We start from the raw sequence: 72,089 nt of genomic DNA on the forward strand, positions 1-72,089 counted from the left end.
AAGTCGATATTTTTTTTATAATGAATACACATTTTTTTTATTATTGTTGTAAAATTAATAATGAATTCATGACTAATTAAGATAATTATGTCAATATAGTTAACTATAAGTCAGTATAATTCAAATATTATGTATTTTTTAACTTGTACATTAGATGAAATTAGGCCAAGTATACCTAATTATAAATGAGAAAAAATTAAAATATTTAATTGTCATAATTAAAACTTAAAATGTTAAAATCATACGATTACAATATTTGAAAGAGAGAGTGAGATAGAAAAGTTACAAGTAAGTCAAATATTAACATTTCATTTCGTTACATAACATTAGTGTATGTTTGAGAACTCATCCGACAAGCATGTATATATTAAAAACTATATGAAATTAAATGTTTCACCAAAAAAATTATAACTTCTTACTTATATTAGATGTGGAGAACAAATGCATATACAATTGCAAATTAATTACTTTCCAAACACTGCGTGCTCAATCAATTAATGGGGGCTGCTAGTGAGATCAATATTTAGTGATTTGGTTGAACTTGTGTGACAGAGTAAACTAGCCCCTTACCCATGTCAACTTTAAATTTTAAACTAATATAAATGAGTAATTCTTATGTATCTTAGGATTCATTCATTGCACTCAGAGTTTATAATTTGAATGTTCTCTAAGTTAGACTTTTTTTTTTTTTTACAAAAATCCAATTTGATCTTGAGAAAAAAATTATATAAGGTTTCTATTTAGAATAAAGTCTCATAAGCACTCAAGTTCTCATAAAACTTAGAGAAAGGATTCTAGAGAAAAAGACTATGGTTCTTGAGGTCCTAATACTCTAAATCTTCTCCTCTTCCTTCTATAATTCTCATTGTAGTTGTATTGTTGTTGAATGCAAGTCAATAAAAGTCTTGAAAATCTTGTTGTTAGCTTGAGTTAAGGGAGACACAAAACTTAGAGGTCTTCTTCCTCCCCAGTTAGCTTCAAATTTGAGATAAAGGAAGCTAAATTTGTGGCTTCTATGTTGTATTTTGGAATTGTTGGATAATCCTAGTGTTGGATATTGTTTGGATTTTGTGATGCTATGGTTGAGTTGATTTGAATTAGAAAAGGTTTATGTGAAGGTTGGGGTTTAAGGTTCATGGCAAGAATGTGATGGTTTTGAATGTTTTGTGGCTGCATGTTGATTATAAGTGCATAAATGTGTTGGTTGTAATGTGGATAAATGGTTTTGATGTTGCATGTGTAGGATCTTTGTTGGATTTCAGGTTTTGGGTTAAAATCGGGTTTTACACATGCATAACTCTGATATCGCGTCGGATGTGCCCTTTAGGCATCGGACATCATTACAACATGAGACTCTCTATCTCGATCATACTAAACGCAGGATTGATGACACTAGACATGAGGAGAGAGACTTGTCTTGAGTTGAATTGGTGTCGGGTACTATTTGAATGGCGTCAGGCATGAGAGCATTGGGGAGTCTCTAACTTAGTGATGTCAGGCTCAAGGTTGAGAGGTGTCCAACATGACCAAGACAAAGCTCTCTATCTAGATAACGTCGGACACTAATATAGTGACGTTAGGCATGAGTTAGACAAAGACGCTCAACCTGAAATGAGGTCAGGCATGGCACTTTGTCGCACGTGGTCCTAAGGGCTTTTTGCCTTGTCCACGTCGGGCACGGGATGTGTAGTGTCGAGCATGGGTGAGGTAGAGAGTTCCCTACCTGGATGGCGCCATACAGTAGTTGTTGAAGGAAAACATGTTGATTTATTTGACAAATTGTTAAATACTTGTTGGTTAAGTTGTTTGATGTTGTATGTGATGATTGTGTAGTGAGTTAATAGTTGAAAGTTGAGATGAGTTGTAGGTCGTGTGGTTGTGTTGAAATTGTTATATGCATGATGTTGTTGTGTTGTTGAGATGATGAATGCTAAAAATGCTTTTAGGCATGATGTTGTTGAGTTGTGATGACCAACCTAGGACTAGAGGTGAGGTTTTAAAAGTTACATATTTCATTGTGTGGATATTGTGTTGTGGTGCTTTGAGAGCCAAAATTTGTTGAATATCCTTTTTCGGAAGTTGATCCTTAAAGTGGATAGTTGTGTTGAATCTCCTCTAGAACAAAAAAATGGAATGCAATATAGATAACAAAATTTTCTCCTGTTTATAAAGACTAGGAGGAGTTAAATTAATAAAGGGGAAGTATCATTAGATTTTACACAATCAATGGATATATTTTTCTTGTTTTGATTCTTGAGCTAATCATTCAAAGAAAAAATATTACTTGATTAGACCCAAAAACTACCAGAAGTATGCACTATGCAGTTAGAGTCATATAAAAATGTAGGAATTATAGCATATAAAGGGATAAGGGAACAAATCATACTTCTTCCAAGCAATTAAATAAGAGTGAGACATATATCACTCGAAACATCCAATCAAATCCCAACTAGAAGCCGAAATATTGAAATTAAATTAACAAGTAGAGAGTAGAATTTTCCAAAATGTCAAAAAATAGTCTAAAATTGATTGGGCCAAATTCAATTAAGATTGAGAGATTTTTGAATGTCGCCGCACTTATGTATTTAAGGCTTGGTGGTTGTGTATCTCTTCGACATTGATTAAATGTTCTCAATAACTAATTTTGACTAGGCTTAACCATTAAGAATTCACCAAATCCAATTAGACCAAATTCAAATAGGCTTGATCGATTAAAAAGTCAATTACTTGGTTAAACATGAGCCAATTATGCTGTGGTGAGGCCTAAATAATTGACAGAGTGAATATTATTTACCTAAGTAACGATTAATGTAATCATGTTAGGATTCATCATAAAAAATTCATAATATTGATGTAACTAAATAAATATATAGCTTGCCTTTAGAGTTATGAAACACTAAATTACTCTCTTGAATATTTTAGACTATGACTATTGCTAGACTTTTTTTTAAGAAAAGATCCTTGTTTCAAAACACTTACAAACAACATTTTTGATAAAAAAAAACATTAAGAATCTAAACTCTCACCACCACCATACAATTTACATTTCATGTTGGATATATGTTTAATCAAATATTCAAGAAAAAATGTAGCAAGACCAGTACAAAATAAATAGAAATGCACACTTTCCAAATCAATGTATTTATTGTTGTGATTGTGAACAAAATGAAATTTCAATTTGTTTGTAGAAAAGTGACAAAAAATGTTTGAAAGAAGAGAAATTTTTTTTTATCTATTAAAGAGATATTACTATCTTTTATTAAATCAACTTATACACAAATAAAGTGATACTTTTTATCTATAACTACGTGTCTAAATTGAGGATTAAGTCTTAATTTTTAGTTAAAAAATATAAATATTAAAATATTTAAACTAATAGAAATCTAATTATCTATTTATTTGTACTAAATGACAATTTGGGCGATATAAAGTAAAGAAAATGATAGAAAGCAAGGTGGGCAACAAGTAAAGATTGGGACTTGAGAGGGAGTCAATGGTCAATGGCATTAAAACGAAGGTGTGAATAACTTAAAAACGTTTGAAAAGTGGTTTGTTTCACCAATGGGAATGGGTTACCACCTTTGAGTCTTGAAAACGCCGTCGCTGCTGGTTTGTGTCTCCCTCACACCAAGACACGCACAGCCAATCAAAACATGCCACGAATGGAAACGCTACGTCACCAATTCATCTTTCCGATTCATTGTTCTTCGCATCTTCACATCATGCAAATATCTTATCAGCGTCTTTGAATTGAAGTCACCACAATCACGTTTAATCAGACGTAAAAAAATAATAGTTTTTATGTAAACAACGTGAAAAGAGAATTTTTTTTTTTTTTTTTTTTTTTTTTTTTTTTTTTTTTTTTTTTTAGAGTATCCAAGACCGCACACTAATCATCTTGCTAGATCGGAGACACTTTAAAGGGTACATACACAAGGCAAGATTCGAACCCGATAGATTGGAAGCACTTTAAAAGGTGCATACACAAGGCAGGATTCGAACCCGAATCTCTGAAGGCAGGGTGGGATAGCTGACCCCAAGATTTAATGCGGCTACATACAGAAAGCAGGATTCAAACCTCTGACCTTGCTTAAGCATGGATCAACCCCTACCGCTGAAATTCAATTATCTTCTTGTTATTCTAACTCACTCCTCCTTCCTTCTCATCTCATATTATTTTTGTGGAAATATGAAGTACTTTTTAATATTCTAATATATATAAAAGCAATTTTTTTACATATATATTTTTCTTAAATAATTTTAATCATTTATAAAACTGTATAAATCACATAATAATAATTAATAAATAATAGAAAAACTTTTTGTATAGAAATTTTATTCTTGAAAATATTATCAATAATTATACATTACTTCTACCAATATTGTGTATTCAAAGGAAAACACCACAGAATATAGTGTTTTCTTTTTCACTAGTTTTTATAAAATAAATAAGTTTTGATTTTAATTTTTATTTTAAAAATGATTTTCCTTATAAAAATTTAGATCACTGTTTCTTGTTATTGTAAATTTTATTTTTGTCAATGTAAAACATTCTTTATAATTTTAAACCTCAATTTTAAAAATCACTGTTTAAAATAATGTGTCTACACATGTGAAATGATTTTTTTTTTTTGTTCGTCCCTGGAGTATCCACCGCCACGTTGGAGGCACCTCAAAAGGTGGGATAACTGGCCCCAAGATTTAACGCGGCTGCATACACAAGGCAGGATTTGAACCCCTGACCTTGCTTAAGCGTGGATCAACCCCTACTGCTGAACCACACGCTTGGGTTACATCACACATGTGAAATGATTGTGATAGTCAATTTATTTAATAAAGAATAAAAATATATTTAAATCTTAATATAAACACTTATTATTTATTTGAGAAAAATAAAGTTGATTAAAAAGATAACATGATTTTTTTTTTTCCGAGTTGATTCACTACCCAACCAAAATATTTTCATTTTCTTTTTGTGTGTGTTTGTCGACGGGTCATCAACACATGTTATTTATCAGAGGAAAATAAGATTAAAAAATAAAGTGTTTATTTATTAAAAAAGACCTTAGAAATAGGAGCTGTTGGAGGTCTTCTTGATGATGTGAGAGAGATGTTCTGTTTACCTCTTCGCACTTGTTTTAGTGTTTTAGCTATAATTGTGCAATCTTTAACTTAGTTTTCTGGTTAATATAAATTTTCAGATATGCAAATTCCGGCCAATATAATTAGTAAAACTATGATTATTATAAATTAATAGTAAATGGTGTAGAGCCAAAAGTTCCTTAGTCTATCAATAATTTGTAAAGATATGATTGATGTTGTTTAAAATAATAATTTATCTTCTTTAAAGTTCATAAGCCATCCCAAAGATCATGGCTCGAGAAGCGATGATTGATACCAAACTAGCAATAACAAACATGGGCCAATAAAAAGATCTGCAATATATGAAACTATCATTAGTTAGTTGTATATAATGCAATTTCTGTTTTGTCGTCTTTTTCAGAATAATGGGATTGGTTTGGTTTTAAATTAATGTAACTATGTAAGTGGTTGCACATCCCCAGCGTTTGAGTTTGGAATCAAAGATTCTGCATGACTAAACAATGACTAATAAATTAATTAGACAAAACGAAAGGAATTCATATATATTGCAAAGATTAAAAAAAAAAAATTGCATATTGTACTTCAGTTAGTGACATGTATTTGATCAATTTTCCACGCTTGTAAAAGTAATATCTCAGTACAATAATGAGATGCTCTGGTATATATATATATATAGTTAAATCACCTATACATGTCGTTAATAATTTTTTTTAATTTTAATTTAATTAAATAAGTAGATGAAAAGACATTATTAACGGTTCTGATTGACTGTTAGTGTAAAAAATTTTTACACTGACAGTAGATAAGTGATTAACTCATATATATATATATATATATATATATATGAACAACTTTTTTTTTTTCACAAGTGTAGGAAGAGAAAATAAAAGGGGTAACACGTCCATCGTCCCATATGTTTTCTGAAATAAAAAAGAAATGGCGAAATAAAGAAATAAACTGTGGGCTGACCCACAGGTTTTTTGAAATGATGGGTCAGGGTAAAAAAACTAAACCACTAATTTTGGGCTTCAAAACTAGTGGGTAAAATAAAGGGCTGAGTAGAATGGTCCAATGGGCCTAAATACAAAGAAAGTTTCTTCAACAAGGTACAGAACAGGCTTTCAGAGAGATATTAAAACTTGTAAGATACGGTGAATTAGGTGGCAACGCATGTTACTTTTAATGCAAGTGTCAAAGTTTTATTGAAGGAACAGTTATTTCATTTATTTATTTTTTTTATAACGGTAAGTGGTTTTTTTAGTTGAGAAAAAAAAATAAATGTATTGGCTCCCATAAGCTTATAAGAATTATAGTAGGACATGTGTAAATAAACTTTTCTAAAAATGCTTTTAAGAAAAAAAAAAAATCAAAAAGTTAACATTTTCTTATATATAACTTAATTTGTAAAAGTTTTCAAATATTAACTTTGTATTTTTAACTTATATATAAACTAATTTTAATTTATAAAAAAAGTTAATTTATTTTTTTTCCTTAAAATGTTTATGAAAAATCAAATCCAAACAAACTCTTACGTCTCACGGTTAAAAGAATAGTTAAAATTACCTATCAATATAACTGTATGTCTTCACATGGGATTAAAACTCACCTTTTGATGTGATGAGTTGGCCAAACCATTACTGTCTTATAAGTTATAAGTTATTATTATTATTATTTTTTTTGCTTAAATGTTATTATCCTTTTTATATTATAATTATATTTTGATTTCTAAAATTCTAATTAAGCAATTTTGCTCATTGTGATTGTGTAGTTTTGATTTCTCAAATTTTAATTAAATGATTTCAATTATTTAAGTATCACAATTCTATAATTGTAGTCTCTTAAATATCATAATTATATAATTTTTGACCAATTAAATTAAATATTATAATTTTCATTCATATATTAAATATATATATATATATATATATTATTAAAATTATTAATATATGTAATCTAAATAAATAAAAAAATTATATAATTATGATATTTGAGACATAAATTATATAAAATTATATTATTTGGATACTTTAATAACTAAAATTGCTCAATTAAAAATTGAAAGAGCAAAATTGTACAACTATAATATTTGATGATTTAAAATTATTCAATTAAAATTTAAGAGACTGAAATCACACAATTATTAGACAAAAAAAAAGTAATTGTGCCTAATTTTTATTTTTATTTTTTAAATCAGAAGCTTGTATTCCAAAGTTTTTGTGGGATGCAAACGACTCTCTTATAGAATATGGTTTTTTTTCAAGACACTGGGAAACTGAAGGACTACAACCTGTTGGGCAGAGTTTGGAAAGAAAGATAAAAAAAATATATATATATATATAAAAAAAAGGAAGAAGAAAAAGAAGAATGAGAACAAAGTTAATCGTAATTTCTCTTGCTTAAATTCAGCAATAAATAGGGAAGAAGAAAAAGTTATTTCGTTCGGGGTCTCCATTCAAAATCTTTCTCCAAATTGGGAAAAATCGACGAGAGAAAGAAGAGAAAACTAACTCCATCATAGCTTTTTCTTGCTTGAATTCAGTAGCATACAGGGAAGAAAATTGTTTTTGGTGGATCTGCATTCAAAATCTTTTCTTCAAATTCACAAGAATCCACGACAGAAACAAGAGCTTCTAGTATATATAATGACAATTTTCCTATATTATAAAGGTCTAAATGTTGTTTAACGTAATTATATTCCCTTACATTTTATTTTTCTATTTAACTAAATAAGTGAAAGTATTTTTTCCTTTTCATTTTTCATTTTTCATATCTAAATAACCTAAATAAAAATCCTTTTTCATTTTTTTTATTTCCTTTTCAAATAAGGAGAGAGTAAGTTACAATCCTTTGGATTAACATAACACACTAATTCCCGATGATTTTTTTTTCCTTGGGCATCTACCTTGCATATAGTTGCAAGAACTTAACTATCAACACAGTATATGATATTGGACAATAGTATTTTTTTAAGACTATGCACATGTTTATTGATACATGAGACAATAGTTAAAAACATCATAAGTAGCTACAAATTTCTATTAGGTTTAATTATTTTTTTTATAGTTTTACAAATTTTATCTTTTAATTTTTGTAGTTAAAAATATTTCATTTTACTTTTTATACATATCATTTTTGTTTTTCTTTGGCCATGCCATTTATTTTATTGAGATTAAAAGAAAAATTTTATACAACTATAATAATTAAAAGAAAAGCATTATACGACGGCATGAATTGAACTGAAAGGAGAAAAAAATATATGTATAAAGAATAAAATAAAAAATAAATTTATAAAATTATAATAACCAAAAAATTAATTAAACCTTTCCATTATCATTAGATATTTCACTATTTCTATTGTATCTCTGAACTGCTTTCTCATGTATTAATCAATAGATACCCAATAGAATTCTCATCAATATTGAAAATGACATTTTAATAAATTTTATAGTTAATTAAAATAAAAATTCCAATCAATCAAATAACTAATTAAATCAATTCAAATGATTTAATTAATTGGTTACAAATATTTATTTGATTGTTACAAAATATATCTAGCTTACTAAACATATAAATTGAAAATACAATCAAATATGTTAATTTTTATCCTAAAACTATTACAAAACTAATTAATATTACGTCAACTGAACTCTATTTTAACCCGTAATGTATTATTTAAAATATAGATAAATAAATGATAGTTAAGAAATTACTGATATTTATAATCTTTACTATGATATAAAGAAACTGGTGCAGGGCAAAACCTGCATTACTCTCCCTTAACTCTCACGGTAAAAAAAAATAGCTGCACAATCATGCTATTTTGTTCCCGGGCATCTCATCTCCATCGTTTTTTTTTTTTGCAATATTTTTTATTCCATCATTTTTTAAATAAAATACATTGATGCTCGAAATGTCTTTTTTTTATTAGTATCTAATTATGCATTTTTATTAAGATAAAAAATTATTCTCCTAGTCTTGGCTCTCTAAGTTCGAATTTTTCACTAAAATAATTTTTTTTTAAAAAAAAATTACCAAAAAAGTACTTGTACCACTTTATTTACCCAAATAGCACCTTTCACTGTTCACGTTCAGAATTCGGTTCTCGGGGAACCGAATTCCAAGTTGTTAATTTTTTTTTTTTGCATTTTTGAATCTGAGTATGGTATAAAACTGGATCCGGAACGGCCCATTCTAAAAGGAGAACGGTCGTTCTTCTTGCAGAACGGGTCGTTCCGAATAAAAAATACACACATGACGAATGGATCAAAACGGGCCGTTCTGCTTGGATGTTCCAATTTCAAAATTAACAGACTACGCGTGCAAGCAGAACAGCCCGTTCTGCTTGGAGAACGAGTCGTTCCAGTTGCAACATTAATACACAACTCGAACTATAAACAAAAAAAATATAAATTAAACACTACTCAGAATTCGGTTCTCAAGGAACCAAATTTTGAAAAAAAAAAACAAAAAGAATTGAAGTTCAGAATTCAATTTTCCGGAAATCGAATAGTGAGTGTGAACAATAAAAGGTGCTACTTCTATAAATAAATTAAAATAGGTGCTGTTTTGGTAAAAAAAAAGTTTAAAAAATTTTATTTCAGTAAAAAATTCCTCTAAGTTCACATTTACTCTTGCTCAACCTCTACAAAACAATCTTGCTTCTTTGTTATTACACCCATTCACCCTTGCTTGTTTGGTCTCACCACACCACAACACAACAGTGATGCAGTGAGTGGTCACACTCACACATCAATTTTGTCTGGAAGTTATTGTCATCCTTACGAACCACAGTCCTATTCATCCCTCAAACCCTACAAATATTTCAATAGCCGTTACACTTTTTGTCTTTTTGTCACATTTTCAAACCCATGCAAACTCCAACACTCTCTTCCCCTCACTGCCCCACCCCAACATTCTAAACTCAACCATGGGCTGCTGCTTCAGCACACCCACCACCCAATCCCAAACCCCAAACAAAAACCACCACCACTATCAACCACCGCCCCCACCCTTAGAAGAGGAATCCGTCAAAGAGGTCCTCTCCGAGACCCCAATTTTCAAACCTCAACAAGTTCCAATTTTGACGCCGGAGACAAACACCCATTTGCCCCTCCCCCAAAACCCACCACCCAATTTCCCAAAAACTGACCCCGTCGAAGAAGTCTCCGAGGTTGTGTCTCACCTCTCGGAAACATGCAGCATGAGCGAGAGCTTCTCCACCGCCACCGCCACCACCGCCACAACCACCACCGTCACGGTTACGGACAAGAGAGAAGAAGACGAAGCAACCAGCAAGGCTCACAAGTGGGACCGTTCTCCGTCCAGGAAGAGGCCCCACGCCGCCGACGCCACCCTCGCCGCCGGGAGAGACCGGAGGCTCAAGTCGCCGGCGAGGCGGCCGGAGCCGTCGCCAGAAAAGAAAATCAAGCCCGGTCCGAGGCCACTCCGGGGGAGGGATTCCGGCCCGGCGTCGAATCGGCGGCGCAATGCCGGAGCCGCCGCGCTCCGGCGTGACCCCGGCGAGGGTTCCGGGCGGCGGTCGAGGTCGCCGGCTTGTGGTAGAGCGGGAAAGGTGGGGGTCGTGGGAGGTCGGAAAGAGGCTGCGCCGGCGAATGCTATGGAGAAGGAGAAAGAGAAAGAGAAGATGAATGAAAGTGAAGAAGTTGCGGAGAAAAACGACGTCGTTTCTCAGGAGGAGTGCTTGGAAAACCCGCATGTTTCGATGGAGTGCTTTATTTTTCTGTAGAAGCACGTTTTTCGAGGTTTTTGGAATTCTAGAAGCGATTTCACATGGCGTCGCTTTCGTTTTCGTTAGCACTTTTACTTTTTGACTTTTTAAGAAGGGCTTTGTTATAAAGTTAAAACGGTGGAGCTTTTGTGCTTCGTTTTTTGTTCTTCCGGGAGTCACTCCTTAATCACAAATTAAATTACTCCTGTAAATAAAATATTCAAATGAGTCCTACTCTTTCATACCATATTTTTTCAGAAAAAAGTTTCTTGTCATTTCGTATTAATCACATCAAGGAATACATGCATGGACATATTTATTAAAAGAAAAAGAAAAAAGAGGTTATCTCTGTTATATTTTCGTTGTCTCCGAGTTCTTGCTTATGAAGCAAAATAGTTCTCGAAATTGGAGAGTTTTGGCGTTTTCTTTAATCCTTACCTTTATGGGGATGGGGGAATAAGGGTCTTTTCTTTTGGGTTATTGAGATTGGCGTGGATTGTCTTGTATTTGTGGAAGGAAAGTGTGCAAGTAATGTTGCTTGTGGCACAGTCACTGAGAAAGTGTATGTAACCCCAATGACAAGCAAGAAAGATAGAGAGAAACTTCATGTCACACTAAGATTACGAGAATGCTAAATAGTGAATAAACCATTACACTGTGTTTGGTTGAATAGTAACGACTACAAAATAGGAGAGAGCAAAAAAATTTATTCGGAGAAATAAGTTATTGGGTTTATTATATAAGAAATCTATCAAAGGAAAAATTTCCAGACATATCATTTTAAAAAGTAGGTGAAATAAAGAAGCATTTGTTATAAAGTTTTGTTTTTACACCTTTATCCTTGTGTCATAACTTTCTCACCAACTCACATTTCCTTCTCTCATTTGAATAGTATAGCTATAAAGAGATAAAAAGTACTTTCTCATTTGAATACTAACTCTCATTCGAATATCAACTCTCACATTCTTAGCACACCATAAAAATAAAAATAGAAAAATAATTATTAATATTATAAAGCTTGTCGTTATAATTGGGACAAATAAAGAAATGGAATAAAACAAAATAACAGAGAGCAAGGTGTTCAAAATCCAATGGGAGTATTTTATTTATTTCAATGGGTGTCTTGAAGAGTTGGTATTCGAATAAATTGTTTGTTATTCGAACCACAACGCATGTATTCGAATAAAAGATTTCATATTCGAATGAAACTGTGATTTATTTGAATGGGGAGATTTTATTCGAATAAATTGTTTTCAGTACATGTAAATGGTTTCATATTGGAATGAAACTTTGATTTATTCGAATGAGTGTTGTTTTATTTGAATGGGAGAGCATAATTTTTTTATATAGCATTTTTTACTTGAATATATTGTGATTTATTTGAATGATTTTTGTTTGATTCAAATGGAAAGATATTTCGTTTGAATAGTAGGATATCTTATCATACTAATATATAAAAGGGATATTACCCTGGTCTTTACTTTTTTTTGTCCACTATATCCTTTTATTTTAAAAAATTAGAAAATATTTTTTAATCAAATTTAAAAACTTGAAATTAATGGATTAATCATAATATCAATTAGATTAATATATTTTTATTATTTTATTTTATTTTAATTATATTTTTAATAGAGGTACGAAGTACCTTGATCTCACTAATTTGAATAAAGTGTGTGTGTATTTAAATAAGTGATTACTTTATTTGAATAAAATGTTTTTGTAAATATTGATTTTAGTTGAATAGTTAGCTATATTTGAACGTATTTGATTCTTTTTTTAATGAGTTCATTTATACTATTTTATTTGAATATATGAGAATGTGGTTGTTTTATTCGAATAAACATGTTTATTCGAACCCACTTCTAGAAAAGTGATTTTGTTTGAATAAACAATTTTATTGGAAGAGTAATATTATAATTTTATTATTAATTATGATATTTTTTTTTTATTCATTCAAATCAAATAATTTTATAATATTATTTTTTTTCTATTTTTTAAATCTATTTATTTCAAATCAAACAATCTTATTTCTATAATATTTTTTTTTTATCTATTTGTATTTTCTTATTCTCCTCTCTCCTATTTTTTTTATTCTATTTTTCACTTGTTTCTTCATTCACAACCAAACACGATGTTAGTGTGTTTATCCTTATTATACACATTTTTACATGTTTTAATTTAAATAAAAATATTTTTTCATACCAAGAAAGTGTTAAATTTAAATAAAATTTTGTATTATATAATATAAATCGAAACAAAAACTGAATACATATATTTATTTTGTTTAAAAAAAGTTTACTTGTATTAAATAATATTTATAATGTGTTACTTCTCTTCATTTTTTACATTTTTAAAATATAAAAAAAATCGATTTTAAGATAATAAACTTATTTGTATAATATAATAATTAGAGGAAAAAATATTAGTGACCTCAATATTAAAATATTGAAACAAGTCCAAAAGTTACACATAATAAACAAGGGTATGGTTTTTCAGTTAATATTTTTTCATTTATGACTTCTGTCAAAAAAAAATAAATCATTTGAGTCATAATTAATTAATTATTATTCTTATAAATGTCACGTCTTAACATTTTATAATGAATGGAATGGATTGTAAAAAATACATCTAATGAAGAATGGAATAGTTTGTAGTTAATTCACTTTTATTATAAATCAAAAAATTAAAAAATAGCAATTTAGTAAAAATTAATACATGTATATTTGTTTTTGGTTTAATCAAAAATTCTAAAAATATATCTTTAATTACAATTAAAATTCACTTCAAACTTATATATAGAGCAGGTAAAAAAAAATAATGTCCGACAAAAAAAATTATTGTTAATTTTTATTAAAAAATTATCTCTTTAGATCTCACTTATTTTGGAGCAATCTTTAACATATCAACTCCTTTATACTAAATATGAAAGACTATCTTTTATATACTAAAAAAATTTTAGGGATTGTTCTTGAATGTTTATAAGATTTTTTTTTAACTTTTTTTTATAATTTATTTATTTATCTAATTCTTTTAATGCAAAAGTTATCTTGTCCAATAATATTTAAGAGTTGGACAAAACATTTTTATAAACTCTTTTAACATCTTACCTATTTTTTTTTTTAATTTCTAATATTTTTTTTATAAATTAAACTTTAATATTCTATAAAAATTATTAATAATTAAAAATAATAGTTTCATAGTTTAAATTACTTATAATAAATAAAAAATATCAATTTATTTTTACTTTAATTTTTTTCAATTTTTTATATAAAATTAACGAAAGTATTTCTTTTATTAGTTTCCTTGTTTTGTGTTTAATTATTTTACAATAAAAAATCAAGTAAAAATCATGTAAATATCACATTTTATTGATCACTTTTTATTGAATTTCCAAACCCATAGGAGATTTTAACATGAGTAAACTCAATATTGAGGCAGATTATTATCATTGTTTCTTGATTCCCACAACAACCAATAACAAAAGTATCATGCAACCTATAGGTCTTTTCATTTTATCCATTACTATGTTTTGTTAATAATGGTGCCTCCGAAGAGGACGTGTAATGAATGATCTTCGACTCACTTTGACAGATGAAAACAACAAATTACTCACTTCAGCACCAGGGATGGCAACGAGCCGGGGCGAGTACGGGTTTCATGATACCCGTCTCCGTCCTCGCGAGCCAAACTCATCTCCGTTCCCATACCCGTCGGGTATGTGATTTTCATTCCCATCTCCATCTCCGTCGAGTATTGGGTATACCCGTACCCGTACCCGTCAAAATTTTTATTTTTTATTTTTTAAAAATATAATATTTTTATATTATTTTTTTAATTATATTATAATTATAATTAAGTTATTTCTTTATCTCATATTATAATAAATAATTACACATAAAAAATATTAAAATTCTTTAATATAATTAAATTGAAAGTAGATATTAAATTAAAAATGGGAATGAGGATGGATACGGGTACGGGACGAGTAAGTACATACCCGTACCCGATTTAATATATCAAATTTTATCCGTACCCGTACCTGTACCCGTACCCGGTCAAACTGGGTATTCCCCGTCAAAGTCGGAACGGGTTCGGATATTACTAGCGGATATGGGTATTTTTGCCATCCCTATTGAGCACCACACAATTCTGCATCATAACCCACAAAAGGCATCTAACTTCGACCATAACTTCCTTGAAAAATGGAACTTGAGAAATTTCACGCTTCCACTGAAAATTACAATGCAATTGTGCTTCATAATATGTACAAAACTTTTACATGACTTTAAGTAGCAGATCCACACAAGTAATTGGGGGTAAAAGGGGTTTCAATTGTGTGGGAAAGAGATGCATTCTGCTATTTTTATGATCCAAGTGATGCCCATGAATGATAATCTCATACCAGAGGCTTTAATTTTGCACACTGCTAAATGATATGACCTTAATTGTTGCCACATATCAAAAGGGATGAACCATCATATTTCTAGTTACTGGTTAGATTATAGTCTCTCATTGATGCTAAAGGTTCAGGGGAGCCTGAACTACGTTGAATTGGCCATGAAATGGGTTCGCGACCACATGGTGTAGGAGCTGGAAGTGCAATGAATGTAGGAATCTTCTCTCCTGGCATCAGCACTAATACACCTCTTCTATAAATGGTCATCTAATTAACATGAACACAAGTAAATGTCAGTTTCTTACGTTATAATTTAATAATAATATGAAAAAAAATATAGGGTATGTAGTGATCCCATTTGTGATAAAAATGTTCTCAAATGAAAGATGTGAATCAGATTCCAAGTTGAAGAAAAAATGAAATATTCATTGATCAAGTCATTCACTCCATCGTAATTTGAAAAATTGACCAATGAGATGAAATAAAGATAGAATCCTATTGTCAGTATAAAGGAGTGTCACACCCACATTTAATCACAAGTCACCATATATACCAATTATATTGACTACTAAAAATGATATCCAATTGATTAAACATTTTATATTTGAATTAAACTCATTAGACTACTCTTTAGTTTGTAAAAGTTTAACTGGTAGATATCATTATGTTCTACACGTGCTTAAGCATTGCCTTCAAAGTGTAGCAAAGTGTTGGCACATGCAGAAGTGGCCATCACCAAAGGAATGTCAATAGGAATGTAATGCTGCAATCATCACACCACCAAACTGACCACTTCTTTAAGAAATAGAATTCAATCTTCAAACATAAAGTATATATGGTATTTTTGTCAAGCATTGTAATGCAATCATCTGGTGGATTGGTAATGGTTTATTGTGCACTCAAGACTGGTTGCTAGAAAAGAAATCGTAGTCCTCTGTAGTCTGAATAAGACGCATAAAACAATAATCAAGTGTGACAGAATTTAGTCCCCTTTACTAGAAAAACCAAGACAATGAGCAATAGCTCAAATGTCCACCCCACATAGTATAAGTTGGAACGCTAATTTGCCCAATTTGAGAGATGAATTTATCTTTTGTGCTTTAAATAGTATGGAATAGTTAATGAGTAAGCACTGCTCAATGATTTTTTTATATTACAATTAGTAGCACTTGAGAATAAATTAGGTTCCAGATGTTTGACACAATTGCTTTTCTACTCTGCCATTACCCATTAGAAAGGAAAACACATGCTTACTGTAACTGTTTAACATATAGCAATTTTCATAAGACAAACAAACAAGTATGAACAGACAAAAACACACCATAAATTGTATCTCCTTCATGACTTTTCTGTTCATACAAAATCATGGTTAGAAAGTTGGTTGTGGATTAATTAACTACAAATGTGGATGATACCTTGCCATCAGATTTTTTTTTTAAAGGCAAAGGTATAATTTTATTAATTCATGCTTCAACAACGTTTGCAATCACCAAAAGTCATTACAGAAATAAAAAATGAAACAAAAATTACTATTGCATAATAGTAGCGACATAGTCCAACAGAAAAAAAAAAAAAAAAGAAAAAGCTAAGCTATTAAACCATCAGATTATAGAAAACATATATCAAGAAATTCCTCTTAAAGGAAATTTCTCTTGTCATCAGATGTTTGAAACCTAAATACCACTAAAATTCGAACTCTTTGAAACAAGATTTTCAGGGCAAAAATGTTTTCACTTTGCCAATCACAATTGCCACATTGCATAACTGAAATCTTTTTCAGCTCGACAATGGAACACGGCAAGAAAAATCTAGTACATGATGGTTTACAATTACATATATAGTGAATTCAATAAGTTAGCGGTTTAACATCATTACTTGTTTGGTATGCAAGTTGGTGACTTTATTTCCCACGCACATCCAAAGTCAAGGAAAAAAATATGGTCATAACTGCATCATTGTGGAAGCATGAAAGGAACGTAAAAAGAGGAGAGAAAAAAGTCACATTTTCACCATCATAGTGAATCAATTGCACTAGAAGTAAATGAAATCAACAAAAGGGAGGTTAAAGTGCACCTTAGGTGATAGATTTTCCAACTTTCCTCCAAAGTCGATTTGGTGTTCAAGATCTATTGGAGTTGCAACATTGGCTTCACTTGATCTTTGCCTAAGAAACCTCTCAAAGATAGCCAAAAGAAGAAACATAGAAATGAGGATGGCAGTGGCAACAAACCCAAAAGACACTGCATTTACTGAGTCATCAAAATGCTCCCAATGCTCAGGTCTCTGAGTATTAAAGGGTGACACCATTGGAGTTGTGGCTTCCACACCCATCATCAAAGCAAAAAAGTTTTAGCACCCCTTGTTTGTTGCTCTAACTTTCTCATTAACAATTCAAGACAGAGAGAAACCAAGTTATTTTACTTTGGTTTTTTTGTTACCCTTAAGAGAGTACATACATGCATGATATGATGGAATTTGCAGTTTGAGTATAAGAAATTGTTTGTCACAAGTCAGAGATGGTGATGGCCTCAGGTTGGGGTACATATTAGCAATGTCTATGACAGGAGAGAGCTGAAGGGGACAATGAAATGATGAGACAGAGGGACATGACAAAGAAAGAACAGCACCTCAGACTAACTCTGCCATAGAGGGACAGCAAAAACCAAGGGTTTTACCAGGTTCATTAATTGATATTTGTTCTTCTTCAAACTTGATGCAGTTTTAGGTACTGAAATTACTGTATGTTGTGGGCCATAGTTTCAACACATTTTTATCTATTATGCAGTGAAATTTTTTAATTTGAAAAAAAAATTGTTATAGTTAGATTTAATGGTTTGCAATTGAATTGATCGAAGCGATTCGATCCACTTTTCATGCGATGGTATAATGTGAAAATTGACCGAAGTTAAAAACACAAAATGATATGAAATAATCAAACTGTCCAATAATTTCTTGCAGTACTGCCTTTAGATAAGTTTTAAAATGTCACCACACACTCTCACACGTCGTAACACATGTTATATGTCTTTTTTTATTTTTTATTTTTATTTATGAATTAACTTTTGATTTTAGTGTTAATATTATTTATTTTGGCCCACCTTAAAAATGAGTTTAAGTCAAAATAAATAAAAATTTTATAGTAAATAAATATATTTTAAGCTCCTTTCAAAAAAAAAAAATATTTTAAGCTAGTTCATTTTCATCCGATCTACTCAGGTTGAATCTGTGATAGGCTGGACAACCTACCCATCCACTTTTTTTTAAAACTAAAATTTAATTATGGTTTATAGTTAATAATGTATAAAGAGACACTGAAATTTTTTATCTTGAACTTTTATCATAGTTTGTATTTAATTTTGTATGATGAGTTATGATTTATAACTATTAATGATGCTAATTTTATGACTACTATATTAATTTATAATTAATTTAAAAATTTGAATTTTTTTAGATATTTTTTTTTAGTTTTTTGATGGATTAGTAGGCTGACCCGTATAATTTACCAACCCGTGGAGTGTGGTGGGCCAGAAAAATTTTGAAAAAATTAAAAGTGAACCAAATTGGGTTGATTCATTTTTAAAGTAAGTCAAGATGGGTCGATTCATATAGGTCAGATTGACCCATTTTATCAGCTATACATAATGTGTTGCATATCTTGTAACAACTATTTTTTAACAAATAACTATTTCTATAAAAGTTTTTTTAGTGTGGAAAATATAAGAATTTTTATCAGCATTTTTTTTATTACCACCCTAATTAAGACTTTTGACTTACGCCGAGGTATCCACAGAAATCAACTCTTGAGAGTAATTGTTGGTCATGATTTAGTGACACATAAAGCTCAAGACTCTTCTCCAAAAGTATATTTTAGAGAGATTGAACAAAAAAATTTGTTCCACATACCTAAAGTGTGTTAGCAACTAAGATATATCTATATATATGGATTTGTTTTTAGTATTTAAAAAGAATAGTGGTAGAAAGAAATGCAGCGTTTGGGTAAAAAGTGAAAGGGGTGAGAGAGTGAGTTGATTCACGTGGGATGGGACCGGCGCACGCACAATGTGGCAGAGCACTGCGTTTTTGGATCCACGAGGAATGACGTGGTAACATTGGAGACGCAGTTCATCACATGATCTTCATGTTCATGTCTTAGCCCCACATTTCACGGCAAATACTTTCTAACTGATTTTATCATCCATCCAGTTTTTAAACTTAGGTGTTTCCATATTTGAAGAACTTAACCATGTATTTAACTATTAATTATGTTTATTGATCGGTGAGAGATATTGGGAAGTCTCCTACCTACACTTGCTTCTAAGTCTAAATATTACTACTATTAATTTCTTTTGCTTTTCGCCAAGAATTGAGATGATAAGTTGATTGATGGACAATAGTTTTTTTTTATTTATAAAATTAATTATATGAATAGGATTGTTTTAAAATTATTTATATTTTTAGGATAATTTATTAGGGTATTACTATGAGACGTAATAATATTAGTGTCACGTGCAATATTTTTTTAGAAATCATGAAAATCATGCGATAAAAGTCATCATAGTTAATAGCATTTTAACTAAAGTTGTTATAGTTAGTAACGATACACAACATTTTAATGTTATATCTATGCAATCAGTGCAAGTTATAGCGCCTAAACTTTTTTTAAAATAATTAAATGAAGTCGCTACAAACTGTAGGAACACTAATTAATTATTTATAAAAATAAATTTAAAAATAATCAAACAATTTTATTTGTACAAAGTTCATACAGTTTATAGTGTCTAAATTTTTTTTATAAAAAAATAACTAATGAAGTCGTTACACGCTGTAATGACATCAATCGTGAGATCCCTACTTTTCCTTTCCCATTTCGCCCTCACCCACATTTGCTCTCACTCACTTGGCTGAACTTACTTTCCTCCAACTCTCTCAATTCTTTTCTTCACTCTCCTCACTCTTGGTCTTTCTTTTGGAAACCATAGGTGGTGTTGCTTAGGTGATTCAGATTCTTCCTCTTCCCTGTAGCAACTCAATCTCGTTCTTCGCCGTTTGTTCAAACTTTCTTCTCCTCCTTCATTGTCTTCTTCCCGAAACTCGGAGACGTTGAACCGAGGTAAGGGAAGTTAGTTTTCTTGCTGCGTTTTGGCTGAAATGGGTCTAGGAACTCATTTGGTTGCTAACGATTGATGGTTCTTGGTTGATTTGCTAAAAATGGAGTTTTGGGGGGTCTTTGGGGTTTTGAGAAAATTTTTGATTTTTCTTTGATTTGTGGATGCATGTGTAAAAAGGTGGTACTGTTGATATATTTGACGAAAATGTGGTACTTTGGGTGGATTGCATGTGCTGGAAAAGTGGATTTTTGCAGGTTTTGGGTAAATTTTCGAACTTGGTGAGGTTGTTGTTGAGCTTCGCGCTGAGGGCTGTTCTTCGCGCCGGGCGCGTGACCACCAGGGGACTCCATTTGGCCAAGCCCGCCGAGCGCAATGATGAGTGCGCCGGGTGCGTTTGAGAATGTGGGCCTCTGGCTGGCCCGCGCTGGGCGTGACTTGGACCGCGCTGAGCGCGATACCAGTTGTAGCATGTTTTGGGGTTTTTGTTTTTGCGCTGAGCGCGACCCTTGTCGCGTTGGGCGTGAGACTCCTCGGGAGTCTCTGCCTTGTGGGCGCTGGGCGCAATTTGATTTGCGTTGGGCGCGAGACCTTGGGAGGTCTCTACCTTCCCCGCGCTGGGCGCGGGTTTGGGCACACCGAGCGCGTGAGATTCCTTAGAGTCTCTGCCTGGCAAGCGCTGGGCGTAATTGGTATTGCGCCAGGCGCGTGTGAGCCTTGGGCTCTCTGGCTGCGTCACGTCGGGCGCGGGAATGCCTGCGTTGGGCGTGCTGGCCCCCCTGGTGCTCTTTGGTTGTGCTGCGCCGGGCGTGACCCGAAGAGCGCCGGGCGCGGACGTGATGCTTGACTAAATTCTGATAAATGTTATCTTAAGTTGAATTTGCTGAATATGTCGAGCTGATAGATGTTATTGCTGAGTAAGAATGTGTAAGTTGAGCTGTGCTGTATGTTGATTTATGCTGTATCTGATGATATTGTTGTGCTGTGCTGAATTATATGTTGTTATAGCCGCTATGTCGGTGCTGTTATTAGCCACTATTGTGGTGCTGTTATAGTCGCCATGTCGGTGCTGTCATTAGCCACTATTGTGGTGCTGTTATAGCCGCTATGTCGGTGCTGTCATTAGCCACTATTGTGGTGCTGTTATAGCCGCTACGTCGGTGTTGTTATTAGCCACTATTATGGTGCTGTTATAGCCGCTACGTCGGTGCTGTTATTAGCCACTGTTGTAGTGTTGTTATAACCGCTATGTCGGTGCTATTGTTGTTGAATGCCATGATATGATGAGCTGGTTGATGTGCTGATAGCTGTAGTTGTTTATCATTCATATTTTATATATGTATGTTGAATTTCTTTCACTAGCTTACCCTTTGTTGTTTTCATGTGTTTGGACTGCGATGATCATACTGCTGTGTGGGAGCAGAGCAGGGTTAGGTTGGTGTTTGTTGAGAAGAGTTTGCAGCTAGCAAAATGAGTTTTAGTCTTTTGATGTATTTAGCTACTTTGTTAGCACTGTGCTGGATGTATTTTGTTTTTGTACACTCTAACTCTAGTTGGATTGGGACCATGTATATACATATATTCTAGATCCTATATTTATATACTTGTTCTTTCTGCCTAGTGTTTCCGGTGTGCTATGCTGCGTGTAGTGACTAGCCGGGTCGTTACATCAATTAATTATTAGTTTATGAAAAATTAATTTATTTAAATTTTAACATATAACATTTTTAGAAAAATTAAATTTATTTAATAATTTTTAAGACTAACATAAATTGCTAAAAAAATAAATTTATTTTTGAATTAAATTATTTAATATAAGAAGTCTAATTATAATATATATATATATATATATATAATATTGAAAATAAAAATATTAATTAAATATAATAAAGTCACTATCCTACACATTTGTTTATAATTTATTTTTTTCTTTTGCGTTTTTTTTTTACTTTTTTCCTTCACTTATTTTTTTCTTTTTCATTTTTTTACACATTATATATTTTTTGATTTTTTTTCACTTTGTTTTTCTTCTGACTCACCTTTTTTTTTCTTCATTTTTTAATGGTTTTTTTTTTCTAGAGTTTTTTTTCCACTTTTTTTTAAACGCTTTTCTTTATAAAAATGGATATTTTTGAATGTTAATTATTTTTATTTAAATTTATTTTATAAAATACTATGAATAATATTGATCCATAATGACCTACTTTTTTTTTCTTCATATTATTCATTTTCATTTTTTTTACATTTTTTTTCTTCAATTTTTTAAAAGCTTTTCTTTATAAAAATGGAGTTTTTTTTGAATGTTAATTATTTTTATTTAAATTTATTTTAAAAAATACTACTAATTTTTATTTTTGGTTGACTAAACTATTCTGATTTATTTTTAAAAAATCTTAATTTTTTTTATAAATTATTAAAATATTTTAAATAATCAACTCTTAAAATTAATATATTTAAAATATTTTTTTATTTTTACAAAAAAAACACTAAGCCATATGAGAAATTGAAACAATCGATGATGACACTACTAAAGTCGCTACAACGGGTAGCAACTTCTGTATTTAAGCCGTTTCTGAAAAAAAAATACACGTGACATTCGTATTACTATAACTTATAATGACACTATTATAAGCTATCTCAAAGATATAAATAATTTTAATACAACTCTATTTACATAATTAGTTAAAAAAAATCCTACAATGATTAATCTGTCCGGTAAGTTTCATGTCTTTCATTTCTAAAACCCATGTAATCATTTAGTGAAATAACTTTTTATACATTACTTTAAAAAACTAAAATACATGTTTATAAATTATAAATGTAAAGGATGGAACTGCATCAGCATGATCAGCTCGTAAAGAGAAAAGAAATAAATGAGAAATAGAATTAAAAAAATAAAAATTAAAAAATAGATAAATTATTTTTAATTATTTGATTGGAGAGAAATGTGTGGAAAATAAAATAAATATAAGAGAGAAGAGAAAAATAAATAAATAAATAAATAAAATGAAATCTATTATTTTTGTTTTATTTTTCTTTTTATTTCTTTTTAATCAAACAACCTCTCATTTTCATTATCTTATCTTCACATTTTTTTTCTTCTTATTTTTTATCTATTTTTTCTCAACCAAACAAGACAGCAGTAATATGAATAACACAACCTGTGCTGAGAGTTTGTTTAATTTTTCTGGTATATGGTAAACAGAAGACATAATGAGTGAGATTATAAATGAGATGGGTCTGATTAACCACTTAAAATTTGGATTTTGTTTGTGAAAAAATGAGTTACTTTAATTAAAATTATTTATTTAATTGAATTTAAATATAAACTTAAACTTGATTTATTAGAAACATAATCCGAGCTTAGCTTATTTAATTTCTTCATAGCTTAATTACTTTTACTTGTTCTCTTTACGATTTGTTTAATTCCTTTTTCACTTTTGTAGTTTTAAAAATTATTTTTTTAAAAAAACATTTCCCCTATATAATAACAATTAATTTTTCTTTCAAAGTGCATTCAGAATTATTTTCAAAACAAATGCTTTTAAAACAAAAAATCAGAAATATATAGTTTTGAGATGTTTTCTTATCCTCGTTAGCTAAAAAAAATAAAAAAAAAGCCACCAAAAAATAATCCTCGTTTGTTTTCTTTAATATTTTGTTTGTTTTAATTAAGAAAGTAAAAAAAAAATATCAGAGAAAGAAAAAAAAAAGAAGAGAAAGTGAAATAAATTTTGGGTTTTTTTATAGGAAAAAAATTGAAAGAGATAAAAAAAATAAACAATTTATTTTACAATAACCAAAATAAAAAAAACTCGCTTAATAAAAAAAGCTAAAAACATACTTAAGAAAAAAAAAAGGTGATGATTTCCTTTCCTTAATAATAAATCCTTATTCTAAATTATCTATACTAATAATATAGAAAATTACTTCAGAAAACAATTTTTTTATCGTTGATTATATTACATGATTAATGAAGTATGAAAATGGATCTCTCAATTGAGGAAAAAAAAACGTTGATGATATTTACACCACCTTTTTATTATAACTACACCTCTTTTTTATTTTATTTTATTTTAAATATCTTTAATTTTTTATCTTGTATTTTTTTTTTATTTTACTCCTTTATTCTTTAATTTATAATTTTCTTCTTATTTTTTTTTACATTCATAATATTTTAAGAATTTATTTTTATTAAAAAAAGAAAAGGAAGTGTACTTAATATATATATATATATATATATATATATATATATATATATATATATATATATATATATATATATATATATTATGAGAGATGAGAGGGTTAAACTCTCACTTCATTAAACCTCAAATTTTTTCTTACTTGATTAATCTAAGGGTTATATTTTAACCCTCTTATATCATGAGTCAAACAAAGAAAAAGAAAGATGTATGTAAAAAAATAAAAAAAAAATATTAAATGGAAAATTAGATATCTAAAAATAAAAATAAAAAATAAAAAATTAAATATATTTTAATATTTATTTATTTTTTATAAAAAAGTGTAGGTATCATAGAATGGAGGTGTATATATCATAAGCTAAAAAGAAAAGTGTAGGTCAAATTGTGTTCTGGACTATTAACAACGGCCCAACTAATTATGTATGGAAAGGCCTATAAGGTCCAGAAGAACTAGTATGAATGTTGGGCTCAAGGTCATTTGAGATCTGTAGGAAGCCCACTTCTTTGAAAGGCTTCTTCTACTCCGTGCTCATTAGCAATACATGTTGCACCTTAAGAAAAAATGTTCCATAAATTTTGTCGGCAAGGTCCTCTGATGTGTACAGTTGCTCTTGGATTCATTTTCTTTTTCTTTGGTGCACCCATCAATGTTAATGCGTGACCCACAACAATGATAAATGACAAGAGTTAAGAATAGAATACTCTTTTTAAATTTATCTTCTCGTAAATTTAAATTTATTAAAAATTATTTAAGAAAAAAATTCTTTAATAAAGATATGAAACTCATAAAATTATATAAATTTTAATCAACAACAAGTCAATGTATTAAAAAAGTGCCTTAAAAAATAAAAAAAAAATATGTTCACAATATAAAATAGGCTATAAAATTTAAATATCTATAATAATAGATAAAGGAGATATTAATTTTTTCTCTCCATATTTGCATTTCTATTTTATCCTTAAAATATGTTATTAATCTACACTAAAATTATTTTTTATGTTCTCATAATACATATTTTTTTTTATTCTTTGACTCATCTAAAATAACTAATCACTTTGATTAGGAACTATTTACTTCTTTAAAATAATATTTTTTTTTACTCTACTAACTATAATAAATTTCTTTCAAAATATTATATCATATTATTTCATAAATGAGATATTTTTCTATTATATATATAGAGACATTAAAGTATGTTAATTTTGATTGCATTGTTCTAGGGATAACACCCTGACTAAACCATCCTTGCTTTGGATTTTACTCAATAAAGACTTTTGATAAAAAAAAAAAAAAACAACTAGGCAAGACGAAACATCAAACATCCAATCACTTTTGAAATTAACATTGTGATTATTAACACCACGTGTTCCATAACCTATAATTCAATAATAGTCTATAATGTGCATGAAATTCAATCCCTACCTGTGGTTCGGTATCAGAATCAAACAATATCTTTCCAAAATATTCCCACAACCGCAAAAAAAAAAAAAAAAAAAAAAAAGAAGTTTTCTGCGTGTTAGAATAGAACCGAACGAAATCTTAAAAATATTTCCAAACAAAAAAGGATTCCAGGAAAATACCTCTCCCAAGTTTCAAGGGAAAATTGTTACTTTGTTGGACTCAAAATTACAAGATGACGTAGACGATTTGAGAAATTAAATGCCCATAACCGAGTTTAAGAGAGAAAAAAAATCTTACAATTATTGAACAAACACGTGTGACAGGTGAGAGTTTAAACAGACAATGTTAATATTTCCAATGAAACGTGTGATTGTAAGGTGACAACATTAGTGTGTATGTCATAATCCTATGAGAAGAAAACAAACTCTTAAATTATTGAACAAAAAATGATAATATCCTTTCCAATTTCCAAAGGATGACAAAAAAAATTAAGATATAACACCTCTTTTGTCGAAGGAAGGATATTTGATCTTCAACGGATGGTGTCAACTTCTTAAAGAGGAAGTTGTATGACACTACAAGGGAAATACTCCTTCCTTGATATTTTAAGTTCAAATATGATTATTAGGACAAAAAAAGACAAGTAATTTAAAATGCTTTTATTAGGTTAATTATTTATACTTGTTGTTTGAAAATTGCATTGTTAATTGCTGAAGTTTATTTATTACATGTATCCATGTATTTTACTTGTTATATGTTTTTAAGGATACTCATCAACACAGAAATTATTTTAGTTTAATTATTGAAGTTTATTTATTACATGTATCTATGTGTTTTATTTGTATGTTTTTAGGACATGAGACAAAAATTTTAGTAATTTAATTTTAAATCTCATAGAATATGTAAATTGAGGCAATGCAATGAATATTTTTCTTCTTCTACTAAGTTGTTTAGTGCATCTATTTGTTATTTATTTATTTATTTTTATCTAAATCTCTCACACGAGAGTTAATTAAATTTGTTTTGAAGTTTTATGGGTTCTTATTTAACTTTTTGAGTTGTTATGTTATTTTTTTTAATACATTATCATGAATTTTTGTTTTTAAACTTACACATTTATTGTAATAATTTACCATGGTCTCTATACTTAATGAAATTGATAACTAGCAACAAAAAAAAAAAACTTAGGATTACATATAAATAGTTCATGAAAACACAATAATAATATACACATACATGCAAAAGGATTTTGCATTACCAACTGAAATGTTCTACTATTACATAAATATATAAATATAAATATAAATATATATATATATATATATATATATATATATATATATATATATATATATATATATATATATATATATATATATGAGGAGGGTTCAAACGACACCGGTGTAACTTTTACTAAGTGTTACACCGCTTAATAACTTTATATTAAATGTGAATTTTGAAAATCTAACCGTTAGATTGAAAGTTCATATCTCTTAGATCATATATGTCAAATTTTATTAAAATTGAACAACAACTTGAAGGTAATCAAAACGTTCATATTTTAGTATATTTTGAAATGTATATATTACGTCAATTTTATTTTATGAGAATGAAGTATCAAATCATCTTAGATTAATATAAAATTTGACATATATGATCTAAGAGATATGAACTTTCAATCTAACGGTTGGATTTTCAAAATTCACATTTAATATAAAGTTATTGAGCGGTGTAACACTTTGTAAAAGTTACACCGGTGTCGTTTGAACCCTCCTCTATATATATATATATATATATATATAAAATAATCCAAAAGCAATTGTAATATATAACCCTAGTTTGCTAGTCAAGCAATTCTATAACATCAAAATAAAGTAGCAACAACTACACCACCAACAATATGGCTAGTAGCCATCTAACCTATCTCTACCTTGCTCCCATATAAATATGATCATTGTAGTTCAACTGTTAGGAAAACATGTAGGATAAGCTAATAAACCAAGAATCAACAAGGCATAAAAAAATTAACTAACTTGTCACTTGATTATATAACCCAACATATTCTCAACTTACAACTTAGTAATACAATCACCACTATCTCAAAATGGCACATAAGCAACACCACTTAATCTTCAACTTTCCACAAAGCAACAAAGTGTGTGTATATATATATATATATCCAACATCATATATAACATGTATATATATATCCAACATCATATATAACATGTGACATACACCTCTCCACTAATCAGTTAAAGGTTGTAGCCCTTGACTTCATACCTTACTCCAACATTGATTGAGGACTTAGAGGAGTCTTGACAATCAACACCAAGAGTTATCACCTACTCAAGGAGAGTTTTCAACAATTGGCCTCCTAGAGCGTTGATAATACATAATTAATACATGTTTTAGTACATTACATTGAGCTTATTTGATATTTTGAAGTGTTTTAAATTGATGAATTGGTTGACATTTGTTTTAGTGGACTATTTTGGTTTTAAATATAAATTCTAGTTAATTTTCATAATTTATGTCCACCTTGATATGGTGTCTTGTGCAGGTCATATCTAGAGCTTTTGAACTCAAAATTGAACATTCTTAGTGTCCTTGGAAAGCCAAGACAAAGCTCTAGAACCTCTGTCAGAAGTTTTACCCATTTTGAATGTATATGGGTCCAAAAATGTACCATAATGTTATGTCTCTACACTTCATTTTGGGTTTACTTTAGGAACTTTTTTTATTAGTAGTCTAACCTTGTTAATAATTTGATTAGTAGGTTGGACCTTGTAAATATTTTGATTAAGTCCACCATATTAGTTTATTAATAGGTGTTATGAGACTTTTATGTATACTTTTTCTCATTTTTTTAGATTTTAGAATTGCTTTCTCTACAAGTTTCTCTAAATTCTCTCTCTCTCTCTCTCTCACTCAATTTTCTCTCTACATTTTCTACACAAATTTATTGTAGCAACTTGATGGAGATGCGTGACTAATCTGTTCAATTGATTTGAGATTCCATTTATTGTGGTAAAATTCAAGTTTTCGATCTAATTTTACCATACAAATTCTCTTCATTTTGTTATCTGTTCTAAATCTAATTTTTGTTTTTATGATTATGAATTTCATTTTAATTAGATTCAAAATAGAATTGAAGATTAATTTTGGATATAAATTTAGACCTAAATCAACCGTTTACCGTTTTTGAATTTCACGAAAATTGTGAGGTCGCGATTGCATTTTGCGTTTTTATGAAATTCAATAGATATAGAACTAGATCTACATTTTAATTATGTTCCTTTTGATTTATGTTAATTGAATTTGGATTATAATTTGAACCATAAAAATTTTACCGTAAAGATTGGAATCTTGAATCAATCTAATTTTTTATTCTAATTTTCAATAATTTTTTTGTTTGTTTTTAATTTCTCAATTACTATTCGCTGTTCGAAATCCCCTTGCTAACAATTTTGTGATAAATTTAGATTCAATTGATTTGTGTCTTTGAGAATAATGACCTAGGTTATTCCTTATATTAAAAATCTTTGGAGAAAATTTAGTAATTTTTTTTATAGTGATTTGACAACGTTATCAAAATGGCGCCATTGTCGGGGACACAAGTCATTGTGTCTTGATTTATCATGCCTATTAACTATTTATTAAATTGATTTTGTATATACTAACTGGACTCTAACCAATTGTGTTGTTGTTCATAGAATTTGCATGCAGATTTTGGAACGATTGGCATTTGAGCTAAAACTTGGTCTCTATAGGCAAAAAGTGATTTTGAGCAAACATACTCCCTTTGTGAGTAATTTGGGTTCAGAATTGGAAAATTCCTTCATCTTTTAAGTGTTTGATAAATTTTTTGGTAGGGGTATTTTGTTTATTTGGTCAAAGTTGCTTTAATTGGGTTGAAATTTTGCTACAAGGTACAAAAAATTTGTGTATTAGAATTGGAAAATTCCTTCATCTTCTAGTCCATTATGCAGTAATTTGAGATGATGTATAATGATGTTTAAGTTACTTAAAATTAAAAGTAGAACTGCAATAAAGTTGTATGAATTTTAAGGTTGAAAGTAGTTATGTCGTGAATGCTTAACGCATATAGTTGCACTATGTTAATTGACTTAAGGCTAAAGGAGAGGTGTTATTTTAATAAGATGAATATCCCATTGTTAGGATATGATGTTGTGGTGCTCTACAAGCCCAATTATTGAAAAGCTCTTCTTAAGTATAGTTGACTCTTGAAATGGAGTGTTGAGTCTCCTTTAAGTCCTTAATTGGTATGGTATGAGGGCTAGGTCGAGTCATTACTGATTAAAAGAGACCAATGTGGAAGGTAAAAGATTATGGGCCAAAATTCCTAACTAAGTACTGGAAGAGGCGTAAGATTTAGAGGATAGTCGATAGGCTAATTCTATATAGGCTTAGTTATACATGCTAAGGCCTGCACTACAAGAAAAATCAAGATTATCTACGGAAAAATTCGTAGATAAACATAAAATGTATTACCTACGAAATTTATCTACGGGTAAAATTATCTACGGAAGTTTTCGTAGATAAGTTATCTACGGAAATTTCCGTAGATAACTTATCTACAGAAATTTTCGTAGATAACTTATCTACGGAAAAATCCGTAGATAAGTTACCTACGAAAAAATCCATAGATAAGTTACCTACGGATTTTTCCGTAGATAAGTTATCTACGAAAATTTTCGAAGATAACTTATCTACGAAAATTTTCGTAGATAACTTATCTAATAACAATTTTAAAAATATTTATTTTAAAATATTATAATGAATTAACTAAATTTTAAAATATATTTTAATCAAAAATATATTTTTTGGTCGATACGGTGACTAAAAGTATTATAATAAATAATTAAATTTTAAAAAATTAAATCTTATAATGATTATTTTTTTAATGATGTTAAATTAAATATTTTAATTATTTTACAATAAATTAAAATGAAACGATAATAAAATATGTTAATTGATATTTCAAATAAAATATTTTACCTACGAAATTTATCTATGGGTGAAATATCTACGGAAATTTTCGTAGATAAATTATCTACGAAAAAATCCGTAGATAACTAAATATTATCTACGGAAATAATTCCGTAGGTAATATTCCATAGATAACTAAAAATTATCTACGGAAAAAATTCCGTAGATAATATTCCGTAGATAATTAAACATTATCTACGGAAAAAATTCCGTAGATAATATTCCGTAGATAATAATCATTTTTCTTGTAGTGGTGGTAGACTCACACCCAAATTGTCCTATCCCTAACAAGAATATTAGACTTTCCTAGTTTGAGAGGCGAAATTTCCCTAATATAGGCTTATTATTGATCTAGAAAGCTTAAAAAAATTGCATTGTTAAGTTAATTTACTAGGATCAAGCCACTTAAAATGCTCACTTGTGCTATAAGAGATCTTTTAGTTGAAATTCGTGATGATGCATATGGTTGTTTCATTGTGCATATGTTGTGATTGATAAGTTGTGTTGTTCATATGCTAAGTATATATGTTAATAAGTTGTATGGTTGTGCTGTAAGTTGAACCGTTGCCACGTTATGTCATGAAATTGTGTTGGTATGCTGATATGTGTTGTTAAGTTGAGCCTTAGGATGATGTTGTGGAATGTTGAGTTGTTGAAGTTGTTGTATAGTTAGTTTAATACTTCTATACTATGTTGTTTCTTTAGAATCCAAGCTTACCTTGCATTTTTCTTGTGGTTAAATTGCGATGATCATACTTGTTATGGGAGTAGGGCAAGAATAGGCTAGAGGTTGAGCATATTTTGAGATCCATGCTAGAGGATGGTGGGGGTGTTGTTGGGCTACTCTTATGTAATTATTTTGTAGTAGTTGCTTGACCGACAACCTAAGTTTATGTTTAGGGTTTATATATATATATTATTGCATGAATATCCAAGGACTATTTGCTTGTTAAACTTAAGTATTTAGATTTATGTTTTTTGTTGTTTATTTTGTTGAGCTGTAAAGTGTAGAGACCTGTTAGGTTGTTACAAAGTATCAAATAATTTTTATTTTTATTTTAAATTTGTAAATTTGATTTATGCATTAAAATTTTTTAATTTAATAATTGTATCGTTAAAATTTGATATAAAATATAAGTTATTGACTGGAGAAAGTCTAGGTATACTTATTCTTAAAGGACAATTGTTTAATGGATTAAAACACTATTTACGAAAATGTGAGTTTAGGAATATATAATTCCCATGTTTGTTATAAGTTTTAAAATCTTATTCTTAGATATTATTTATTTTCGGAAAATTAGTTATCTCATATTTTTAAGTTATTTGATTCTTATGGTGAAAGGGTGATAATAAGTTTTATTCCCATGAAAATATGAAAAAGAAAAATTATGGTCTAATTCAATTATAATTTCCATTTTAACTTTATTTTTTTTAATTTAATTATTTTAATATTAAAAATATTTTAAAGAATGTTTAAACTTAACTAAACTTATTTTTAACTATTCTTAGAAATAATATTTTTGATTATATCATTATTGATAATCATATTTTCGAAAATATATTATCAACACGTGAAACAACCATCTCCTTAGAAAGATTACACTTATATGATATATGTTTCAAAAATTGAAAAATCAACGGAGTAAAATTTGGCTGTATAAGCGGTTAAGTGTTATTGTCATATTGTGTAAAGGTAACCTTTTTACTACAACTTACACCACATCTTTACTCCTCTACCTTTATTCGTGTCTTTCTCTTTCTCTTTGACTTTAAGATCACCATGTTATTAATTTCAAGAAACCCATCACTGAAAAACACCCTTTGTCTCCTTCCATCTTAAGTATCGAACTTTCTTGTCCTCTCTTTCTATCTTTCTATATGCGTATCTATCTTTCTTAATCAATTTTTATTTCAATAAAGTAAACCAACACCCATCATTTCTCACGGTAGGCTTTTTATCTTCCATTTTTTTATATTAATTTAAAGTGAAATGTTAACAATTTTATAATAATTTGTTATTATTAATTAAAACTTATTAAAATCCACAAATTTCATAAATTTTACATCTCGTTAATAAGTTTTTAACTTGAATTAATGATAAAATTAATCAAAGTTTATGATTTTTAATATTAGCAAGAGAATGTTGCTAACATTTTTCTAATTTAAAGTATTATGTTTCATTAGCAATTACTAGTTAATAATCTCCATATATATGTTGGTTAACCTTTTTATTCTGCCTAATAATTTGTTTCTGCTTAACTTATATAACAAAAAATTGTATAACTATAAAATATAACTGTTTCGACTCATTTTACTATTTTAGTGCTTTAAACCAGAGGGAAATCGAACTTTTCGAATAGATTAATATCACAATTAGCTATTACAATTTACGATAATTAGGGCAAACACAAACTTTAATAATGGACTCCTGGATGGGAAAAAAATGGACTTGATGGGGGTGGGGGAATGGAGAGGACATTAAAGGTAACACGTGTAGCAATGCTCAACGTTAAGAGAAAAGAAGTTACATCATCATACTATAGATACACAATTAATATTATGTTATTTATACCTATTATAAAAGAATAGGTATGTTGTGTAGTCATTTTTCTTTTTATTTTTTTAGTGAATTATTAAATCTCAATTTTTAAGAAAGAAAAATAAAAAAATACTCTCATATTCTATAAATAATCCACCTACAACTACATATCCATTCATTTTTTTTTAAATTAAGAAGCATGAAACACCTCTTTTTCTTACTAGTTAAAATAACGAAAAACATAACACAATTAAAAGCAAGAGAGACTTAACTCGTTGTCTTAATTGAACTTTGGCTCCAACTTGATGTGCGTTCTTTGCATATATAAATATAATGCACAAAAGAATTCCACAATGAAGAAAAGTAAATGGAGTTTTAATATTGAATTAATAACTTCACAAATAAATGCTCCCAATTCTCTTGATATATTTTTTCTTTAGAATGTTTCAAAAGACATTTAATTCACTTGTTTGAGTAACTTAAGCATATATATATTTGATAAAAAAATGAGTTATTTTATTGAACAGTTTATTTGATTAATTTCTATTTTTTTAATGTTACTTCATGTAGTATTTGAGTGGCCATAAATTCGTAAAAAGAAATCAATTTTATTTGTATGAAATGCACAAAAATATTTAATATACAAATATTTATGATTATGTGTTTCTTTATACTATTTTAAGAGTGTTTTTCGATGGTATACACAATAGTGTACACACTTAAACTAAAAGCATATTAGAGAAACTATAAAAAAATAACAATACAAAAGAAAATAGAAAAAAAAAATAACAATACAAGAGAAAATAGAAAAAAAAAGTAGTGATAAAAATAATAATTATTAGTGTTTCAAGTTATCTTTCACTATAAAATGTGTATAACTTTCTCTTATTTGCAAGGATTTATAATAAATAACCTTTTTATGAAAAATTAAAATTAATAAATTTTTGTCGGTTACACCAAACACACACTTCTTAGGGTTTAAGTACATATTGCATTTTCTTACTTTAGAAAAAACCTCGGCAAGATCACCCATATGCTTAGCCATGTTGTTGAACTTGATCACCATATTGTTGACATACACCTCCAAATTCTTCCTATTTTTTCTTTGGAAAACTTTGTCCATCAACCATTAATAAGTGACACCTATATTCTTGAGCCCAAATGATATCACATTATAACAAAAGTTAGCCTCCTTTGTTATGAAGGTAGTCTTTACCTTATCAGAAGGATATATAGGTATTTGGTTGTATCCTGAGTATGCATCGAGGAAACTTAGTACTCGGTGTTTGATTGCTCCATCCATAAATTGGTCTGCCAATGCTTGACAAAGGATAAATGTCTTTGCGACAAGCTTTATTGAAATTGGTATAGTCTATACACATTCTCCATTTACCATTGCTTTTCTTGACTAAAGTCACATTGGCTAGCCAAGTTGGATATCTTACCTCTTGTATGAATCCAACTTTCAATAGTTTAGATATTTTGGCCTTTAGAATTGCTCTTCTCTCTTCATCCATCTTTATCTTCTTTTGGGATACTGGTTGGGCTTCACAACAAGTGCATAGATGGTGACAATGGATAGACAAATTGATGCCCGACATGTCAGATGTTGACCATGAAAACAAGTTGGCATTTTGCTTTAGAGTGTTGATTAACAAAGTCTTGTCCTCCATTTCCATCTGTGTACTGATGTTGTTGAACTGTCCTTCTATGTTGCTTAGTTGAAACTTATTAGTCTCTTCAATTGGTTCCAACTAGGCCTTGTTAGACACTGTTGGTTCCAACTCTACCAAGTTCACTTGCTTCTTATCTATCGAGGAGGTGGGTTCATCAGTCTGATTAGGCTAGTGCTCAACCTCAACTTGACTTAGTAAGGGAGTTATCTTCAAACTCCAAGCATAACATTCCTTTGTTGTCTTTTGGTTAGCATGAGTAATCATTATCCTCCTAGTTGAGGAAGGAAACTTCATTGCTAGGTATGGCATCAAAACCACAACACCCAATTCATTGAAAGAAGGTTGCCCTAGCAGAGCATTATAAGAGGTGTTGGCCTTAACTAATTGTCTTTTTCCTCTTTTTCCCCATCATCAAAAGTAGTCAATAAATCAATGGAACCTCTCATGTCAATCCTTTCGCCTAAGAAGCCAACCAACTAATCATTATAGGGCTTAATGCCTAACTCAGTAATCTATAGTTATCGAAAGGTAGACATGTATAAGATGTCGACATAACTACCCTGATCTACTAGGGTCCTCATGACTATGAAGTTTGTCATCTCCATAATAATCATCTTAAGATCATCCTAACATGGATCCTGATGGAATCCTCCCTTCCATGGATGATGTAGAGTATGAAGGGGAAGACCTTGCCCTTGATCTAGTTCACCAAAGGGAAGACACAAAGGAAGATTTAGGGTGGAAAAAGGGAAGGTAGGCGTGAAGGAGAGAAGGGTGGCGGAAGTGATTATGGGATGGTGTTTGGTGCTCACAAGGTTGGCTCACTCCAAAAGTGAATGGAGGCCACTCTAGGGTTCCCACTCTCCAAGGGTGGAGATAGGAGAAGGTTAGCCAAAGTTAACCTAGTGACTAAGGAGAGGATTTGAGGCACAAAAGGCTCACTCAAATTCTATATAATCCAAAGTATTTACAAGTGGTGGGGTGTTGGGTATTTATAGGAGGGGAGACATCTAGGGTTGCATTTGGAGTGTGCATGGCCGAAATTCACAAGGCAAATGCACTCCAAATGACATGCCAAATGAACCCTAGATGCTATTTGGTGACCAAGTTTGGAATCTATGGGTCTAGATTGGCTACATCAAGGTGTATGATATGATCATGCAACCTTTGCCCTCCACTTGGGCCTAAGCCTTTCTATCACCAAAAATAGATCCAAAACTCACCAAAAATGTGTCACCCTTCTAGTGTAATACCCTAGCCCAAATTAAAAACCTAATCATCTAAAGCACCCCATAATACAAGGGTAAAATAGGAAATACAAAGAAAATAAATCCTATGACTAAAATACCCCAAAATACAAGGGTAGAATAGGAAATAAAATAAATGCTAAAAAAACATAGGAGCTAAGGTCCAAAAATGGCCTCACTATCCCATTCCTCTTGCCTCCTTTAGTATATCACCTCTTGGTCTTCTCGGCCTTAGTGTTATTCCATCATTCCCTCCCTCTTGAAAATGATTTAACCTCAAATCAAGAGGTTCTTCATGGTGGGCCTCATGACCAATAAAAACATAAAAATAAGCATTAAAGGTGATAGTATATGATAGAAATGGAAAGTGTATCCAAAGAGGAGTTCCACTAAAAATGCTAAAAAGATTGTCTAAACTAAAAGGACTAGACTCTCTAATGCGAAAGATAGGATCCTCCTCATAGTGAAGTCTAGGTGTATGACTAAAGCCTAAAAAGTTAAAAAGACTAAAACTATAGCACACTAATGCATTAGTCCTAAAAACTAGAACATCTTGCCTAAAGTACCCTATGTGGTAACCTAGGCATTTCCTAGAAAATAAAGGAAATTCAACTAGAAAATTTCCTAAGCAATTTTGGATTATATTATTTGTTGGATAGTTATGAAAAGAATTTGTCACAAGGAACCTTGAAGGTGCATATGGTATATCCAACAAATAATATATTCCATAAATTGGGGTGGAATCCCTTTAAGTCTTCGTTAGTGAAGGTAATTGACAACATCTTCTACGAGGGTTGTTGGTCAACGACATTTACTGCCTTTATAGTTCAAAGATGCCTTTTTCTTGTAGAATTGGTTGATCCTCCACTAGTAAAATCCTCTAGCAATAGTGTTTATCACCCCACGTAGCCAGGAATAAGGATGATCCTCTTGCCAAGGAACTTGTTCAAGACTCGTTTGGGGTCTATCATCTCTCTCACACCTTCTCTCATGTTGTTCATACCTTGCGGTCACGAGATCTGGTACATTGATTATCTAAATGAATTTTCATAAGCTCCCAACTTGAATCAATTCTTCAATTTTATCCTTTAAAGTTGAACACTCCTAAGTGGTATGACCGAAGTTACAGTGATACCTGATAGATCAATTTTTGTATATCTTTCTATGCATTATTTTTTTTATTTGACTTTTATTAGTGTCATATTGTGATATTTTTATCTTTGATTTGTTCTAGTGAGTCATTTTGATCTTAGTTGTAAATTCTAGTTAATTTTCATAATTTTATTAGTCTATTTTGACATTGTTTCTTGTGCAGACCATATCTAGAACTCCTGACATTATATTTGGGCATTCTTAGTGACCTTGGAAAGATAAGAGAGAGTTATACAACTTCTCTATTGGGGGCAAAGGCCAGTTCGGACGTTAAGTGACCCAAAATTGCATTGCAAAGTTGTGACCTTGCATAACATTTTCTTTTTCTTTTTAGATTGTAATGCCAAGATTTGTTTAATGATGTAATTAGTTGATTTAGTGAGATAGACCTTTAATTACTTAGATTATTAGGCCCATTAGTGTAGTCTTTAAATAACTGTGACACATGTACACTTAAGATGATATTCCTCATTTTTTAGATTTTAGAGTTGTTTCTTGTACAAGTTTCTTTCTTTCTTTCTTTCTCTCTCTCTCTCTCTCTTGGATTTTCTCTCTTACTTAACGAACTGGATTGCTGCAACATGATTATGATGCGTGGTTAGTTCGTTAATTGATTCTAGATTTCAAGAACTACGATAAAATTTGAGTTTCCAATATTTTTACCAAACAAATTCTCTATTTCTCTTCTTTTTCTATTTTAGGTTTTTCTTTCATTTTTTTTCATGATTATGAATTTTGTTTTGGATCTAGAACAGAGATTGAAGATTAATTTAAAATCTATATTTAGATTTAGATTTAGACCTAAAATAACCTAAATCACTTACTTCAACCATTCATCATTCTTAAATTTTATTAAAATTGTAAGATAGTGATTGCGTTTCATGTTTTGATGAAATTCATAGATCTAGATTTAGATCTATGTTTTTGATTAAGTTTGTATTGAAATAGGTTGATTGAGAATTCAGATTTATTATTGAACTATAAAAATTTTACCGTATGGATTGAAACCTTGTATCGATATTTTTCCAATTTAATTTTTGATTCTTGATTCTTAGTTTTTGTTGATTAAGTATTATGTTGAAATATTAAAAATCTCCTTGCTGATTGCGTGATAAATAATGAATTAACTGTGTTCGTGTCTTCGTAAAAAATGACCTAGGTTATTCCCTGTATTATAAATTTTTAGGAGAAATCTAATTTACTTTTGATAGTGATTTAACAACACTATCAATACCAACTATGCTTGGTGTGATCAACCTTCAGAGGAGTATGGACCTTTCGAGTACAATGAACTAGGAGACTAGTTCTTGGAAGTAGATGACTAAGTAAGGTGGAAGACAAGGAAACCATCTTAGAGTTATTCCTTTCAAAGAAGTTGAAAACAACCAACACATGATGACACTCATACTAGTGGACATGCAAACTTGAGAGACGTACAAGTTAACATGATCGTCAAAGGTTCCATCTTACTTGTCCAATCCCAAGTTCTTCCATCCCTTTGGGAGAGGTGATTCCATTATCTTATCGATGAAATGATGCTTATGAAACTCCTTTGATATGGCAGCTAAGTGAGGTCTTGACATCCCAGCCTACTAAGATGCTTGAGTAACTCGAAACCCCTTAGAGATTAGTATGTCGGTCATCGGCATGCCTAAAGGAAAAATGGAATCACTTGAAGAGTTAGATGAACCCAGTTTTCAAGTGGGATCGTTGCCTAGAGTGATGATCTTAGTGCTGGTATAAGATTGCTTGATTAACCTTTACATCTTAAAATTTTGTTTCTTGAGGAAGGCCATCTCCTCCTCATGTTGTTTCTATTACCTCTCATTCTACTCATGCCCCTAATACAACTTCCTTTGCATATCTCCTGACATGCGTGTGTGGTTTGGTATCTCGTGATTCTTGTTTGGTATCTCATGATTCTTGTCTAGTGATCCTTTTGTCTCAGCCATCTCTGCTTCATCAATAGTCTATAAGAATAAATTTCCTATAACCCCACGGTGGGCGTCAAATGTACTCATTGAGAAGAAATACTCTTTAGAAGTCTTTGGTCCTCAATAGTCATCCCTCGATTATCGTCCTTGATCCTTGTAGCTTTAAATGGTGATTGTATTTGTAAAAAAGACTCCAATATCAAAGTTAGTGAGTGTTCAAAGTGTGGGAGTGTAATCTCCAGAATGAATGTTCCTTCTAAAGGTGAAATACATGTATAAATATGTGAGAAAATGTTAAGACATTTAAGAGCATTTAAGAAATTTTATTGTTGTGTAATGGTCCTAAGTTACTTTTTGTCAAACTTGATCATGAAAGAATGTATATATTCGATCAACCAAATATTTCTCGACCTATAGAAATGCAATGTTTAATCTACCCAAACTTTATCTAAACCCTTGACATATAGTCATGAAGATATCCTTGATGCATGGCCAAGAGCCGACAAGTCTCTAATATGAAGACCAAGATCTACTTGGTGCAAATTTGGTTGGCATTAAACTTAGGGTGCCAAATATAAGACTTGATCTTAGAGATATGATTGTCTACTTAATCTTAACATTTTAATCAACTTATCTTTTAGTTTTGCGAAACATGTACTTTTATTATGTTTTCAATTATTTTAGCAGCTAGCTAGAAATTGAAGTAAATAGGATGTATTTTGTGAACCAATGATGCATTTGATAAGTTTTGGAAAGTGAAGTGTAATAGGTTGAAGAAGGGAACGTGGAAATTAAAACAAATGAGTCGCTAAGAGTTGGACCGCATATTAAATTGGATGATCACGACTAGGGGTGGGCAAAACGAACTGAACTGAACTGAACTTATAAAAACTATACTGAACTTAAAAGTAGTTCATATGAACTGAACTAAACTAAATATTAGTTCAGACGAACTGAACTGAACTATTCTTTTGTGTCATTGAACTGAACTGAACTATACTATAAAAACTTGAACTGAACTGCAATTTAAACTGCACTAAACTGTTATGATATTTTGAATTGAACAATTTTGACTCATTGATCTATCAAAATAGGACACATTTGTCAACTTTACTTTATTTTCCATTTTATTTAAATTTTTCAAAGGAAAAAAATATAAAATTAAGTCAAACAAACTCAGTGAATTTTAAGCCTAAAAATAAGTAGTTCAACATAGCTCAATTGATCCGTTAAGTTCAACAAAATTGATATAATTTTTTTTCAAATCACTTTTTTTCTAAAATTTTGGTTATTAGACTATCGAGCTAATCTATTAAGACATAACATGTTAAACACATTTAATTTTTATTCTTTTATAAAAATAGTTCAATTTTTATAATTCAGTTCAGTTTTTATAGTTCAGTACAGTTCAACTTTACAACAGTTCAGTTCAGTTCAGTTTTTTTTAAACAGTTCAGTTCAGTTTTTTTTACAAACAGTTCAGTTTTTTATAGTACAGTTCACCACCAGTTTAGTTCAGTTCAGCTCAGTTTAGTTTTTTTTGCCCACCCCTAATCACGACACGAGTGCAATGGAAGAAGAGGAAAGACAAAAGAAAAAACAAAACATTTACGAAATTTTATTTTCCTAGACAGACAGTGCAATTAAAAATGGTTGGAATCAATCTCTAAATTTAGCAAATGTCTGAATCTTTGTCACGTCGCACTTCATCACTGGCTGCCCTTCTACAGGTTTAGACTTTAGATCTTCCACTACTTGCCGACTTAATAATAATAATAATAATAATAATAATAATAATAATAATAATAATAAAAATAAAAATAATATTATTATTATTGCCTAATTTGTTTTTGAAATTATCAATAATATTATTAATACTAAGGAAAAAAGATACTTTATGTTTTTATATTTAATTTTTATTTTGAGATAAAATGGTTGTAATATATATATATATATATATATATATATATATATATATATATATATATAATATTCAAATACACGAGTTTGTATTTAGGCGTAAAAATATCTGATAGAAAAGTAAAAAAAAAAAGCTATTAAATGATATCCTTATTTAATATATTTAAGTTTTATTTATCTAATAATGTTGAATATTTTTGTTAATAAATAAATTTATAATTTTTATAACTTAAATAGATCAATAATTACAAATTTTTTTCTAAATATTTTAGAAATAATAATATATTAATAATATCGTAAATAATAATTTATTAATAATATTATTAAGACTTGTTCTTACCGGAAATCTGCTGTAGAGATGATCCTCCGAGTAAGATTGGTGAGCCTCCTTTGCTGGTACGCTTGATGCTCCAAGATGGGGGTGGTACCTGCAAAAGAGACTCCGATGCTAAAGTTAGTGTTTGTGGGTGTATGAGTCTCGTATAAGTAATGCATGCACGTACCTTTGTGTGTATTGGGTTTTGTTGGGCCCTGGGCCCGAGATTAGTTTATGACCTAATTGGATAGCGAGTCGATGTCGCCTAGTGCGTGTCCGAGGTCACTCCGCGCTGTGATGCCGAGCTCAAGCTCGGCATAGCGGTACGGATAGTACACTAGCCCCCCGAGTTCCGAAGACCGTAGGTCGAGGAGTTAAGACCGAGCTTGACAAGGGGTCGTGACTTTTCGCGTACGCCTATTTGTCATGATGCCATGTGTCATAACCGTCACCTCGTTCCCATCACGCGTGGGCAGCGCGGTGACAAGATTGTATTTTTATTTGTTTGATGACGTGGCCTCTTTGGGCTGATGTGGTGTTTCGATGTCCATGTTTCATGGTCGGGTTGAGGAGCTCGGCAATAATGAGCTTACTGCTTGGTTAGGCTGATAAACCTTTGACCGAGTCAGCAGATTGGTGAGGGACAAGTCGACAACTCGGCTGGCCAGTACACTAGCCCCCCAAGCACCGAGTGATGTAAGAGCAAAGGGGCTTTTGAGGAGTTCCCAAATTTGTTGTTTGAAGGTTCAAATTCGACCTTGTTAAGTAGATGTGATCTCAAGGTTCAGACTCGAACTTGGCATATCAAGGTTCGAACTCAACCTTGGTTAAGAAAATGTGATCTCAAGGTTCGGACTCGACCTTGGCATATCAAGGTTCGAACTCGACCTTGGTTGAGAAAATGTGATTTCAAGGTTCGGACTCGACCTTGGCATATTAAGGTTCGAACTCAACCTTGGTTAAGAAAATGTGATCTCAAGGTTTGAACTCGACCTTGGCATCAAGGTTCGGACTCGACCTTGGCATATCAAGGTTCGAACTCGACCTTGGTTAAGAAAATGTGATCTCAAGGTTCGAACTCGACCTTGGCATATCAAGGTTCGGACTCGACCTTGGCATATCAAGGTTCGAACTCGACCTTGGTTAAGAAAATGTGATTTCAAGGTTCGGACTCGACCTTGGCATATCAAGGTTCGAACTCGACCTTGGTTAAGAAAATGTGATTTCAAGGTTCGGACTCGACCTTGGCATATCAAGGTTCGAACTCGACCTTGGTTAAGAAAATGTGATCTCAAGGTTCGAACTCGACCTTGGCATATCAAGGTTCAGACTCGACCTTGGCATATTAAGGTTCAAACTCGACCTTGGTTAAGAAAATGTGATCTCAAGGTTCAAACTCGACCTTGGCATCAAGGTTCGGACTCGACCTTGGCATATCAGGTTCGAACTCGGCCTTGGTTAAGAAAATGTGATCTCAAGGTTCGGACTCGACCTTGACATATCAAGGTTCGGACTCGACCTTGACATATCAAGGTTCGAACTCGACCTTGGTTAAGAAAATGTGATCTCAAGGTTCGGACTCGACCTTAGCATATCAAGGTTCGAACTCGACCTTGGTTAAGAAAATGTGATCTCAAGGTTCGAACTCGACCTTGGCATATCAAGGTTCGGACTCGACCTTGGCATATCAAGGTTCGAACTCGACCTTGGTTAAGAAAATGTGATCTCAAGGTTCGGACTCGACCTTGGCATATTCGGACTCGACCTTGGCATATCAAGGTTCGAACTCGAATTTGGTTAAGAAAATGTGGTCTCAAGGTTCGGACTCGACCTTGGCATATCAAGGTTCGAACTCGACCTTGGTTAAGAAAATGTGATCTAAAGGTTCGGACTCGACCTTGGCATATCAAGGTTCGAACTCGACCTTGGTTAAGAAAATGTGATTTCAAGGTTCGGACTCGACCTTTACATATCAAGGTTCGGACTCGACCTTGGCATATCAAGGTTCGAACTCGACCTTGGCATATCAAGGTTCGAACTCGACCTTGGTTAAGAAAATGTGATCTCAAGGTTCGAACTCGACCTTGGCATCAAGGTTCGGATTCGACCTTGGCATATCAAGGTTCGAACTCGACCTTGGTTAATCGTCATGGTTAATGTGCCAATACCAAAAATGTATGGGAATGGAGTTGCTTTGTTGATTTATTTCTGAGGGGTGCCTCGTTTAAACCTTCCTTGGCCAAAAACCCTTTTCTTTAGTGGGAAAAAAGGCTGAGGAGGAAAAAGAGTACATCCCCTGAATTTACAAGTTAAGAGAAATAAAATTTGAGGTGGGTGGAATTCCAAGTTCCAAATTTTCCTTTAGAGGGGTCTGTTCTTGCTTCTCCCCGTAATTGCCAAACAAGGTCGCCAACTTTAAATGTTCGTGGCCTGACCTTGGTCTTGCTTTCCTTGTGGTTTGTCGTGAATTGCCTTGCGAAACTCGGCATGCTCCTCCATCTGGATGTACCCAGCAGCGCGAGCTCGGAGCTCGTCCATGTCGAGAGGAGGTCGTCGACAAAGGCTGTCGACGAAAGGTCCTGGCTTCAACGCCATGAGCATGGAGTGCAGTGCGACCTCGGGGTTTAAGTTGCGGATTTTGACGGAGATGCCAGCGAAGCGCTCCATGAATGTCCTTAATGGTTCGTCGTCGCCCTGTCTGAGGATGGCCAAGGCGGCGGATGTGATGTGATGAGGTCGGCTCGTTGCGTATTGCGCCATGAACCGTTTGACCAGGGTGCCGAAGCTGTCAATTGACTCGGCAGGTAGCTGGGTGTACCAGTTGAGCGCGACCCCTTTGAGCGAGGTCGGAAAAACCCTACACAGAATAGCATCGTTATTGGTATAGAGGTTTACCTGTGTGGTGTACAGGTTGATGTGCTCGTCTGGGTCTGTTGTGTCGTCGTAGCGGTCGAGATGGAGAGGCTTCCATCCGAGAGGGAGTGGCGTCTCCATAATGCCATCCACAAAAGGATGACGGCGGAAGGTTGGTTGATCCCCCGCGACATGAGTAGGAGCATTGCTGACATCATGGGCCGATTTGTGTGTCGGTGCATGAGATCGATGCGTGGCAGGCTTTGGAGTCGGTGTCCTATGCGCTATTGGTGGTTGAAAAACTGAGTGCCCCTCTTCCTCGTTTAGGTGACTCGGTTGAGGGGGTTGATCAAAGGTGCGCCGTGGTAGCTGAGCGCGGATACGCTCATTCTCGGCGCGCAGCGCCGCTAGGTCTACTTCATTGGCGGTTCGCATCGCGACTAGGTCAGTTTCGTGCTTGGCACGCATGTTTTGCAGATCGGCGGTGTGTTGCTGCCGCATCTGCTCAACCTGCTCGATCATCCTTCTCAATGCTGTTTCGTTGTCCATGGTAGTTGCGTGATCTAGGTCGTCTGTTGCGCGTCTGCTATGGCTTCTGGTAGAAACCATAAGAGTGGCCGATAAGAGCTGTCTTGATCGGCCCCACAGTGGGCGCCAAATGTTCTTACCGGAAATCTGCTGTAGAGATGATCCTCCGAGTAAGATTGGTGAGCCTCCTTCGCTGGTACACTTGATGCTCCAAGATGGGGGTGGTACCTGCAAAAGAGACTCCGATGCTAAAGTTAGTGTTTGTGGGTGTATGAGTCTCGTATAAGTAATGCACGTACCTTTGTGTGTATTAGGGTTTTGTTGGGCCTTGGGCCCGAGATCAGTTTATGACCTAATTGGATAGCGAGTCGATGTCGCCTAGCGCGTGTCCGAGGTCACTCCGCGCTGTGATGCCGAGCTCAAGCTCGGCATAGCGATACGAATAGTACAAGACTAATAATATATATAATGTAATATATATATATATATATAATTATTACTAAGAATAAATATATCTACAATTTTAATTTTAATTAAAAGTATATATTATAATTTGTATTTTAAATAAATTTATTTGTTTAGCAGTTAAATGTTATTTTTAAAAGTAAAAAAGTTATCCAATATTTAACGACAACGACATAATTTTGAACTTAAAATATTATAATATAATACATTCAATATCCCACTATTTATATTATAAACATTTTAATTTTATTTTTATATGACAGTATTATACAATGTTATGTCTATGTCAATTTGGGGACAAAATTACTCGAATACAGCACATGGGTTGTATTAATTAACCGGTGGAAATTGAAAAAGATCATGCGTCAAATATGAGACAATTATTGTGATGTATTGGAGCCACCGGTGGAGAGAAAAAAAATGTTAATTAAATGCAAAATGTTTATAAAACATGTCAAAATTGATAGATACTTGTTGCTATTTGAAAATGAAGTATGGACATAAAAATTTCATAAGAAGTCAAATTTATAATATACGTGTTGGTAAATTGGGTAGGTGAAATACCTACCTTTATTTAACAATCTTTAGTCCTCATTTTTAAGAACCAAGGGACAAATATTTTATAATTTTTTTATATCAATTTACATTAACATTTTTATTTAATTACATATTTTAAATTTAATTTTTATTCAATTATATTAGAAATACGTGTATAATACAGAATAATTGCATTGTTACAATATATCAAGAAAATAAAGTTTACCACAAAGGTTGCTAAATTCAATGCTTAATTTTTAAAAGAGATCGTAAGAAGTTTAAATCATTCAATTAATTTAGTGTATAATTTAATTTTTGAGTCAAGATTATTATGATTTTTTTAATATATATAAATATATCATTAAAAAGTGAACAGAATTATTAGGATTAACCTTATCGAACTAACATGATCTTTTTCATGTCTTTCATGCCTGCTAGATAAACAATTAAGTTGGATACCAATCCATAATTATATGATTTTTAAGATGTCGTCACTTAAACTAAGAAAGTTCAGTAACACCGTTAGGTATAACATAGCTTGGGTATGGGCTTATCACGACATTGACATGCATTAACCAAGTCTCTTATGAATTACAACCTAGCTAACAATTCTCGCAATACCACACACCTATCTAGTAATCAGTTAGAGGTGTTGTAGTTCTCAACTTCATACCTTATTCCAACATCAACTAAGGATCTAGAGGAGACGTAATAATTCACTCCAATAGATAATGCCTACTCAATGAGGGTTTTCAACAAATGGGCTCATAAAGCACCACACCAATATTCACACAATGAGATATCTAACTTTCAAAAATAACCTTTCCTTTAGCCCTAAGTCAATCAATATGCCTAAATCTTTATAGCATTCTCAACATCACACCTCAATAATGGATCAACACAACATGCCTAAATATCTACACAATGGGATATCCAACTTTCAAAAATAACATCTATTATAGTCCTAAGTCTATCAACATGCCTACATGTCTATAGCATTCTCAACAACACATCTCCATAGTGTATCAACACAACATGCCTAAATTCCTATAGTACTCTCAGCATCAACACCTTAACAGGTCAATAAATTGTGTCTAAAACATTCTCAACATCAACACTTCAACAAGTATAATCTATATGCATTACCTCATGTCAATGGATATAGATCTAACAACATTAATCAATGTACAACATAATTGTACTTCAATAACTCAACCATATATATATATATTATCCTGTATTAATATACATAGACCTCAATCAAATCCAACAACATGCAATAGATTCATCTAACCTATTCATATTCACCAATTAATCATGTAAACAACAAGATATTATAAGGTAGGTTGCACTTGTTGTTATCCACCCTATGCTCGATGTCGTTGAGGTAGGGAGTCCTTTGTCTTGCCCATGCTTGGTGCCATTTAACCCATGCTCGACATGGATGAGGTAATCGTTGATCCCTCACACCTGCGTGTAAAGCTCTATGCCTAACCTTAAATTAAGCAGAGACAAGTCTTTTTCCTCACGTCCAACGCTACTCCTTTGGTGTCCGACACCAATTTAGGCAAAGACAATTCTCTCAACTCACATCTAGTGTCATTCAAATCATGCCCGATATGACCAAGTAGAAGTTATTCTCTTTTCTCATCATGCCCGAAACCACTAATCTTGTGTCTAGCATGAGTGAGGCAAAGGCCCCCTTATTTAAGCTATGCCTAACAACATAAAGGTGTGCCCAATGTGATGATGCGTTCTACACTCAACATATTCTCAAATTGACTTAAACCACCTAAAAATCAGAAGAACCAAGCATGCAAAAACATAATCCACAAGTATGCACCACATAAAGTCCATTACTCATTATATTAACAACATGCAACCATCAACAATCTCAAATCATCAAAATCGACCTTCACATGCTCAAAGCATCGATAACCCAATCTCTTTATCACACCATCCAAAATCAGCAAATACATTTACATTTTGATCACAATCAAGCAACATTCAATTCAGACAATTCAACATAACCAAGGTTCTAGCTTCCTTTACCTTGGATTCAAAGAGAATAAGGAAGAAGGAAGAAGAAAAAATTAAACAACACTGAGCTAATAACCCCGGAAGATCCTTACTAACTTCAATTCCCAGCTCCTCAACTTGAACCTTAACTTCTACTATGCCAACTAGCCAACAAGGAAAGAAAAGAAATCTAGGTAAAGAAATTTTGTCTTGATCACGTCTGATGTCACTCAACTAGAGTCCAATTTCACCAAGTTAGAGAGTTCTAAAGGCATCCACGTTCGACACCATTCAACCCATGCTTAACATGACCAAGTTAGAAAGCTCTCCTCCAACTCACATCCGACACTATCAATCCCGTGTCCAACATTAGTGAGGTGCCTCTGGCCTATGACATGTTTGATACCTTGAAGTTGAGTTTGACACAATAGTGAAATCTACACCTGGCAGAATCATGAGATTGGCTCATCTACACTTGAAACTCAAAAAATCTGATATGTAATATAGAATAAAACATATATACACATTAAACAACTCTTATCCATCTTTAGAATCAACATGCAACATACAATTTGATCAAAATCAACAATTTCAACTCAACCTACTTCATGAACAACAAAACTCCAACCTCAACCTTTAATATTTAAAATCATCCAACACAGCCACGATTTTCATGGGAATCAATCCAACAATGATCAAAATTATAACTTCCCTTACCTTCAAATCAAAGAGAAAGAAGGAAGAAGGAAGAATAAGAAGACTATCTCGAGCTAACTCAGCACGGAACACTCCAACAACTTGAATTTTCCATCTCTGAAGGTTAGAAATCTCTTTTCCGACAACACAACCCTCTTAGGAAGGAAATCTGAACACTCAAGGAAGGTAAGAAAAAAAAGAAGGAAGCCTAGTACTCCAAAGCGCTTCTTTCTAAACTCTTTCTAAATGAAGTCCATTTCTAAAGAAATGACCTTATATACCTTTTCTATACATCAAATTAACTGAATCTCTACTCAAAGGAATCTATAAACAACTAAAATTCCTTTGGAATTCCTTAATTCCTCAAAGTTTATTAGTAATACACAATAATTAATAAAATTAATCATAGTTTATAAAAATATACAGTGTTACAATATTTAGAAATTGTTAATAGAGTATAAATAGCATATTTTTTTAGGGAAATAAAAAATTGTAATGTATAAAGAAAGTTTTTAAAATATTTAACTAAAAAATATAAAAAGTTAAAATTCATGGGAAAAGAATAACATGAATGAAAATTTCAAAATTTAAGTGAGAGATACGGAAGTTTTTAATAAAAGCATAAAAGTATTATTTTTCAATTGTAATATCATATATGAAAAGAAAGTTTAATACATCATTTTATCTCTTACTGTTTAAATATATTTTAATTACATCCCTAAATGAAAAAAAAAAAGAATTATAATTAAGTCTATTTTTTTTAATATTTTTTTAATTTTGTTTCCGGAGTTAAAAATTTGTAATTTATAAAATTTTATAAAATATTTTTGATTTATACGTGAATAATAATGTAATATTGTAGGCAAACTTTTAACTCTAAAGACTAAATTATAAAAATATAAAAAAAATTAAAGTCCAAATTACAATTAGTTTAAAAACTTAACTAAAAAATCTTACAAATTTCATCGGCCAAATAATGTATTAAAGCAAAAAAGAATGCAACATAAGAATGATCTCATCGTGAAGAATAAAAACTTTATTTTTATTATATGAAAGTAAACAATAAACTTAAAACAAATAGTACTAGTCTAAGAAAAACATAATTAACTTTGGTATTGTCTGGTTTCAAATATGGTGGCTCACAATAAATTGGAGGGAAAGTGAGATCAGCTGTTCTTTGGTCCCTGGCCATTACTAATGTAGTCCCCATATATGTATCATCGTTACATTATGGAAGAATATATATATTTCTTTCTTTCTCTCCCCTAAAAATCATAATATATACCATTTCTTGTGGTCTATATCTATTGTATTGTATCATATCCATGAAACTTCTGCTGCAAATATCAGAGGTTTGTTGAGCCTTTTGAATAGGGGACATACCAACATATAATAGTGGCTTAACTCCTTTGGTTTTTCTCTCACTCAGACACACACCTCCACCAACAACACTCAAACAGTGTTGTGTTATATTGCATACCTTTAGTACCTCACTTCCTCATGCCTCAGCACCAACCAACTCCAATGGAACCACTTGTGAGCTACTACAACAATGGCAATGGCGACAGTGTCTGTGACATCATAAGCTGGTTTGAAGTTGTGTCCCAGAACGCTGGCCATGTTCAGACTCAGTTGCTGTGCCAGATTCTGAAGCAGAACTATGGGGTGGAGTATCTCAAGAAATGGTTGGGGAACTACAATATCCTTGAGATGGAACCATGTGCATTGGAATCCCTTTTCTCTTCTGTGGTTCCCCTTGCTTCACATGCTGATTTTGACCCTTATATCCAACGGATTGCAGATGGGGAGACAGCTCCTTTACTCACTCAACAACCCATAACCACTCTTTCCTTAAGGTACCATTACTTTTAATTTCCTTATTTTCACTACTTCCTTTTACTTTTACTTTTTGGAGAACCAAACTATGATTCATTATACTGCTGATTTTTCTTTAATTTTATGGTCATGTTCACTTAAATAGGAATCAGAATACAGGACATTAGATAGAGGCCACATATGCCTCTCTCTCCATTTTATTCTGCCCGATTTCATTGGTTATGTATATATATGCTCAATCCATGGTTGTTCTTGTGTTTATTATTCATGACAAGGTCTTTTTATGCATTTTGATTATTTATTTATTTGTAGTAAGTACTTATTTTTTTGTTCTATATATACTTTTTTTTTTCTGTAACGTGTTTCTTTTCCTTTTCTTATGGAATGGAAAGATCCCCTGCCACTTTCTGATAATTTTTCTTTTTTACTTTTGATTTTCTTTTCTTGGTTTGCACTTTGCAGTTCTGGAACCACAGAGGGAAGGCAGAAGTTCGTACCCTTTACTCGCCATAGTGCACAAACCACGCTTCAAATATTCACCTTAGCAGCAGCCTATAGATCAAGGTGTGTATCTCTCAACAATAGTATATATCTCCTTGTGTTTGATTATTTTAAAGCACTTAAAATATTCGTCTTTATCTTTTCACTGTTTGCAGGGTCTATCCTACTAGGGAAGGTGGAAGAATTCTTGAGTTTATATACAGCAGCAACCGGTTCAAAACAAAAGGAGGTTTAACAGTAGGAACAGCCACAACACACTACTATGCTAGTGAAGAATTCAAAATCAAGCAGCACAAGACCAAGTCATTTACTTGCAGCCCTGAAGAAGTGATTTCTGGTGGAGACTACAAGCAATCCACATACTGCCACCTCCTTCTTGGCCTATTCTTCTCCGACCAAGTTGAGTTCATCACCTCAGCTTTTGTCTATAGCATGGTGCAAGCTTTCAGCAGCTTTGAAGAACTTTGGAGAGAGATTTGCAATGACATCAGAGATGGAACCCTGGGTTCAAGGATCAAGTCACCCAAAATGAGAAAGGCTGTTTTGGAGATCATATCTCCAAACTCAAATTTGGCTTCAAAGTTAGAGGCTGCTTGCCAGGAGCTAGAAGAGGTGGATTGGTTTGGTTTGATTCCTAAACTTTGGCCAAAGGCCAAGTATGTGTATTCCATTAATTATGACAGGGTCCATGCAACCATATTTGAAGAAACTTAGGCATTATGCAAATGGGTTGCCTTTGGTTAGTGCTGACTATGGCTCGACAGAGAGCTGGATAGGGGTCGATGTGGATCCTAGTTTACCACCAGAAGATGTAACATTTGCTGTGGTGCCCACTTTCTCATACTTTGAGTTCATACCACTTCACAGGCATGAAAAAGGTTTCAGTTCAGGCGGTGATGATTTCTTGGAAGATAAACCAATTCCACTATCTCAGGTTAAAGTTGGCCAAGAGTATGAAGTTGTGCTCACAACTTTCACTGGTAATTACCTTTCTTAACTCTCTTCTATATCATGAGAAATTCTATGGTACTCTCAAATTTAAGGGTTTTGGTACATTGATTGAAGACGTGTTTGGATGTGTGTCTAGACAGATATTTAAGTAAGAATTGATCACATCAATTTTAATGAAAAAACATCTAATAATTGTTTATGCAAATTTATATCGAGTGACTTCAGATGTGTTACCGAACACACCGAGAAACTTTCATTTCCTTCTCTCCTTTAATATGCTAAGCTCTTTCAACTACCCACTCAAAAACTAATACTATCAAAATCTTTAAATTTTCCTAGTTGTACCATACCAACTTTTCTATGAGTACAACGTTATACATCACATCATTTACTGCATTTTAAATTTCTCTCTTAATTTTACAAACTGTCTTTGCATGTATCATTTCTCCTCTTCCATACCATTGCTCATTTACTTCAACCCATCTTTTTTCATTTTTATGATATATATATATATATATATATATATATATATATATATATATATATATATATTGAACATGACTAATGATCGAATTTAGATCCATGGAGCATCGGCATCTTTTGACTTTTTGTTTAGTAGTAAATGCCTTTAGGCTTTAGCTACCCTACCCAATATGTACATATGAACTGTTCATATTTCGGCAAGGCCATTTTGATTGACCTAGTGTCGTACATAAAATAATGCCCAGAGTCACTGGCTCAAGAAAGTAGCGATTAAGCTTCATCTTTGCCACATATGCAAAGATATAGCATGAACCTGGTCCTGTCTAATATCTAGTTGCATCTGACCAAAAAATATTGGTTGAATATAGCTAGATGCACAAAGGAGGATTTATGATTGAAATGCATACAAATGGCATCATGAAAGATATAAAATGCGTGGACTGAAATGCATACCAATAATGGGCATCACACCAATAATGGATAGTCCTGTGCTAGCTGTGTGCATATTTCTTTCGATTTTTATAAAAATGGAATTTTTAAAAATTAATTAGTCTAAATACATATTCATTTTTTCAGGTTAATGCTGATCATATATAGTTGGGTCAGTATACATATTTAGTTTCATAAAGGTTACTTTCCTAAAGAATATTTAAAAATATGTTTTTAATCCTTTAGAGTTGATTTCATAATTTTTTTTACCAAAAATTATATTTTACCCTGGAAACAATTATTGGTTCGCAAAATCGAGAGTGGGTGGGCATGCACCGACCAAACGAAAAACAACCCACGTTTAATATGTTGGACACACCAGAGACTTGGTTGCATTCTATGGTTACTTTCGTTGATGTTACAATCATTCCAGAGTTTCATTACGCGCGGAACAGTTTTTGTACAGTGTTTACCAGAAAGAATCTCTAGTGGGACAAGGGTTTTGTTATCGTTTATTCAAGTGAACTGAGAACACAAATTATATGAATATAATAATAGGCATAGTAATTTTGTCTTTGCTAATATATGGTTTAACATTGTAATTTAAGTTAACTAGTACACATATATATATGATGGAATTTCAGGACTGTACAGGTGCAGGCTAGGCGACGTGGTGGAGGTGGCTGGGTTCCACAAAGGGACACCAAAGCTGAACTTTGTGTGCAGAAGAAAGCTAATTCTGACAGTAAACATAGACAAGAACACAGAAAAGGACCTTCAGCTAGTGGTGGAGAGAGGGTCTGAAATTCTGAACAAAGCAAAGGGGGAGCTGGTAGATTTCACAAGCTACGCAGATGTATCAAACCAACCGGGGCACTACGTGATTTACTGGGAGATAAAGGGGAAGGTAGAGGACAAGGTCCTTGGAGCATGTTGCACAGAAATGGACAAGTGTTTTGCTGATCATGGCTACGTGGTTTCCAGGAAAACCAACTCCATAGGGCCCTTGGAGCTGTGCGTTTTGGAGAGAGGGACTTTTAAGAAGATTTTGGATAGCTTCATAGCCAATGGGGCAGCCTTGAGCCAATTCAAGACCCCCAGGTGCACCAACAATCATGTCCTCCTTAAGATTCTTAACACGTGCACCACCAAAAAGTTTCGCAGCACAGCCTATACTTGACTTCCTCCATCCATGAATATCATCAAATATTAATGTTTCTTAATTTCTCCTCTTTCCAAATTCTCTTTATTATTATTTTTTTTTAGTTTAAAAACCATTGTTATATTACATCTTAAAACTAAAAAATTATTCAATAAATATTTACAAATACAAGACCAAAATGTGTTGTTAAATTTAGAAATTTATTTCACAATAATTTCTTAATTTTAAGAACTAATATAACAACATCTACTAATTTAAGGGATTAAAAGGAATATTTACTCTTTTCTTTTCTTATATATGTTATTTTATTGTTCTCTTTAAATGTCGTTTAAGGTTTTTTACATAAATTAAAAAATGTAATATAAAATAATTTTAAATTTTTTTATTATACTTCTTTTTAATTTCTATTCCATATTAAATGTACATTATGTATAAAAAAATTAAGTAAAAAAGTAAGGGTATAATATCAAAAGAGTAAATAATGCAAATGATAGATAAATAGAGAGAGGATCAATAAATGCGAACCTAATGATATCATAGTTGAAACCAATGCATTATTCTAGTAGAAATACTTCAAAAGGCTATTGTTGTTATAGTAGGAGTTGCTCTAGGAGTATGAGCAAATTCTATTTCAAGAGGAGACATTGTGGTTTCAAAAGTCTAGAAAGAAATGGATCAGGTGGGGAACCAGGAATACTTCCTTCTTCCACACTCAAACATTTATCTGGAGGAAGAGGAACCATATTCATGGCTTGTTTCTCTCTATCGGGGATTGGTGCACAAAGTTGGAGAGATTGAAAGAGGAGGCAACGATGTTCTTCAAGGAATTAATTATTTTGTACTCAGGTAGGGTCTGAGGGGTCTAGGCGGTTAGTAAGAAGGAAGTTCATAAACCCTGCAGATGAGTTTCAACCTATCTTTTTTAATATGTTTTTGCATGTGGTTGAGGATGATGTGTGGAAGCTGGTTGGTCAGACATTTTAGACAGAAACCTTTAATTTGCAACTTGCGAAAGCACTTATGGTCGTCGTACCAAAGGAGGATGATCACCTGATAATGATAAAGAATTTTGGACCTATATTGTTGTGTAACATGGTATATAAATTAATCTCCAAAGTTTTAGTTAATAGATTGAGACCGTTCCTTTAAGGTTAGTCCACTCTAAAGTAGTTTTGTCCTTAGGAGAGATACCATGGATAACGTAATTGTGTTGCAAGAAGTGATGCATTGGATAAATAGAACCAAGAGAGAAAAAAAAGGAACATGATCATGAAGCTGGACTTAGAGAAGGCAAATGATAGGGTTGCTTGGCAGTTGTTGAAGCAAACATAGAGGCTTTTTGAGTTTTCAAAAGTCATTGTGCCTCTCATAATGCATAGAGAGTAACATCTACATTTATATCCTTGTTGTGCAAGTGCAATGACAATAAATCAATATATGTGTAAAAAATGGATAAGCACATCATACCAAATCAATTCAATTAAAAAAATTTAAACCAATTTATTTTAAAAAAATAGATTAATTAGCCAATCTATTTTTAAATAGATCGGTTTGATCCGATTTAAAATTTTCAAATATTCAATCCATCAACACCCTTAAGTTGTAGGGTCCCGTGTTTAGTTTGGTTGCTTTATTAATTTCTGTCTTTTTTTTGTGTTTATTATCTTTTGTAACAAAAAACAGATGCACTGTTCTAATTTCTAACATGTGGTCGTACAATGAAAGCTTTATAAGAAAGCATGTCTACCATGAATATAACTATTTTAATTAACGCTTTTATGTATATGTTGATAATTGAGTATCTGGACTTTATGTGTGAGTGGGGTAATAGTGTTTTGTCTTTATAAGCAACAAATCAAGTGATATTATTAAACGTATATGGAATAATTGATTCATGACTGTTTATAAGTGTTTTTAAGATCTTAATCTTTATATTCTAAACTTGTTAAGGTCATGCTCAAAGAACTAATATAAGTTCTTTTTTAAGTAAATCCTCTGTTTGGTCCTTGAATTTGGCACTTGTTATTATTTTAGTATTAGAATGTAGCAAAAATTAAAAATAGCCTTTGAGTCTATGTTTTTATTCATCGCATTTGATCCAACTCCTAACCCATCTTTGTTAACTTTAATAGAGCATATTATATGGGACAAGAAGTACATGCACATTCGTATATTCCATGTGTACGAAAACCATTTTAAATAGTTTAAGGCTAAACTTGAAGAGTTATAACCCAAAGTTGAATTTGATATTTCATAGTACTCCTTGAATTTGGAAAAAATAAAAAATATATTTGAATTTATATTCCATCCTTTGTGTTAGTTCAAATATTAACTCATAAAAGCTTTTACAAAGTATTAATTGAAATGAACCAATTTAACTTTTTATATAGATCATGTTTTCTTTAGCTTATAGTCATAGATTGAGTCAAATTTAACCACTTTATTTTCTTTAATACTTCGTATATAATTTAAAAAGAAAATAAAAAATAAATCAAATAAGATTGGTCTTCTTTGAACCTAAATTTTACTATATGTTTGATCTGTCGAACTGGATTAATTTAATTGGACGAATCAAATCAATTTTGACACCTCTAATATAACACATAAAATTACCTTCGTGTTCTAGTTAGAAGGAAATGGTTCTACTTCTTCATATTTGTCTCACAAACCCATTAACTCAACCTCTAGGACTAAATAATCTTTAGAGCTTTATAACTTCTTTATCTAGAATAACAAACTAATTTTAAAATCTATCTTGCAAGCTTTCAAGATCATGTTTCGCTTCCTCTCAATCATCTTCAACAACCTCAAATCCTACTCAAACAGCAAAGCATGGAATTGTAGGGTGGGGTGGAGATTGAATTGGAAGTTGTGATTGTGGAAAGGAAGAGGAATGTAATCTCAAAATCTAATGTGGTAAGCTTTAAAATTAGTTCATTATTCTAATTAGCGAATACCGTGAGTTCTAAAGAGCATGTTTTTAGTCCTCAAATGCAAAGTTCATGGTTGTAAGTAACATAAAGTGAAGATAAAACATACAAGGTGCAGAACATTGGTCCTTGCCGATTGGGACATAAAGGTTGTTTTGTGTGTGTCATAAACAAACTTTAAGGCAAGAACCGGGAAACTTTGTTAAAGATAACAAACATAAGTTAGCATGATCGATGGAATACAATTCTATGAACACAATTATTATGAGAATTGATTTTTAAAAAAAATATTATTATGAGAATTAATTAAAGACTATAAATTTGTACAATATAATCATACGTGCATGGATGATCAAGATTACAGGTCACCATGGTGATATCATGACCACTTAAAAGAATTCATGAGCCTTTTCCATATTATCTTTCTTATTATCTTGACTTTTAAGATATGATCTACTAATGATATTTGTTTTAAGTTATTACTTTTTACAATAATTAGTTGTTCTCACATGAATTATATATATATATATATATATATATATATATATATATATATATATATATATATATATATATATATATATAGTAGGGATCATTTTACTCTAAGAGTAAGTCTACATAAACTTATTCAATTCAATAACTCATGTTTTACATCAAATTTCAACGATCTAACCGTTCAAATTAAAGTTGTTAATGCATAGATTAAATTTGCAAATTTTTAGAAAATTTTAAAATCATTTGATACTTCATTTCATTAATTCAAATTGACAGATAATCATAAAATCATTTTATACATTGATTCGAATTAATAAAATGAAGTATCAAATGATTTTTAAATTTTCTAAAAATTTATAAATTTGATCTATCCATTAAAAACTTTAAATTGAACAGATTAGATCGTTGAAATTTGATGTAAAACATAAGTTATTGAACGTAGTAAGTCTAAGTAGACTTACTCTTGGAGTAAAAGGATCCTTCCTCAGTTCCTCTATATATATATATATATATATATATATATATATGTATGATATGATAATATTCCTTTTTTAAAACCTAACTTCTACAAAGTAGGGAAAATTTGAATTCATCCCCGACCCTTTTCAAAATAAAATTTTCTCATAAAAATTGGGTTAAGATCAAACAAATTTATACAAGTTTAAATTTACTCTTTTTGCTTCTAAATATAAACAACAACAAAAAAAATGATTTGTGCTAACTAAAAAAATTAGTTAATACCATTTAATTGCACTAATTTCATTTTAAAGATAACATAATTTTCTAAACTATCCTTTTTTGAAATTTAAATTAAGAATAAAAAAGATCATTGAAAATATAATCTCAATTAAATGAAGAGTATTTTAAAGATATCAATATTAATTAAATGAAATAAATTTAGTTGAAATTTGTTGATATTTAAAATATTTCTTTCTTCTTGTAATCAGAACCACATGTAGTAATTATTTATAATAAATGAAATTTTCTGCTTCTTATTAACCCTCTTTATTGAGGTGGAGCTCAACCCAATTAAAGAACAAGCCTTAAACCTACATGGCTTCCTTACTGGCTAGCAATGTGTTACCTCAATGGTTCATTAGTCTCTTGTCTCGTAGCCATAAGATCTTTCTTAAACTCTGAGTGTGCTTTACTCGTAGAGAATTGAGGGGTGACCTTATCATTTAATTCCACATGTGTCGTTATATCTTAGAAGAAGTATGGTGTATTTGGATGAGAAATTTTACAAATTCAAGAAATTTTAAATTCTTGGTATTTGAATTACTTTGATTTCAATTTTTATCATTCTTAAAATATTTTGTTTGGATAAGTCAATTCAAATTTATCAAATTTTAAATTATTGGGTTGAATATGATAATTTGATTCTACATGGTAAAATTAATTTTAAAAATATATTTACATGTTGGGATTTTTAAATTAAATTTTATAAAAATAAATATTAGCTAATTTTTAAATATTTAATAATTTTCAATTTTAATATTAGATAATATTTAATAATTTTAAAAATATTTTTGAATATTCAATAATTAAAAACATGAATAGATAAGAGATAAAATAAAATATATAATTGAAATAAGAAAAAAAAATGAGAAATTTTAAATTCTTACTTTTTTGGGAGAATTTAAAATTCTACTATTTCAAGGAATTTTACAAATGCTTAAATTTCAAATTCCTTATAAATTCTCCATCCAAACAAGGTATTTTACCTCAAAAAATTTGAAATTCTTCAAATAAATGAATTGCTCCATTTAAATTCTCCATCCAAACATACTATTATAGTGTGTTTGGATGGGAAATTTAAATGGAGTAATTCATTTATTTGAAGAATTTCAAATTCTTTGAAGTGAAATAACTTGTTTGGATGAGGAATTTATAAAGAATTTCAAATTCAAGTATTTGTGAAATTTCTTGAAATAGTAGAATTTTAAATTCTCCCAAAAGAGTAAGAATTTGAAATTTCTCATATTTTTTCTTCTTCTTATTTCACTTATATATTTTATCTTATCTCTTATCTCTTAATGTTTTTAATTATTGAATATTCAAAAATATTTTTAAATTATTAAATATTATCTAATATTAATTTTTAAAATTATTAAATATTTAAAAATTAGTTAATACTTATTTTTATAAAATTTAATTTAAAAATCTCAACATATAAATATATTTTTAAAATCAATTTTATCATGGTGGAATCAAATTATCATATCTAACCTAATAATTTAAAATTTGAAAAATTTGAATTGACTTATCCAAACAAAATATTTTAAAAATGATAGAAATTGAAATCAAAGTAATTCAAATACAAAAAATTTAAAATTTTTTACATTTGTAAAATTTCTCATCCAAACACACCATTAGGTTTTTCTTTCTTGATGGCTAAGGGGAAGGCCTACATATATACATGATGCATATCCATTGTCCCTCACAAGAGACTAAGAGAAGGAGGATTCAAAGATGTCCAAAGGTCTATCAATCGGCCAATTTCTTAAGGATAATATGTATTAAGCATCATGGTTCAATCTGATAAGTGATAACACAATTCATTTACTGCCTGAACCTCGTTGTCATCAACGTAGCAATCGATAACAATTGCTAGTATCAATATATATACATATATAGAATAGGGTCTTTAAAATTAAATTTCGATCATTATTAGATTTTCCCAATAACGCTTAACGGTGTATTAGCTTACAAAATATTTTTTCTGTTAATTCCATACGACCTTCTTTTCATCAGAAAAAATCTAGTTCAAATCAATTTTAGCATGTGTAATGTGCTTGAAGATTTTGTTTGGCATATTTATTTCTGACCATGCATTTCAGTCTACGTATCATTCACAAACGGTTTTAACACACACTTTTGTCTTGTCGATTTCACATAATTACATCCAAACATTCAATGGAAACATAATCTTGACGTTTATTTCCCAAATTCCCAACTTGGGTTGTGCCTGCAAAATGCTGCCACATTCACAAACAAACAAGATGTAATGTCACCATAATTATTGTATGAATAACGATATTGTATATTCTGACACACTATTTCGATCATTCATTCATTATCTTTGTTTTTTTTCTTTTTTTCTTTCTTGCCATCAATGATTTGAGAACTTAGTCAGCTCCTATAGAACAAAAAACTCCCTCAAAGAATAGTTTATATATTTACATTCACATATTTTACTCCACCTACACTAATTTTTCTTTAGGTGAGCGATATATATTTTAAAGTTTTACTTGATTCGAAAAATATATTTATTTTCTTTACACATTTTATTTTGTTAACGAAAATTTTAAAAATATTATGTATATGGTTTGTACATAAAAATAAAGGAGAAAATTAAAGAGTAATTTTAAATGTAACAAAATATAAATGTAATTATTAATAGTAGACACGATTTGATTTAGATTTGATTTGCACTGTTTTCATGTACTTCTTAGCTTTATGATTTAGCTTAGCCAATAGTTAGTTGTTTCTTTTTTAGCTGTGTCAGTTGGTGAAGTCATCCTTTGTCATCTATATAACGTTTCTTGCAATCGATCATAAAGTAATGTATACAGAATGCATTTTTTTTCAACTCGTGTTTATTCATTTTTCTCTCAGACTTTCTAGAGTTTTCACAATAATCATATTAGTTTAGATTTTTTTTTTTTACAATTCAAATCGAATTAATTCGATTATGATCTGATTAATCTAGAATGCATCATCAGATTTATCATTTAAAAATAAAATTAAAAAGTTAAAAAAATACATCAATATTTTTTCATTCTCATGCATCATGAGTAGATGTAAATGTAATAGGTTTACACTTACACACTAAGGTCATCTCCGATGCTCGAACCAATTTTAAATTCTTAAATTTCTTTTTATATGGGTTCCACAATTTGCCATGTAAGATACAAGAACTGAAGAACTCCCACCATATTTTACTCCAACGATAGAATTCATTTTTGGATTATTGAATTACTTTTCCTTATTTTCTTCATTTTATATTGACAAATAAATTAATTATTTTACGTTAAGAACCGAGTTCTTGGAAAACTTGTTCTCACACGTGTAAAAACTTTCGCAACACTTCAAAGGTAAAATAATACAAAAACTAACATTTATATCAAAGAAAATAAAAATTATCCATTGGAATTACTTGGGTGTTTAGATAAGAAATTTTAATGAATTAATTCATTTTTTTTTTAATTTTAAATGCTTTAGAGTGAAATGTTTTATTTGGATAAAATACTTATAAAGAATTTTAAATTTAAGTATTTTAAAAAAAATTTAAAGTTATAAAATTTTAAATTCACAAAAAATAAGAATTTAAAATTCTTCATATTTTTTTCTTTCTCTTTCATTTATCAATCTCTATATATTAAATGTGAATTATTTGCTAGTGCAAAAATATTTTTGGGAGTTATTCTTCGACGAAAGTATTTTTAGAGATTCTTTTAATTTCTTATCTAATTTAAAGTTAAATTTATGATATTTATTTATAAATTAAAAATTTCAATATTTTAAAATAAATTATTAATAATTAAAATTAATCTTTATCGCAATATAAATTATTTGTCTTAAATATAAAATATAATTTATATGCTTAAAAAATATATATTTATACACATTATAAATATAATTTATATATTTAGTATTTGTTTATATATATAATTTATTATAAGTTTTAGTTATATATATGATAATAATGACATATATCTATTAATTATTTCAATATTAACGTTGACATATTAATTGTTTTATTATTATCAGTATTAAAAGTATTTTTTAAATATTTGTCAATAAATTGATTTCTTTTACATTATATAAAGAGGTGACATAGTGAACTTTAAGATATAGAGAACATTATCTATTTTTCTATATTTTTCTTCATACTCACTATTGTTTTGGGCAATGTTCGTAAGACTCTAATATGTTATGACCTCAAGTGCATAGATTCATATATGATGTTGTGTAAACCTTAGGAAGCAAAATCAAATTTTGGATTGCATCGAATGCCCATCAAAATTTGTTTTCAAGACAATAACTAATGTTATGACACAATACTATTTTTTTTTTCATTTTCTAAATAATATTTTCTAATAATCTAAAAGTAAATTGTTTATCCTTTTATTGTGTTGCTCTAATGAATTTGTTGTTCCGCATAATTAAATGTTCTACATCGTTCTATTAAAAAGACTCGTGCTTTGGATGGATCAAACCCAACAAGTGATGGGAGAGTGAAAGGAATGATAGGAAAAACTCCGGATAAGATTTTTCTTTCATCATTCTCTAAAATTATAAGATGATTTTGTTAAGAGAATGTCAAAAAATATCCTTTTTTTATGAAAAAATATTATTATAAACTAAGGGATTCATTGATATGAGAATATGACTTTTATATATGAACAAATTTTTGTTATTTATGAGAAGTTAAACACTTAATAATTTATCTATGTTTATTTTAATTTATTAAGTATGTGTTACTACAAATGTGAATTTTTTTAATATTGAGATAGTGCATATTTGTATTATTCGCTTCACAAACCTTTAAAGTCCTTTAAATGAGACAAATGGAGCATGCTACAATGTGAAAATATGTGCTATATGATTGATGTTCAAAAAACTTAAAAAAAGTTACTAAGTTTCATCAATTCACCTAATTTCTTTTAGTTAGCAAGTTAAGAACCTTTCTTACATGATAATTTGTTGTCAATTTGTGATAACCTAATAAATCAATTAATTTTATTAATTTTTAGAACTTTGTGGCTATTTTTGAGAACTTAGGTGTTGAACTTATCTTGTTTTTAGAATTGAAAGTTTTGAGAGATGTTTTGGCATAAGGCGCAATATTATGTGTTTTAATATTCATAAAAATAATTTATGGTACTTAAATTGAATTGCAATTAAGGTGACATTGAATTGTACACAAGAGTTAATTATGATTTATTACATTTTATTGCATTCTTGGTGGCAACTCTTGGTGAGGTTTGACAACCAAGTTGTTCTTTTGTATCTTTGGAAAATAACTTCAACTAAAAGTTGGGGAACAATTATAACAAGTTTTTCGGTTTATAATCTAGCTAACTAGAATCTTAATTTTAAATATGGTTAATTACTTTTGGATACGGTGACTATTAATTCAGCATGTAGATATGTTTTTCCTCCTTTTTTTCAATTTTGTCATTATTAGGACTCTTGGGAGATTAATAGTGTGGCTTCTTGAGAGGTTTTATTTATACATTGAGTTAAAACCTTTCAAGAGAATTAAAATTATTATATGTATGTCAAAATGGAGATTAATGTGTGATAATAAATTTTTAAAAATAAGACTGAAAATATTTTTCTCTAAGTCAAGCTTATTGTGCTAAAAATTATTAAGGAAATTTCAATAAGTTTCTATGTTGTAAGTGATAAAGTAACATATAATCCTAAGAGCATCTGCAATGGGGGTTACTTATAAGCAACCCCTGTGCCACATCACTGCCAAATCAGCTCTGGCCCACTTTATGGGTTGCTTAAATTTTAGCAGAGTTGCTTCAACAATCATCTTAAATAATAATAAATAAATAATGATGAATCTAGTGTTTCTTAATATGAGTATGCAAAATTAATTGGTAGTGTCATGTATCTTATGGATTAAATTGGATTTGATATTGCATATTCTACAAGGAAATTGAGTAGATACCCACATAATTCAAATATTGATAATTGGAAAGTGATTTTACGCCTTTTAAAAGTATCTAAAGGTACTATGAACTAGAGTTTATAGTTTATGAACTTTCCAACAGTCTCAAAAGAGTTTTGTGATGCAAATCAAAGTTTAGAAAATGATGAAATAAGTGAATATATATTCACTTTAGGATGAGATTTTATTTCTTAGAAGTCAATAAAATAAACATGTATGTCACGGTTTACAATGGAAATGAAGTTCCTAATGTTTGAACGTATAGGTGAATAAGCATAATAGTTAAAGAGGCTTAATGGCTAATATACTATTGTTAGGGAGACCTACATATCTTGTATCCATTCATTGTGTTAGTAAGTTGTATTTATTGTGGCTAATAGTGCTTATAATGATAAGAAAAGAGAAATATGTATGAGACATAGTGTTGTCAAAATTTTAATTAAAAATTGTTATATTTCACACAAGTATGTAAAAGGTGAGAAAAATTTTGCAGATCCTTTTGCAAAAAGGATTACCTAGGAAAATTGTCCTAGATATGTCAGAGGGATGAGCTTTAAGCCATGAGTGGAGGAAAATATGGTGAACACCCAATTAGTGGTCAAATGAAGTCATATGCATACTCTTATGCACTATGTTTCTCATCCTTATGGCATTTGGTAGTGCTTGATGTGAGGTTGACTCATGAGCTCTTAATAGATACATAGTCCTTGATATGGGTGGTGCTATAGAGACGCACTTGAATTATCTACTTATGTGAGTGTGAAGGCACAAGCTACTTTCTATGAAAGACTTTGGCTATCTTTATAGAGAATTCATGAGCAACCTAAGGTGAATATACATATAAATGCCTAAAATGTGTAAAATTGTAATCATAAAGTTATCATATTTTTAAAAGAAAAAATATGTTGTGGGGGTCTCATCTTAAATCCATTAAACTCAAGAATAATTCACTTTTTGACATAAGGTGTTGCCTTACTACACTATGTGTTAATTCAATCTTATAGACATTAAGACTTAAATACAAGAACCTTTCCTTGTCCATAATTTGTTTTATCTCTCTTTCACTTTTCTGACATTAGTGAGGGATTGTGGAAATAATGGCATATAAGTGCTAATTATTTCAATGTTACTATTCATATTTTTTTTGTTAATTATGACATTTAAGTCTATGCGAAAGACTTATAATATATGTATGCTAAATTTCGTGTATAAAACATGAAGTTCATCTTTTAACTCACATAATTCGACCATTTCTTAACACTTTTATGTGATTCTTGAGCTTAAATTGAAGTCTCAAATGTCTACTTTCTAATCCAATAATCAAAACTCAATTTTATTAATCACACAGAAATAAATCACATAAATACCCAGATATATTTATGCCAAAATTTTTAGAACCAAGGACAACTCTCATATCCAAACTCTTTTTTCTCAATCTAATCAATAAAAACATAGATTAAAGCCTAATATTACTCTATTATACCATCAATTACTCAAATTCAATCTTAATTTCACATAATTGCATACTCATAACATCTCCTCATACAATTACCCAAATGCATTTTCTTAGGGTTCCCACAAGAACTCACAAGCAATTCAAATCATATCAACAAACATCGATATACAAAATTAATCATAGATAATCGTGATTAAAATTACAATTATTAGGGTAGAAGAATCATAAGAAATAGAATAAACAGGAACAAAAAATAATTGAGATTTCTTCCTTCATGCAACGTATACAACAATCCAAGGTGGGGGCTCAACCTCACTACCTAGCAATCATCCCACGCCCTACATCGCGATTACTCACTCTCGTCTGTGCTCAATGAATGATAGATAAAGGATGTGGATCTTCGGGGTGATCTTCCACAAAACTTAGGTTCTCCCAATTCTTTAGAGTGGAAAGGTAAGAAAGAAAGAAAATATAAGAAGTGTAAAAGAGAAATTGACTTCTCCCCTCTTAAAACCCTTCTTTTAAAAACTTAACTGCCTTTCCTTTTAATAATAAATAAATAACAATCAATCAATTATAAAATGTTATAATATACTGATATTCATATAAAATAATTATTAAAATCAACACAAATAATTATAATAAAATATAATAATTAATAATTAACAATATATATTGAAATACCATAAAAATACATATTTTTCAAAATACATTTAATTACATTAATAGGTAAAACATATATTTTCTCTAAATACTTTCAATAACAAAATATCATTAAAATACATATTTCTCTAGTAAATATTATGCAAAACAATTTCATAAGCATTCATAATTATTGAAATCCTCTAAAATATTTTATAAAACCCTTTTAATTAATTAAAATATCATTTTAATAATTTTAGAAAATTTAGATGTTACAATATGTATACATGCTATTGATGAGATGATTGTCTATATGCATGAAATTGACATGAAGATGATGTGTTAAGCAAATCATGTGAGTATGAGTTGAGTCAATGAGATAAAAAGTTACATAGAGTAATGAACGTGAAATATACATAATGAGCATGAGTATTTGCCTTCGAACTATGAGATTTCACCTTTAGGTCATGAGGATTTGCCTTCGAGCCATGAGGATTAACCTTTTGGCCACAAGAATTTGTCTTTGGGCCATGAGTAAAGTTTTTGAGCCTTGAGTTATGAAGTACTTGGCACCACATGCATATAATTTTAGAATAGTTGAATTTATTCAGCCCCTCATGCCTAGTCAACAAGAATATTCATTATTTATCTCAAAATGTATTACATATATATGAAAATCCTCCCCTCAAGTTTTATGGGTTAAACTTGAAAACCTCTTTCTCACAAGTTTTATGGGTGAAACTAGAAAACTCCTTCCTCAGAAGTTTTCTAGGGAAACTTGAAAATCCTCATTCACAAGTTTTTTGGTAAAACTTGGAAACCGTCCTTCATATGACCTCTCCTCTCTCATTTAAGACGGTGACCCCCTCTACAGGTCGGGTAATTCTTCTCATCTCAAGAGTCTCTATTTATTAAACTTATATCACAATCTTAAAAGAGGAAATAAATCTCTAAAATAAATACAATATATTTCAATTCTAAACAATAATATAAAAGAATCAATATCTTTTAAAATCTAAATAATATCTCAGAAATTTGAATTTGAAAATTTGAATTATTTTTTCAACATTTTTAAATACTTTATACACTTGTTATAAATGAGAAATAAATAATAAAAACATATTAAGAAGTTTAAAATAATTTTAATACAAATAAAGATATTAATTTTATTTCTTGATATTGTGTGTTATCTTCTAATTAAATGAATACAAATACTCCTATTATTCACGGCGTGGCATAATTTTATTTTTATTTTTAGATATTATTGGTTGACAAAATTTATGATGGGAAGACATTAATTTTTGGACTTGCCCCTCTCATTGCTATGCGCATGCACTCTGTCTCACAGTCATCCAAAGAAAATTTAACCCTACACCAGCATATCTTTAAAGTACATATGTAGAATGATTTACACAAATAATACTATTTTAAAATAATTTACCCAAATAGCAATTATGCAAATTTATTTTCCCAACTAGCACCATTTATTATTCACGTTTCAGAACGGGCCGTTCTAAAATCAGAACAGGCCGTTCCGGATTTAAAAATAACACATGACAAACGGATCAAAACGGCCCATTCTAAAATCAAAATTAGCACATAAAAAGTGGAACTAGAACGGGCTGTTCTGCATCCAGAACGGGCCATTCTGACCTATAAATAAAAATTTTTGTTTGATTTTCACTTATCAAATACCAAAACTCAGAGACTACCATCAAGTGATTAAATTTATTGAATATTAACATTATAAATATAACTAAATAAATTTATTAAAATTCATTACAATAATAAAGATCAATGGTACGGAAATTGAATTCATAACCAATATTTGGATATGTCTTTCTAGTGTGACCAGGGGTCTGACAATAGGAACAATTTTTTATACAATTATGTTGTTCTCTAATGTCCATCTCTGTTCTAATCCTGCTAAACTTTGGTCGACCCTTGAAAATTTTCTTGAGTTTTGGATTTGGCCACAAAGTTGAAAGAAACGTAACATCCGAGAGAAGTTTGACCCGCTGGAAGATTTACAGTAAGGCTAAATAAAATGTGGTATGATTGCGGCAAGTTCCAAAAAGGTATACGAAGGACAGTTTGGAGAGCTCCGACATGAAGATTATTGGCCTACTTACACTGGTCCAACTTTGTGGCCAAATTCAGAACTTAAGCGAACTTTTAAAGGTTGGCCAAAGTTCAGCAAGATTAAAACATAGATGGACATTAGAGAACAACATAATCAATTTCTTCTACCATTGATCTTTATTGTTGTATTGAATTTTAATAAATTTATTTAGATATATTTATAATGTTAATATTCAATAAATTTAATTATTTGGTGTTAGTTTCTGAGTTTTGATATTTGATAAGTGAAAATCAAACAAAAAAATTTTTATTTATAGGCTAGAACGGTCCGTTCTGGTTTCACTTTTTATGTGCTAATTTTGATTTTGAAACGATCCATTCTGATTCGTTTTTCATGTGTTATTTTTTAATTTAGAATGGTCCGTTTTGATATCAAAGCGGCCCATTCCAAACGTGAACAGTAAATAGTGCTAATTGGGGAAATAAATTTGCACAGTTGCTATTTGAGTAAAAAAAATTTAAAATAGTATTATTTAAGTAAAAAACTCACATATGTACGAAATTTATTTTTATATTATATCAATAATATACGTGATATACTTAATATTATATTAATTTATATAGTTAACTAGTAATCCATTAATTTAATCAATAATTTACCTGAACGAGTTGATAATCAGTCTGATTATAATAATATTATTCAAAAGTCACGTAAAGTAGGCTAAAATTAGTTAAAGTGGAAAAAAAAATTAAATGTGTTTTTTTACAAAATTTGAACTCTAAGTTTTATTTAAGAGTAAGTGAATTTCATTTTATCGGAACAAAAATACTTCTACTTGGATGGAACACAGTTACAATCCACTCAAATAATTATGTAAAATAGTTTATAAAAAGTATCTTTTATTAGACAAATTTGATGTAATTAATATTAAAATCTTTCAGAATATAAATTTAGAAGAGTTTTTGAGAATTTATTTGCTAAAAAAGTATTTTCAATAGATAGACTCTAAAAAAATATCTTATAAATTTATATTCAAACATACTCTTAAAGTACTAGACAAATTAGATTGTGTTTAGTTTTGGAATGAATGTTGTAAATCACTTTTTTAAACTTATATATTATAAAACACAAGCTTAGTATATCAGCCAGTTGAATTACTATGCTCATTAAGTCAAACAGTGTATTTCAAATTTGTATAACTGGGTTTGGTTCATTGATTGCTAAGAAAACGAGGAAATATTGAAACAATCAAAAAATTATATGGTGTTGAATCTGGTAAACCAAACACTTGAGTTAACTGCACAAGAGAAGAGCAGGACCACGTACGTTCATGGTTGTTCATCTTGCATTGATAAATAATTGAAAGAGAAAGTTGTCCTGCAATAATACAACATGATAAGATTATGAAAAGGACTATGGTATGGTCACATTATGACTACTTTAAGCTACCATTCGTGACAACACTGTCAAAACATGTTCCAATTAATCCCTAGCCTCCAGAGGGAGAAGGTAAAATCACAATTTTACGAGAATATGTGATAATAGAGCCCATTGGATCTGATGAAGAAAATACAAATTTGAAGAAAAAAAATATAATATTAATTTTTAAGATGAAAGTATTTGTAAACTTATTCAGCGTAATGTTAAAATCCACCTAATGCTGCGAATTAGAGATTATATTCATAAAATCTTAAGTTTTAATTTTGTTTGTCTTTGTAATTTTTTTATTAACAAAAAATAGTATATTAGTGGGACCCACAAGTTGGTAATTGAGTGTGTATTTGAATTATAGTAGAGAAGTTTTTTTTTATATTTTTTCATTTAAATATATTTTTAATCCTTTTTAATAAATTTTGATATTTTGATTTTATAAAAAATTATTTTAAAATTCTCTAAAATTTTGAAATATTTATTTTTAGTCCTCATTATATTATGCAATCACTTTTAGTTATTTATTTATTTATTAAAAATTTAAATGATCACCCCAAGTACTATCCACAATTATTATTGATACCATATTAATTAGTGTGTAATACCTCTAACATGTTTCACAGATTCTTATTAAAAGTAATGCTATGTATACATCTTAAAATCATCATTAGGGGGACAAAAATAATGATTTTAAAGTTTAAATGAAAAAAAATTAAAGTAATATCTTTCATGGGGACCAAAACTAAAATTTACTTATTTTACATATATTCAAAATATTTTATAATAATAATGTTTATAAATTTAAAAAGATTAAAAAAAAAACAATTATAGACACTAAAATTAAAATTCATTCTACAAACATATTTAATTTAATTTTTTTTACTTTTAAGATGGACTCAATAATTTTCTACCGACAAATCAACATTGTGCAAATGTCTTTGAAGTTAGTAACTTTGATTTTTTTTCCCTTCTCGTAGTTTCCACAAAAATAAGGGTCAAATAATGATGGCAATTTAGGAAAGAAGACATGTGAGGGAATCAAGAGATTCAAAATATCTAAAACTTTAATTAATGCTCCAATGTTGTAATGATAATAACATCGATTTAACGGTGATATATTGTTATTATAATTTTTTTTTACAAAGTTAATCAATCATAAATTGTAATTTATATAATTTTAAAAATAATTATTAAAAAAACAACATACTTATCATCTATATTAAATTTTAATTAGATAACCATATAAAATTATTTTATATTATTAAAATATTATTGTATCATTATTAAATCCTAATAAAATTAATAACCATTCTTTTTTTTTTTTTCCTGGAATAGGGTATTGTATAAAAGGCGAGATATTATCCATAGATAAGCAAGTCAAATATAGAGAATAGCAATTCCTCTTCTTAGGGATTAGAATGATTTTGCAGGTACTCCACAAGAGGAAATCACTTCTTGAAAGGTATCACCCCTCCTCTATAACTTGGTAATTATGTACTAAATTTTTTTGGAAATACATAATGTAATTATATAAAAGAAAATCAAAATGTCAAAAACAAAACAAAAAATATCACGCAAATTGATAGGTAAAATCTATTTTTATTGGATTAGATTTAATTCGATTTTATATTTAGTTTTGAAATTGATTTAATTTGATCAAACATGAAACCTTATAATAATATAACAAGCTATTTATAAAATTACTATATCATAAAATTTATTTTCTTCATAATTTTATTATTTTAAATATTTTATGAATTTATTTGTATGAATTAATTTAAAAATTATTTTCTTATTTCTTATTATTTTTGTGTATAACTTTTTTATTTTATATTAATATTTTTTTAAACAAATAATAATGGATGGAAACAAGAAAATAAAGTAAGATACATTTAACTAGTTATAATAAGAAATTATAACTAAAATAAATTAGTTAGTTTATAACATAAATATGTTTATTGTAATAGTGTGTAAGTTGCTTTTAGTTGGTCAAAATTAAGTTGAGTTTATTTTAATAAGTTAAAATAATATTGTGTATTCAAGTTAATAGGTTGAGAAATTTTATACATTCAATAGTTTTTATATAAGAGTTTAATTTTTTTAATCTAATGTGAGTGTAAAAATATATATTATTAATTAATTAAAAAATATTATTGAAATATTTTTTT

General features: G+C 30.3%; 3 protein-coding genes across 3 annotated transcripts; 2 read left to right on the forward strand and 1 right to left on the reverse strand.

Annotated features, from left to right (window-relative positions):
- Positions 1-9,743: 9,743 nt before the first annotated feature.
- Positions 9,744-10,998, forward strand: LOC109799105 (uncharacterized). Its single transcript, XM_020359613.3, has one exon. The coding sequence runs from the start codon at positions 10,031-10,033 to the stop codon at positions 10,847-10,849; it is 819 nt and encodes a 272-aa protein (XP_020215202.1). The 5' UTR covers positions 9,744-10,030; the 3' UTR covers positions 10,850-10,998.
- Positions 10,999-15,026: 4,028 nt separating this feature from the next.
- LOC109799152 (uncharacterized) lies at positions 15,027-17,857 on the reverse strand. The gene is made up of 2 exons (XM_020359681.3): positions 17,301-17,857; positions 15,027-15,494 (listed from the first exon to the last, which is right to left on the reverse strand). The coding sequence occupies exons 1-2, from the start codon at positions 17,559-17,561 to the stop codon at positions 15,315-15,317; spliced, it is 441 nt and encodes a 146-aa protein (XP_020215270.1). The 5' UTR covers positions 17,562-17,857; the 3' UTR covers positions 15,027-15,314.
- Positions 17,858-50,022: 32,165 nt separating this feature from the next.
- On the forward strand, positions 50,023-54,257 carry LOC109798326 (indole-3-acetic acid-amido synthetase GH3.10). Its single transcript, XM_020358547.3, is given in 5 exon segments — positions 50,023-50,690; positions 51,133-51,234; positions 51,327-51,840; positions 51,842-52,151; positions 53,679-54,257. Coding segments are annotated over 5 exon segments (1,818 nt in total). The 5' UTR covers positions 50,023-50,334; the 3' UTR covers positions 54,215-54,257.
- The last annotated feature ends 17,832 nt before the right edge of the window (positions 54,258-72,089 follow it).

This window comes from Cajanus cajan, chromosome 8 (genome assembly GCF_000230855.2).
Source record: "Cajanus cajan strain Asha chromosome 8, NIPB_CcT2T_4, whole genome shotgun sequence".
NCBI classification, from domain to species: domain Eukaryota; kingdom Viridiplantae; phylum Streptophyta; class Magnoliopsida; order Fabales; family Fabaceae; genus Cajanus; species Cajanus cajan.

What these genes read in the sequence shown, in the direction of transcription:
- LOC109799105 (XM_020359613.3), top strand. Translation starts at nt 10,031, where the DNA reads ATGGGCTGCTGCTTCAGCACACCCACCACCCAATCCCAAACCCCAAAC.
- LOC109799152 (XM_020359681.3), bottom strand. Translation starts at nt 17,561, where the DNA reads ATGATGGGTGTGGAAGCCACAACTCCAATGGTGTCACCCTTTAATACT. An exon ending in TGGAAAATCTATCACCTAAG is followed by an intron (nt 15,495 to 17,300) that starts GTGCACTTTAAC and finishes CATGTTAATTAG; the next exon opens with ATGACCATTTATAGAAGAGG.